We start from the raw sequence: 72089 nt of genomic DNA on the forward strand, positions 1-72089 counted from the left end.
GGAGGCAGGAAGACCAGTTACAGGGAGATGATATTGACTAGGGAAGTTACAGTAGAGATAGAGAAGTAGGTGGATTCAAGAGCTACTTAGGATGTACAATTCTGAATAGGATGATTACGTTATGGAGAGAGAGAGAGAGAGAGAGAGAGAGAGAGAGAGAGAGAGAGAGAGAGGGAGAGAGAGAGAGAGAGAGAGAGTTCCAAGGTGACTTTGGTTTCTGGAATGACCAACCAGGTGGATGGTAGTTCCTTTTACTTAGATGGGAAACAGGGAAGGCCAGATTTGTGGTAGGAATGGGAAATCAAAAGTTTGGTTTGGGATATGTTCAGGGAAGAGATCCACATTAGCCCAATGACAGTGGAGCTCAATAGCAAGATTTGGGTAGAGATATAAATTTGACAGCCTTTCAGCCAGTAAACAATATTTGAAGCCATGGGCATAGATGAGATTGTCCAGAGAGATAATGTAGTGAGAAGAGAAGAAATGTATATCTTCGAAATATCCATGACTGCTATGATATAAAAAGTTGACATTAATTGCAAAGTTCTGAAATTCTTCATAAACAGGCAATTATTTGATTAAACAAACAATGGAATTTTTGCTGGGAAATATAGTTTCAGTACATTAGTATCAGAAACATGCCCATAACTGTATTCAAACACAAGTTCAGTTTAGGTTATTTTCAGACCACAATTATACAACGTATGTTCAAAATCCCACTGGCTCCTTCTTAATAGTGTGATAAGAGCTAGAACTGATAGACTTCAGTGGTAATTTCTCTATGAACTATGCTAAATAAATCACGCAAAACTAAATGAAAGCCAAATAGTGATGTTATGTTTTGACATGGGCTGCAGCTATTTAACTGCATTAATCTGAAAGCTTGTAAGTAAATTCAGGGCTGGGGAATAGCGCTGTGCAATCTATCAGCTCTCAATATGAACCTGTCCATGGCTTTCTCTGGTCACTCAGCATCACTTGGTTCCCTTCCCTTTGTTACAAGTGAGCAAAGGTCAAGAAACACCTAAGCAAATACAGACAAAAGTGATGTTTGCTTGGAATCTCATTTTCTTATTACCAGTTTCTAAGTTTTTCTCATAATGAGTAGCTATTAAGTGTTTCTTTTTGTATTTCCACATAAAGCTTCAAAGAAACAACCAGAATGTTATTTTTATTCAGAAGCTCTTCACCTGAAAAAAGGCTTAAGTAAACACGAATTAAAATATTTGGGATCTTAGTGTGTCAATACTTCTTTAACTGAAAGAACTTTTAAATGGAAAGGTTTTCTTTTTATTGTTTTATTTACCTAGAATTCTAAGACATACAAGAAACCAAGAAGTCATAGGTTTCCCGCAAATTATACATTATACACATATTGTAAAAATATTAAAAATTAAATACTTAAAAACTGAATTAAACACGTGACTACATATCATAAATTTAGAAATTGAAAGCATTAATAGAACATAAAAATGGCCCAAATAAAATTCTAGATTTCTTAAAACAATGAAGTCTGCTATTTATTATCTAAAAGCTAATACTCTTGCGTGTCTATCAAAATAGTTGCATTTGCAGAGGATTTTTAGGGCAGTGAAACTACTGTGTATGATACTATACTGGTGAATACATGTCATTATGCATTTGTCCAAATTCATAGACTGTACAATGCCAAGAATGAACTTTACATAAACTATGGACTTTGAGTGATAATGTGTCAGTGTAGGCTCATTGATCTGAACAAACATACCACTCTGGTGTGAGACGCTGACAGTGGGGGAGGCTGTACCTATTTGGGGGCAGGAGTTACATGGGAATTTTCTGTACCTTCCACTCAACTTGGCTGTGAACCTAAAAGTGCTCTAAAAATTAAAGCCTATTAAAAAAACATTTTTTTAAATAGTTGCCAGTTGTCTCAAAGATTCAAAAGACTACCCCCCACAGGGTGATTTCTTTTAAAAGGCCATGTGAGTACTGATCAATATCCCATTTTTTCACAAATCTAAAAAAAAAATTTATCTCAAAATGCAGACAGTACCTGTCAACACCACCAGTGTACCATAATGCTAGGTAGTAAAAGCAAAGGGCATGTATAACTTGAGGAGGTAATACCTAGGAAAAGGGGGATTCGGTGTATATTTGGGAAAATCTTAATAAGATACACAGAATATAACTAGAATGAAGAGGGCATGCTTAAGCTATAGCAAAGTACACTTCTGGCTTAAAATATCACCATCTATTTCTTGGCATGTGTGAGATAAGCTAAGAGAGAAAGAAAAATGGAAGACCATGAACACAGAGCACTCGGTCTACTCATTAGCAAAAATAAAGTCAAATTTTCCAAGATCAAGGATGGTCTTATTTATTTCTTCAAACAGCTGTTTTTGATGGCCATAGCTTGTATGGCCAACTAAACTGCAATTGTCCCCACACACTGAGTTCTACCGAGTACCTGAGAGAAACTGCAATAGCACATATTTATTTGCTACAAAGTTTGATCAGGTATGGTGATTTTTTAAAATAGGAAAGTACTCTAACATTGTGAATTACAGAACAAGTAATCTATATTTAAAAAACTAAAAACATGGAAGTGATTATCACAAAATATCGAATTTGCTATGTAAGCCCATTTAATTCTGCTCATTAGGATGGGCCATATACATAATAATCTTATTTCAACTTCAAATAAAACAATGAGTAAAATATTGAAGGAGGAAAAACACATAGCAAAATGTGTGATACTGAATTGCCAATTAAACTTTAACCTCTGATGTTTTCATTATTCTTGCCAAAATGTAGTTTTCTATATTTTGAAGTTTCTTGGATATCAATAGCTTACAAAGTGGCAATATGCTACCTTATGGGTAAGAAATGATAAACACGGGGCACAAATTTTCCCCAAATATTGAAGTTGAAGTACTTCAATTCATTTTTGGTTTCTGAGAAAATATGTGGCGAGACATAAACATTGAAGTCAAGATACAATCAATGACGACTAGCACTGAAATAGTCAGTGGTAAAGTTTTCTAAATGTCTAACAGTACTAGATTTTGAATAGCTAGGTAAAGCTTTAAAAAACCCCATAATCATAATGCGGCAATAATGATCCACGGTTGATATTCTCACTGATTGTATAATTTATTTAATTGCCCTAGTAATACTACCCTTTTGTTTCATTGACTATTTTGGCACAGTTTTCATATCAAGTTTAATTTTTATCAGATCTGTCATATACTTAGAATTATGACGTCCACAAATGAGTTGACATATCTACTGATTTGTCTCTTCTCATTGGTAGCAAATTAAAAATCCTAAGTCTTCTAAAAGAATGTCGAGTTCTTCAGCAAATTAATATGTGAAATCTTCAAGATGGATTTAGTTTGTGCCACTGGACAACAACCTTTTCTGGATTTGTAACTGTCTCTCTCCACTGGTTCGCTGCTTCAATATTAGTGCTGTCTTCACTTATCCAGATCTGGAAAGGAACGGTGCAATTATTTCACTTAACAGAACAATGGCACCTGAGTTCACACAGTTATTATTCCTATTATACCATGTTTCCTTGAAAAGAAGACCGGGTCTTATACTAATTTTTGCTCCAAAAGACGCATTAGGCCTTATATTCAGGGGATGTCACCCTGAAAAATCATGCCGGGGCTTATTTTCCGGTTAGGTCTCATTTTGGGGGAAACACAGTAAATGAGAGACAACTGGAAGTTTGGTTTACGTATTTTCAATTACACATCTTTTCATTTTTCCAAACATTTGTTTGATTTCTCTATTTGAAACTTAAATGGGAAAACATTTAACCTATTTACTCACTCTGAAGACTATTTTGTATGATTCAATTCAATTTAAAAATTCAATGTGACGTATTACAAAATTCTTTCCCCCCAGTTGTTAGTATTCTATTATTATTCAATAAATCTAGAAGCTCAACTTAAAATTGATCCCAAATGTACTCAAAAACACTTTTGTAAAGATTAACTCAGAATAATCATGTCTTAGATTGGTAAGGAATGTGCATTTTTAAGTATCTTTTACATTAAATAAAACTCATTTTCACTGAAATCTAAGTCATTCTTGATCCACAGTAAATGATTTCATAGTACCTATCACTTATGTAACTTTAGATAATAGATGTGAATGAACGGGGGGGGGGGGAACTGTAAAGCATTATGCAAACAGAAGATATCACAATGGTTATATAGCATGGGGGTAAAGTGCACAAGGGATCAAAAAACCTGAATTCTCACCTCAGTACTAGAACTAGTAAATGCTGTTTCTTTGGAATTCACTTCTCTGACACTTAGCTTCTAATTGTTTTAAATAAAGACATTAAAGCAGGCCAGTCAATGGTTTTTAAACTCTGTCCCCTTAATTTCTTGTTCTGAAGAACTTTTCCTTCAAATAAGATGTTACAAACAACACTAGAGTGCTTCGGTTAGTATAGGAGTGGGAGACCTTGGTTCCACATTTGGCTACTGCATCCTGGTGGCTCCTAAGGAAACCAGAGAAGCCGTGGGGAACAGAGATGGACCAGCAAGAAGCTTTCCAGAACTATTATTCTTAACTAGAATCTCAACAGAGAAAGTAGAATCACCAAAAAAGTTATCCTGAAAATCACTGTCAAGTAAATTTCCTATTCCACTCATACATGATAGTTGAGGCTTGATGATATAGGAAAACTTTAACTGAATTCAGTTCATAAGCCTCATGGTGTAGAACATATGCTAGTTATATGAATTCTTGAGTTTAAGCTCTTTTTGAATAAGAATAAATGAAGAACAAAACTATAATAATTGTTTACAAAAGTTGTAGGTAAAGTGAGTCAGAGTTAATATCAATCTTTGAAAATTCACATGTAATTTGAAGATTTCACGTAAACTGCTAACATCCTGTTGTCAAGTAGAGGCTTTTAAACCAATAATATGGATTTTGGAATTTAAACGTGAGTGAAACCATTTTAATTATGATAAAAGATAATGGACAGCTACCACTAATACACTCAGACTAAAGGAAACCATGAAAGGAAACAAGTTTCAACAGAATTGGCAAGTAGGCAAGTGTTATGTTATCTTATACAAATTACTACGAATTTTTAAATAGATTAATCCAGACACCAATATTGACTATCAAAATAATATCACAACTGTTAAAACTGATGTTTTCTGCAAGTTCACATCTAACATAATTCAGTTAATAGCAGAGTTAAACATTAAATTAAACATGAAACCAAAAGCCTTACAAAATTTGATTTAGAGTTCCCTCCTTCACAAGGAATGAGTCGGTAGTACTGAAAAATTGATCTTTCTTATAGTTTTTAAAATTGAAAAGCTCAGAAAAAGACTTATTTTACCCCCAAATAAAAATGTTAAGATCATTTGAAAAAAGGAGACTTATTTTAAGATAAGCCTGATTGCTCCAAATATATATATTAAAGCAAAAAGTCTGACAAGATTTGATTTTTGTGGTAACACTAAATTTTTACTGAGGGTGCTAAAGAATTTTATGCTATTAAACTTCAATTTTATCCTATATTCCTGTTGTTAACCAACTGTTTAAATGCATAGAAAAGTGCAAGGAAAAATTTTAAGATGAAAACTCCCTACTAACCTGCCCCACAAAGTGTCTTCTTCTTACAGAGCTTCGACTATAAAGCTTAATGAGAAAAATAATGTCTGTTTCATTCTGTATAAGTGGAAAAATCATAGTCTCTCCCCACTTTACTCTTCCATTGGAGGCCTTCAGTAAGCGTGTCTTCTTCTTATAAATCAACTCTCCTGAGCTAAACATTGCCACCTTCACAAAAAAACCTAAAAAACAGGAAATTTGGATATATAAAATTTTATTGAAAATACCACGTAAAGATATATATCGATATATTGTTTGCATCTATATATTGTCTGTTGTAAAAATATAAATAAGTCACTTTTAAAGATCTGATGAGCTAGCTACTGCCGTACCAGAAAACAGCTCCAGTAAACTTGATAATTTTTATCATACTTTATCATTAACTACTGTCACCTCAAATGAATTTAATCTTCTTCTAACCTGAATGCCATTAAAGGCTGGAATTGTAGGCATAACTAATTTTATACATTTATAAAATTTTATATATTTGTTTTCACAATTTTATCTTTACTTGAGACTCCAGAAATTAAACATATGCCCACTAGAGAAAATCTATTTTTTAAATAAATTTGAGACGTAGAGCTTCCAGTAATGGTACAATCGCTTGTACAAACTAACCTTCCCATAAATAATTATAAACTCCAGGAAAAATATAAAAAACAACTGTTTAAGACACTAAAGACTGACCAAAAGCAGGAAGAAACTGGAGAGTCAACTCTTATGAGATGGGGCCTGCACTGGGTGAAATTCAGGTTTATACAGCTTTTCACCTAAGCATTCTCCCAAGTCTCACACACAATGCCTACAGCTCAAGCAGAAAGAGCAGTCGGACTGACTTGAGGAAGTCTCAGATAGAGCTGAGGTTACCAGGGAGACAAGAAAATGAGGGAACTTCCAAAAAGGAGGGAGCTGCAAAGTGAGGATGAAGACCTCCTCACTTTAGATTTACAAAACGTAAGATTTACAAAACAAATCCATTAGATTTACAAAACAAAGATCGTTGGTAATTTGATTAAAGGAAGACACCTGTTAATGTAATAAATCACACCTGTAGATTTCTACCATAGTCCTTGTTTCCTAGAATTTACCCTTTGTAGTCCTGGTCATCTATTCTTTTAATGCCAAGTTGGACTTTTATTTGCTTATTTCTTATTTTATGATTTTTTTCCATCTATCTAGATAAGTGACGGTAGTCTATAGCTATTTTGTGTGTGTACTATTCTTTCTGTTTTGGTATCAAAAATATGCTAACCTCATAAGGTTACTTTTTCCATGCTTTGGAACAGTTTACATAGAATAGGAATCATATGTTCCTTGAAAGTTTGCTAGAAGCTGCCAGTAAAGTCATCTTGGCTGGGTGCTTTTATTGGAGGCAGCTCTTTAACGACCTTTACATAGTTATTGTTTTATCCAGATTTTCACTCTTCTCTAGAGAACTTCAACAGTTTTTTCCCTTAGAAAATCACTTATTTTATATAGATGTTCAAATAAACTGGTATAGTTATAAATGGTATATGGTCTTATTTATTATTGAATCTCTTCTGAACTTGAAATGATGTCCTCTTCCTTGTCCATGCTTTATTTTTTGCTTAATCCAACCTACCACAAGTTTGTCTAGTTTAATGATCTTTTCAAAGAAAAAGCTTTTAGTTTTATTGATTATGTCTTTTGCTGTTGCCTCAATATCTATCATCTTCCACTTTGGCTTTAATTCCTTACATCTACTTTCCTTTGGGTTTGCTGTTTCTCTAGCTTCTTGAACTGCATGCTTGGTTTTATTTGTTTTGTCTCTCTAGTTGCAGTGCACATCCATTGCTTTTGCCTGCCTCCAGACATTTTCTCTTTTTTATTTTATTTTATTGGGGAAGGGAAACAGGACTTTATTGGGAACAGTGTGTACTTCCAGGACTTTTCCAAGTCAAGTCGTTGTCCTTTCAACCGTAGTTGAAGAGGGCGCAGTTCATCTCCAGGTCCAGTTGCCATTGTTAGTTGCAGGGGGCGCAGCCCACCATCCTTTGCGGGAGTCGAACTGGCAACGTTCTGGTTGAGAGCCCACTGGCCCATGTGGGAATCGAACCGGGAGCCTTAGGCATTAGGAGCACGAAGCTCCAACCGCCTGAGCCACCGGGCCCGCACTATTTTCTCTTCTTCTGGGAGGAAAAAGGAGTACTCTTTTTCCACTCTAAGCCCTTTAGGTAGGTCTGACCTCAAAACTCCACCTCTAGAGTGGCCTTGTGAACCTGGCCTATACAACCAAACTATCAGAAGCCCTGCTGTGCCCAAAGGGCAAGGAGAAACAAGCATTTCAAGGGTTGTGTTTGATATTTCTGGTTTTTTTAAAATTAAGTTTCTAGTTAGCAAACTATCCAATGAAGGGTACAGACCTAAAGAGAGGATAAATTATCGAGGCTAGTGAAACATATCTGACAGTCTTCTGGACACTCAACCTAAATTAACTAATGAGGAAAACAATAAAGAAAAAAAGCCTCAAATTAGGGTTTCCAGGCGGGAATTTCCACCCATTCTCAGGAATTTTTTTCACTTTCCCATTCCCGAATCCCGAGAAATGTTGGTCGGAAAATCAGGAAAATCGGCTCCTCGAACCCAGTAATACGCACAATGGGAAATAAATGTACTACTCACAATGTATCTCTTAGACATTTTTCCTATTTATCGTTAGGGTTTCTGGGTGGGAATTCCCATCCGTTTTCGGGAATTTTTTTCGCTTTTCCATTTCTGAATCCCGAGAAAATTTGGTCAGGAAATCGGGAAAATCGGCTCCTTGAACCCAGGTGGTTGGTAGTATCGGCCGTCACTCTGTGGAAACGATTCATCATAGAGTACAGAAAACGTTTATATCTTGGGATTCGGGAACAGGAAAGCAAAAAAAATTCCTGAGAGTAGGTGGGAATTCCCTCCTGGAAACCCTACCTCAAATGCAGGGAGGTCACAACTGGATAAGAATCAAGAGACCAGTGGATTAAGTAAGGTAGACACAATGGCTAAAATTTGAAATCCAATAAAGTGATTTTAAGTTAAAAGATAAGTATTTAAGTTGAATAATAAATATAACTAAGATTTTGATCTCTACTGTAAGAAACGCAGGGAAAAATGATCTTTTACTAATATCTTCTGAAGACCTACTTTGAACCACTGACATACTTACTCAAAGTCAGAGGTGTTGATGAGCTTGGAAGGTACTGTGCCTCAAGAATTTGTAACTGAATCCTGCTGTTGACAGCTTGAAAACATGTCCCCAGTTCAAGTTCTGCGTGGCAAACCTGCATATCAAAAAGGTGTCAATGGGTAGTTAAGAATAAGTTTTGGGATATTTCAAAAATTCAAAAATAAAGAGCTAAGATTGGAAATTTTGACATCACTGCTTTTTATTCACACCACAAAGCTATATATTATAAGAAAAGGTTTAGAAGATAAATGTCATGGGTTCTATAAATATGAGGTGTTCACTGTCATGGATTCTGAAAATGCAAGTTACAACTACATATCGACCTTTCAAAATCAAGGAAACCAAAAGACAATTCAAATTAAAAACAAATTAAGTTCCGAAGCAGCTTTTCTAGAGAAAATAGTGAAATAAACACCAAAAGAGCAAGCATACTTTCATCAGACTTTAAATGTAGTCATTTGCATTATTTTTTTGAGAACATATAAAATATGATTTGAAAATGTTATACATGAGAATCATTACTATTTTTTCTCATTGTAGAAATCAGAGTAAGTGCTACCCAAATCAGAAGACAAAGGATTACTTCAATGAACAGATTTTTGGACGGAGACCTGAATGACTCTGATGAATGGAAACAAGCCAAAGAAGAGAGCTGGCAAGCAGAATGCTAGTGCAAGTGATGGGGCAGTAAATAAGAAGAAAGTCAAAGGAAACCTGAGGCAAACGGGAAAATGAAGGAGACTAAGAGAAGGAAGAGAGTTAAAATGTGCTCTTCAGTACTGTTGACTGACAGCAGAATAAGTTGGTAATTTGTCTGTAGAGCACAAGCCAGCCTACTTCTGTGGATTCCAAGGTCCTTGGAGTGAAAAATAAGAGAGAAACATAAAGTGGTCCAAAACTCAAAAACATTACTCTTCACATGTTGAAAAGAGTAAGTATGGGACTAAAGCAAGAACATAATGTGAACAGATCTCACAGGACTCAGCGTAGACAGACTCAAACGTCTGTGCTAGTACTGATGCCAACAAAGCTACAGCACAGCGGAATGACACTTTATGACGAAGTTTATATTTGATAATCGCCCAGTATTCCCCCCAAATTGGTTCTTGGCTCACTAAGAAAGAACCTTTCTAGGTATGTGCCATTAACTGAATCTTGGGCATTTTCCTAAAACATGATTCTGTGTTTTAAAATTAGTCATGTCATAAGAAATCAAAAGATACACTCGCGTGAAAAGTGAATCACTTAAAAGCATAAACTCAACTGTTGAGGTTAGATTTCCCCGTTGAAAACTCTAAAATGATGATAAACCTTGTCTATTTGGGCAACAAACGCTGAATTCTAATAAATAAGTGAATGTACTGCTTTTACTTTTAACCAGAGTAAGACTGGATTAATAAATCTTTTCACGTGAACTAATTCAGTACCCATATATAAAATAAAACCTTTGCTGATTAAAAAAAAATGAGGCTTTCCCTGGCATGTAAAAATAATACAGTCACTTAACTGTTTCCAAAAACACAAAGGAAACCATGGATTAAATTTTTCATTATTTTTTTCACTATGGTTTTGTACCTACAATGTAATAACACTTATGAAAACACGTGGTAGAAAGAACTCTTAGTGTACACACTTGATTTTATGTTCACTTTCATAAAATAGAACAGCATTTGGCAATGGGTTTACCATTTCTTTCTTGCCAAGATTATTTCACAACTTCAATTTATGTTGCAGAATATTATTCAGATCATGAAAAAACTATTCAAAGTGGTTTTCAATCTCATACTAACCAAAAAAATTAAAATTCCAATTAGTAGGTATATATTAAGTGCATCTTTAATGAACAGAAAACTGTGGATGATAGAAGGTATGATCTCTGCTCCTGAATAATGTATCATTTTTTAAAGAAAACTTTGTAAGCCTTCCTGGAATTGTTGTTAAAAGCGAAATGTTAAGCATAATTAGAGAAAACCATGATCTGGTGATGTTTGAGAATATGTTCTTCGGTGGGCAATACCTAGTAAAAGAGCTGGCTCTGGAATCAGAATGCCTCCCCAACTACTGGCTCTCTGACCCCAGGCAAGGGCTTCAATGTCATGGTCTCCACAAGAGGGACAAAAAGAGCAGCAGGCTCATAAGTCTGATGTGAGCACTAAATCGCTTAGGATCAAGTCCGTTGTACAGTAAGTCTCTATAAGTGTCAGCTATTTCTTCAGGCAAACCTTGTCTTTTCCACATTATTCAACACAGAAATTTGGGTTTCCAAGTAAATACTTACATTACTATTTGTCAAGGTCAAGAACTCTATACTGAGGAAAAAATTAGCTGTACATGAAAGTTCTACTGTTCAGGGTGAAATCATTGTCAGAGTGGAGGATGGGAATATTAATGTGGCTTTTTCAGGGTCACAATTAGAACACCAATTTTCCTCATCAACAGGAAACAAAGCATACTATTCTTGCTTTGGCCAATATGAAACATTCGTACTCACTAATATAAAAGCGCTTGTCCAGTATAGCCTGAAATCTGTTCTTTCAGGCCATTAATACTTGTATCTAGTACCTGGCACACAACAGATACACAAATGTTTATAAGACCTCTGATAAGTGAAATATAGTTTGGTGGAAACTTAACCATATCATTCATTCAGATTCTCCAAGGCAGATAAGATTATAATTTCTCAATTCCCCAGAAAATACCATTGCTGAGATACCAAACTGATGTATTTTTTCTAGTCTTACCAAGTTTTAATATATCAATTACCCATTTGAATAGTATATTTGTGCCTTCTATAAAATATGGTTGCAGATTGTCTACTAAGCTCCTTTCAAAAATGCAAGTGACAAACTCCTGTCACAGTTACAAATCACATTTGCTATGTTTCAACAGAAAATAATCTAATTTAGCATGCTTTCATTCATCATTTATTCTTTCATATCTATCTACATATAAATATTCAATGCCAAGAATATGACAGGCCCTCACTAAGAGTACAGTAAAATATAAAGAAAGCAGATGGATGCTCAAGCTGAGTTTTGTTTAAAACTAGTAACTTAAATAAGTTGTAATAAATGCTATAAAGAAAACATATTGGGGTTGGAGACAGAAAATAGTAGACAAGAAATAACTGATCAAGAAATTTCCATTCTTCTTGATCAATTACAGTAATCCTTTGTTTTTTTAATCCCTAATTTCCCCTCCAATTCAGTGGCTCTCAACCCTGGCTACACCTTAGAATCACCTGGGGAGCTCTGGGAATCTGCAGATGCCGCTGGCCCCACCCCCGAGATATTCTGATTTAATTGGCTTAGGTGTGGGTATTGTTTGAAGGCCCCCCTGGTGGTTCTCATATGCAGCCAGGGTTGAGAACCACTTAAGTCATCTTAAGTATTTTTTAAGTAGGTAAAACATAAATCCTATATAAATTTAAAATCACATATAGGTTCGACCTTATAAAAGCTTATGGCTGATCACTATACTGTATTTTGCCATTTGTAAAGCGCTCCAGTGTATATAACACACTGACATTTTGGGCCCAAACTTTCAGGGGAAAAAAAATCCTTCATTTTAATTCAAACTTTCATTTGTTTACATTTAGATACTTGTTTTTTGCATTACAAAGGAATTTTAGCATTTATTTTTCAATGTATTATGGTACAAGAAATTTCGTGGACCAGTAACAAGTTCACAATATTTACGCATCATAAAAGGCCAAGAACTCTCAGTCGTTGCAAGTTCGTCGTTAAGTTCACCACAACCAATTATCGTATTCCAGGGTATTATTTTGCATACTGATATCGTTATTGATTTCTAGAGTTATACTTTTAAATCATAAGCATAAATAAAAGAATTTGAAATATTTATATATATACAGAATTAGTACTACCCATGTATAACGCACATCCTTATTTTTCCCTCACAAATTTGGGCAAAAAAAGTGCACATTATACACAGCAAAATACGGTACATGTTATCTTGACATAGAAACTATATAATTAAATTATTGGGGATTTCTGAACAATTTAAAGGCAGTGTTCAACTACCGTGTTTCCCCGAAAATAAGACCTACCTGGACAATCAGCTGTAATGCGTCTTTTGGAGCAAAAATTAATATAAGACCCAGTCTTATTTTACTATAATATAATATATATTATATTATATATAACATATAATGAAACATATATGACATATATGTTTATGTAATATAACATAATATGACACCAGGTCTCATTTTAATTTTTGCTCCAAAAGATGCATTAGAGCTGATTGTCCGGTTAGGTCTTATTTTTGGTATATAAGACCTGGTATATTATATTATATTATATTGTATTATATAAGACTGGGTCTTGTATTATAGTAAAATAAGACCCGGTATCATATATCATACCATATCATACCATATAAGACCCGGTCTTATATTACAGTAAAATAAGACCGGGTCTTATACTAATTTTTGCTCCAAAAGTCACATTAGAGCTGATTGTCTGGCTAGGTCTTGTTTTTAGGGAAACACAGTAGTTCAGAGAAGCAAATATCAGGTCTCAAAAATAAATCGACACTATAGATAATGAAGTTCTTTACAAAAAAACACCAGCTGTTAAGAACCACCATTTTACCCAATTCTTGGACATACAGCTTACTCATGATTAAAACAACTTTCCTAATCTATTTCAACGAAATCCCTGATTGAGTTGGGACTTTAAGGTCATTTCCTACTTCTCCTAAGTGACCAGCTACTAAAAAGAACCTTAAAAAAAATAATAATTTAAAATTATTCATTCTTCAAGGTTATTTTCTCCTGAAGTATAAAACATTAATCAAAATGTATGAGAAGGTCATCCTAAGTTATTTCCCAATGATGAAAGAAAAGGGGCTCTGTTATTCTTTCTATCAATTATTTAAAAAATATTAAACAATGACACTGTTAATACTCTTATTATTGCTTTTTGAGCGTCTTCTTGATCGTCTGATATATTCTAGAGTGTTCAAGTTACACTCCAACAAACACAAACTCAGCCTAATTCTAAAAGTGTAACTGACTTTTAACATTACATTCTGCTGTCACTTACAGAAATTTTTGAAGGTGGTGTTATATCCAAAGAATAATCCATTTCCTGTGTGCTAAGAGTTCTGAGTGACAGTGAGCATTCTCCGATGGTCTTCTTCCTGGGAGTCTGGGTTTGAATCTTAAACACTAGCCTTGTAGTTTGTAGACTTTGGAGTTTAATGGCAAATACGAAGGTTTCCATAAATTCAAAATTCTAAAAAACAAACAAACAAAAAAACAAACCTAAGAAATTATGAAAGATATAAATAAAAGGACTGAAAAAAGGGTGATATGCCATTACAAAGTAAACAAAAATAACATTTTATAATCTGGGATTTCATTATTTTAAAACAACAAAAAATATCTTTTAATGGAAATGAAAATGAGAATGGCCATGACTTGTTATTCCAGAATTTATCCTGGACACAATACTGCCTTTCATTTCACAAATCCTTTTAATTCCTTAGTCAGGAATTCAGATCAACGTCAACACCAAGTGTACCAGAATACAGCCTTTCCCCTTGCTGAAAATTAGGCTGTTTTCCATCTTGGATCTGGAGCATCCTTCCAGCTATTCACCACAATTCTTCAACAGTCAATAAGAGTGGTTCAAGAATCTCATGCAAGCTCTCTCAGTCCCCAAAATCTAACTTGTCCACATTAAGAGACTTGAATTTTTTCTTTAAAGTAGAGACTCTTTGTCTAATGTTCTTCCCACCTATCTTGGGCTTCAATTTCTCTTTTGGTGAGGTTTGTTCCATCTTTCCAATCTGAAAAATCAATCTCCTTAACAAAGACGATAAAGGAAAATAAGAGTATAAAGTTCTACCTTCTCTTACAAATAACCACCCCACACAAGTCCATGTTTTTCCATGCTCAAAATATGTTTAATGTTCTTTTTGTTACTTTTAGTATTTTTAAGACCTTGGCTTACCATGGGCTAATGTCTTCTTGACACTAGACCATTCTTTGCTACCCACTCCCTAGTGTATCCTTTTGGAAAGGAGCCTTTTCTTTTGACAGTTTAAAAGGCAAGATATCTGAGCAACTAACAATATTTTAGATATTTTTTCTTCTATTGTAATTGTTTATATCTGTGTAGTCAGAATTGTGTTTCTGAGAGCCTACCAACCACTTAAGCTTTCTTTTTCTTCCATTCTCAAGCCATAGAATCACACCAATGATATGGTACACATAAAATGTTTAATTTTTAAATCCAAATGCAATGAACTTACAAATGAAGCAAGTATGCTGGTTTACTTCTCATTTTGCCACAATAGGGGTGTCACAAACTGCTTGATAAATAACACATTTTAAAAGTAATATTCCATGCAAGTTTTAATGAGAACATTTTTCCCTATCTTTTCTTAAATTAACTCAGTTTTATTTGAAAAGCAAAAAGTAAAATTGTTTAATTCAGGAAGTGTTCATCTGTGTCAGGAGTATAACCAAAGTTAAGATTTATTTCCACCTAGACTTTCTATAATGCATATTTTCATAAAGTTAGATACACACACACACACAAATTTTGACTTCTGCCTTTTCGCTTATTAGGAACATTTTCCCATGTCCTTAAAAACTCTTCCTAAACGGTTTTTCATAGCTACCTAGTATTCTATAACATGGTGCTATGGCTTGATTTGTATCCCCCCCAAAAGATATGCTGAAGTCCTAACCCCCATTACCTCAGAATGTGACCTTATGTGGAAATTAGTGAAGTTAAGATGAGGTCCTAGTGGAGTACAGAGACCCCTAATTCAGTGACTGGTATCCTTATAAGAAAATGGCCATGTGAAGACAAAGAGAGACAGAAAGAACATCACGTGAAGATGGAAGCTGAGGTTAGAGTGAAGCCAAGGGAACGCCAAAGATTGCTGGCCATCGTCAGAAGCTGGGAAAGGAGTTGGTTCCTCAGAGAAGAAACCAACACTGTTGACATCTTGATTTTAGACTTCCTCCCAAACTGGGAGAGAGAAATTTCTATTGCTCTAAGCCATCCAGTTTGTGGTACTTAGTTACAAAAACCCTAGGAAACTAACATACATGGTATTCCATGAGTTTTCTCAATCACTCCCCTATATGAGACATTTAGACATTTACATTATTTCCAACTTTTCCATTATGAACAAACTGCCAAGTATACTTTATACACAAGAGCAAAATATAAAGATACATATATATATATATATATATATATATATATATATATAAAACATTATTTCCATGGAAGAGATTCCAAGTAGAATAACTATGTTAAAAAGTATAAATATTTTAAGGTTTTGATGTGTATTGTTATTAAAATAACTTCCAGAAAGTTTTATGTTCTAGAGTACTTACAAAATTTTTCCTAATGTTAATAAACAAAAAAAGATAGAAAGATAGAAAATAAAGAGAAAGCAGTATTTTTTTTCTATGATTACTCGGTGAGAGTAAATTTTTTTCATGTTTATTAGTCATTTGAATTACCTTCTTTTTAAATATGTTCTTATAGAAGATACCTTTCTTTTTCATGGAAAAGCCCTAACTTTTCAACCCATATCAAAAGACAAATATGGAGATATATATTTAAGTTAATTTGAAATCTAAAATCTATAAAACCAAATTCAGGACTGTAAGTCTTCCAGTTATATTTTCCTTTCATAAAAGTAAAATTTTCTTAGATAATGTTCATCTTCTATATACTTTAGTGATTAAAATTTTCTTTTAAAATGCATTTTAATATTGGACAATAAAATATCACATACTTCTGACGCTCAAAATAGTCTTTAAAAAGCAAGGGATACGTAATTTGTAGTTTCCCCAACATAAAACACTTTCTTATTCCAATTAAAATAACAAATATAAGAAAAACATAAAAAGAATTCCAGCACAAACAGTCACTTACAGTGGAGCCCTCCTTGGCTGAAGATTTGAAATGAACTGGTTTGGGCAATGTTAGTATCCCTTTCACAGAAATAGTAGGAGTGTCTCCACAGCTAGAGGGCCAACTTAAATCTCTGCACTAAAAAAAATTAAAAATACAGTTTGAATTTTACAAAGGACGCTGACTATACAAATATTTTACGTATTTCTTGAGTTAATGACTTTAGATAACGCTGTAAAAGTAAACGTTCGTCTACTGAGACCTCTTGTTTCATTTACATTAAAATAATTTAACATTAAAAATTGAGTGAAATAATTAGACATTTAGTGTTCTAGACACCACATCAATTTCTTTCTTGAGGTTAAAAACAAACATACTTCCATCATACCTATAGATTTGCTTTCTTTTGTAAGAAAAGTTAGTATTCACTGTAACTTACCTGTAAAACCGTGATCCAAATCTGCTCCACTGAAGAATTATAAAACACTTTCACATTCAATCTCCCCAAATCTCTTTCATCTCCTGACAGAGTGATAGTATCTGAATTGTAAAAGGACAAAGATGCTTGAAAGCTATGCGTTCCTTCTAATCAAAGTAAGTTTGATACAACCTAATTTTATGGGTACAAATGAAAATGCTACGATTATTTTTTAAAGTTGCCAATGTAACAAGACAAAAATCTTCAATGTTTTATACTTCAATGTTTTATTGAAGTGCTGGCGAAAGATAAACTATAAAAAGTACCTGGCTTAAAACCTTAACCCAATTATAACCTCAGGGTTTTAAGATAAAACTAAGATAAACTTTCCCAAATAACATTGATATGGCCTTCATACTGTATGCTTCAGGAAGGTCTTTCACTATATGGTTAAAAACAAAGAAACAATATTTAACTGCTTTACTTTTTAAAAAGTTTCATTCATGCCTTAACACTAAAAACTAAACAATCTGATCTGTGTATTCATATGCAGATAACACTGCCAACATAGATATAGTCATCTAGAGTATTTTTACCTTATCATATATACTATCAAATTACTACTGGATAGAAGTAATCCCATTAAGAATATTAAAAAGAGAATACTTTATTCCTTACCCAGGCTTCTGTTACTCCCCTGAGAATTTTTCCTCGAAGAAGAACTACTGGGAACACTGGACAATGAATCATGTCTCTACAAATGAAATTCTTTAGTCAGAAATTGTGTATCAGACTTTAAGGATTCTGAAAAAATACGTACCCTCGTATCAAACTGCATGCTAACATTTTGACAGTGTTACTCATCAGAATTTCCCACTTTTAGATAGAAGAGAGGGAAAAAAGACTTGTGTGTTATCAGGAAAATCCTAAATATCTGACTAGCTAATACGTGGGAAAGCCTTTGCTGGTTTTGGTTTGGTAATAAAGAGGAAGAGATGACTACTTATGTTTCATACTTGAAACTATCAATAAAAATCAGAATATATTTGGAAGTACCCTGTTACCTAAAACCTGCAAAGCAGCAGTTAGCAAAGCAGGGTCCCTCTGGACCAGAAGCAACGGCATCACCTGGGCCACTGTTAGAAATACAAACTCAGGCTCCACTGCAGAGCTACTTAACCAAAAGCTCTGGGGATGAAGCCTGGCAATCTGTATTTTAACAAGCTCTCCACACAATTCTATGCATGTTAAAGAACTGGTACTAAAAAGAATTAAGTTACCAAAAAATAACTCAACTGGGGATTATTAAGGATTATTTAGAATACACTTCCATTTTAATAAAATATGTGTACATATTCACATAAAAAAGTCTACAAGTATATATAAACTATTTTCTCTCAGTTATAGGACTACAGGTGATTTGTCTTTTTACTTTGCTTAAGTCTACTTTCTAATTTTTAAACAATAATCACAGTTTACTTGTATTAAAAAATATATTTTTAGTATCAAAATATCCTCAATTGTATTTCAAAATCAGAAGGACAATGTGCTAATATTAATGAATACCTAAAGTCCTACATCTCAACAGAAATACTAATTTTTACTAACTAGGTAGTTTTTTTAATAACGAAAGTTAAATCAATAAGCATTTTAACTATATATCATTTTAAATTCCAATTGCCTGAGTGCGTACGAACTGAGAGATGTAAGACTCATAAAAAAAAAAAAAAGAAAAATTACTGCCTTTTAGTATTCAAGTGATGCCTTCCTAAAATAGTGCACATGGGAAATACCAAGTGTTCATTCTTTAGATATTAGAATAGATACATCTATAAAAGATATACAACATGTCCCTAATGTAATTCATACATTTCTGAATTTTTAGCTTGAAAATAAATTATCGAATATAATTAAATATATATAAACAGTTTACCTGGATGAACCGCTGAGAAGAACTTGTAAGATCAAGCATAGACTTGCTTAGCCCAGGGGAACCAGGGAGTTTGTTGGTCCTTAAATCACAGACTACAAAGGTACATGAGAAAATTACTTATTTTGATAACAGAACACTGGAATTCTACTTAATTTATATCATGACTATTATATGTAAATCAACATAAGAGATAAACCCTTCTAACGAACTTAAAAACTTCTTTTCAATGATTTTATTTTTGTTTGAAACAGAAATGCATTTTCACATCCACATCAAATATCACGCTCGGAAAATTCATTCTTTTTCCTTACATTCCCCAATTATTCACCCCAGAAGAAAAATCTAAGAGGATGTAAGTCCTCTGTGCTAAATGTAGTTCAACTATTTAATGAGTACTTATAAAAGAAAAAGAAAAAATCAATACTGAATCCTATATGTTCCTGTATTTCTAGTTTCCCTCCTAAACTGCAAAATACTGGAAGAATGGAACTCTGTATACTAACTGTACAGTCTAGCACAGTGTTGAAATAAATTTTTAAATAAATACTTCTGCTTTATTTTTATTACCTCATCCTGAATTCAGGGCTGAGATAGATAGATAAAAGACAGGAAAAACTGAGAATTTTGTGAATCAGATATATACGAGATAGACTATAACTGATGTAGTCTCAAATATGAAACTAAGAAAGTTCTAAAATCATATAGGCATTTTCTATTTTCTTTGTTTACATTTCTAATCATATCATGAGTTTCCAAATTCATGATTTTCACCGAATAGAGCAAAAAAGGAAAAAGCTAGTAAATATCTGTTATAGAATTTACAAAATAATCTGTAAACAAAACTTTCAAAAAAGGAAAAATAAAATTGAATCTGGAACTAACACATATAACTTACTAATCTTTCAGTTTTTTTTATTAGATATACTACTACAAAGAAGTCATGGTGTTTATCACATCACTTCTGAAGACTGCTTTTCTCTTATTTTAAAATTTTTTTCATAATAAGAATAATTTCTTCCAGAGCCTTAGATTTAATTTGATTTCTACATTTGTTAAAAGAGAAACACAAAGAGGAAAAAAATTTTTTTTCAAACCTGATCCATATAATCTCATCTCTTCGGAACAAGGGGGAAAGCGCCGACTCAAATCTGGTGAAATGTGCTGATACATATAAAATGGGTTATATACATCATAGCTGGATCCATGATGGGAAGAACTGGAAAGTTCTACCTTTCGGTCTCCAAAAGATGCTCTGGCAGATCCTGAAAGCAAATGATTCTAAAGTTTTACAACATCCTTTTCTTGGAGTTATTAGCCAACACCATTCAAGGCAAAGGAAAAAAAAAAATTGTCTCGAGTAATATTAACTCACATGCATTTGGTATCTCAAAAAAAAATGAGCAGAGTTACTGAGCTCTAACTATGTGGTGTATCATTCCAGAGATCAGCCATGAACCCTGCTCTCAAGACAGTCTGGTAAATTTTTGGCATAGTTCCTTGTCCATATCCTAAATGTAGACAAGTCTGTATTTTGTAATCAGTTTCCTTTTATTTTTCTACTTATACAAAGGATATCTTTTAAGTTAGATTATCCTCTTCTTTTGGAGATGCACTCTTTTCACAAATACCAGAACATTTATAAAAACTGACCACATGATGAGATACATAGAGCAAGTCTCAAAAAATTTTAGACAATTGAAATCACACACAATATGTTCTCTAACCACAATGCAATAAAGTTAGAAACCAAACTGAATAGAAAAATATTTATATTGAAACACAAAGGACCAAAAATGACCAAAAAACGTCATCTTTAAGAAGAAAAACAAGATTGAAAGATTTGCTCTACTGGGTGTTAAGAATAGAATTTGGCATAATTATAAAATCAATGGAACAGAACAGAAGGCCCAGAAAGAGATACCCACTTTATGGACACTTGACTTATAATCAGTGTGGCACTGCACAACAGTGGGAAACGAACGATCTTTTCGCTAAAAGGTGATAAGACAATTGGATATTGATATAGGAGGGGAAAAAAAGCTTTCATCCCAACTAAGCATATTCACAAAAATTTAATTCCATGTGGATTGTAGCTCTAAATTAATGAAATAGAATATAGCATTAATCATAAAAAAGTTAATAAACAGAACTACATTAAAACTGAAATTTCTCGTTTGTTAAAAGACGAGTTAACCCATTCAGTGAGAGAAGATATGTGCAACAAATATAACTGACAAAGGGCTCATATCCAGCAAGTATGAGGAACTCCCACAAATCAATAAGAAAAAGACAAGCAAGCCTATATATAAATTGGCTTAAGACTTAAGCAGGCTCTTCAGAAGAGAAGCTTGCCAAATAGCCAATTAGCATATAACTTGGTGCTCCATCTCCTTAGTCATAAGGGAAATGTAAATTAAAACTGCAATAAGATACCACTATCTGCTCATCAGAATGGTTAATTTAAAAAGCGTGACAATAACAAGTGATGGCAAGAAAGCAGAGCAGTGTGAATTATCATTCTCTGCTGGTAAAAATGTAAATCGATACAATCACTGTGGAAAACAGTTTGCTAATTTCTACTAAAACAGAAGATGTTTATACCCTATGATCCAATAATGTCATCCTGGGATATACACACAACTGAAATACTCGCACATGTGCAGCAAGAGATATGTACAAGAATGTTCATAGGCATCATTATCCATAATTGCCAAAAATTGGAAAAACTCAAATGTCCATCAACAGCAAAATAGATGAACTGTAGTTTATACTTACTACATAAAAATACCTTACAGAATGCTCTACAGAAAAACTACTGTATATCGTGCCATTTGGAATACAATCGAACGGATAAATACACTCACTATACAGATATGAAAACAAACTGAAGCTACTAACAATTTGAATGAATTTCACAAACATAATGTTGAATGAAAGAACCCATAAAGAAAAGAACATACAAATTTCATTTATATAAAGGTCAGAAAACAGAAAAAGTTAAACTATAATATTTTGGAATATGTACTTAGGTGATAAAAAGTTAAGAAAGCAGGAAAGTGATTACTGGGATATTGATTACTCTGGAATGAATGAAAGGGGAGAAGATGGAAGCTTTGGGGTTACTGGTAATAAGCTATTTTGTTGACTGGTGACTATACACATGTTTTGCTTTATAATAAACCACTGAGCTGTATACTTCTGTTCCTTTTTTCTACATGTGTTTTGTATTTCACAGTTTTAAAAGGACGAGACATAGATCAAATTCCTTTTGAAGCTAATCATCACATTGGAAATAATATATACACATAAAATAAAGTTTTTTAAATGTTTAAATTATTGCTATGTTTTAATTCTTTTTGTCCCACTTAAACCAGACTCCACACTGTAAACTACTCTTTTCTGAATTTTAGGCTAAACAAAACTGGTAGCTTCACACTGAGTTCAGAAAAGAAAAAATACGGGGTTATGAGGTGAGATTTTTATCCTTGTCCTGGTTCAAATACCTATGTGTCCAGTCCAAGCACTGTACGCAGGCAGAAGGGTGCCAAGAGGGAGCGATGATGCCAGAGCCTTACAAAGAGCCTGCACCCTTAGAGGCTAACGCGTAAATCATTCAGCGCACAAACGCTGCTATAACAGTCTGTTTATGGTAACGAGAATAGCACTGTCAAGAGTGGTAGCACCAAAAATGACTCACTACCTTCATATGCTATACTTAGAAAAAGAATATTCTGATTTTATTTTTCCGTTGCAAGTAAGCCACTACAAAATTCCAATTTTCCCCTCTGTAGACAGTGATATCATTTTTTAAGTTCAAGAGGAATTTACAGAACCACAGCGCTATAAAACTAGATGTAAAGTTACACAATTGCTTACACCTCTCAAAAGCACTATTTAAAATTTCAATATTAATTCAAAATGCATTCTCTTGATGGATAGATAGGTAGGTAGATAATAAATAAAGCAGGCACAGAAAAACAACGCTAGAATTGTTATCAAAGCAGTATGCTACAGCTGTAATCAGACTCATTAGCAAGGAAGCAATGCAACAAAACAAATTCCAAATATTTGAAACATAATTTTAGTCATTATTGATAGTGGTCTCCCCTATCTTTTCACAATCTGCACATCAGCCCATCACTCACACATACAGCTTACACACATTTCACTTTTATAATTAGGTACCAGGAATACTTTCTTGAGTCTAGCTATAGAAAGTAATTTTCTCTCCAATATGTTAAAAATCAGATGGCTTCGATGTAATACAGAATTGTACACCTGAAATCTATGTAAATTTACTAACAATTGTCACCCCAATAAATTTAATAAAAAAAAAAAATCAGATGGCTTCACCACATCCTCAGTGAACCTATAAGCATAAACTCATTTCTAACTCATTCACTCAAAAAGTAATGTGTTCTATCAATAGGAGGAATAACAAAAGACAAAAGAAAAACTATCACGTATTGCCAACTACTCTAAATGTCTAAGAATAGGGAATTATTAAATAAATTATGGTAAGTCCATACGATTTAATACTATGGAGCCATTAAAAAGCAATGAATATGAAAACATGTTCATAATACATGATGTGAATGAAACAAATTACAAAACTACTTATATAGTTTAATACCAGTGTTGTTAAACAAGTATGAGAGAAAGAGAAAAGTCAATTGATCATAGTATCCTGTGAACCAGAGCTTTTAAAAACTATTTTTTTAAAGACACTACTGATATATGAAAAACAAGGCACTAAGATCATCTTTCCTTGTTTCTTTAAAAAACAAAAAGTCATCCCTACCAGACCCAACTCTCCTGTGGATAACAACACTAAACGCTAGACCAAAAATAAACAAAAAACCGTGAAGGCACTGGAAAGTGAACAAAAAAGCAATGCAGATTCTGGACAGGATTTGACTCTGCGAAAAAAAGGGAATCTCACAAATTAGTTACCTGTTTTTAACAACTTTTAGCCTGCGGGCGGGCCATAGTTGGCACTGAGCTGGGCAGGTAAAACTCCAATAGAAAATCCAGTCTTTCTGGCCTGAAAAACCAGAAAGCAGACTTCAGAGCAATCACAGCTGCTAGAACGTACGCTGAGAATCTTGGAAAGAAGACAGCCCCAAATTCTGGGAGTAAAGTCTGCTCAAATATCTGGCCGATCCCTCAACCACATATGTATGGGACAGCCTCCAACTAAGGATAATAAAACTAAGGTGAGGTAAGAGTTGCCACCAACCAAGTTGCAGAGTCCAACCCAGTTAACTGCCTGCTGAAAAAAATAAACAAATAAAAACCCTCAGAGTAATGTAACAGATTCTAGAGTCTACAACAGAAGATCCAACATTCAGAATACAATCCAAAGTCACCTCAAACACAAAGAAACAGGAGAATGTAACCCATTCTCACAGAAAAAACAATACACAGACTCTAAACCTAGATGACATAGATGGTAGAATTAGTAGACAAAAGATGTTAAAGCTCAAAGCCATAAAAGAAACAGGCTCACAATAATGAAAAAAAAAAAAAAGAAAAGAAATCACAGCAAAGACAGAAACTATAAAAAAGAACCATGTGTAAATTCTACCACGAAAACACCCAATGTCTTAAAATATAAAATTCACTGATTGGCTTAACAGCTGAATGGAGATAATAAACGAAAGAGACAATGAACTTGAAAATAGATTAATATTATCCAATCTGAAGAAGAGAGAGAGAAAAAAAGATTGGGAAAAAAAATAAGAAGTCTCAGAGATACATAAAAACAACATCAAACGGTCCTACATATGAGTAAGTGGAATCCCAGAAGAAGAGGGAAAGAAGAGGGGCAGAAAAAAATATTTGAAGAAATATTCTAGATCTTGATAAGATTTGGATTACATTGGTATATACATTTGTCAAAACTGAAAAAATACATACTTAAAACTTGGGCAGCTCATGGTATGTAAAGTTAATGTGGAAAGAAAACTAAACAGATAATGAACTCTAGTCAATGACATATACACATGCTTAAGTATTAAGAGGGAGTTGTGCTGAGGTCCACAATTTACTCTGAAATGCATTCTGCCCCACAAAAAAAGGATTAGTAATAGAGGAATGGATAGATAGAGGAATAACAGAGGAATGTGATAACAAGTACAGTAAAATGTAAATGAAAGAATCTATGTGATAGATGTATAGGTATTCACCATTAAGGTCTTTCAAATTTTTCTGTATGTCTGAAATTTTTCATAGTAAAATTTTGAGGGGAAAAAATCAAAACGACTGACAGTATTTGAATGTACTAAAATTATTTTTGAAATACCACAAGAGTTACATGTTGTTTCCTCTTCCTTAGTCCATTGGCTTCTATAACATGAGACAAAATTCAGCCAATGCATCTACCTTATTCAAGCAGCTATTTAGATTGGAAAATGTATTTATAGACTGGGAAGTCTATAAATCATCTTTGTGAAGAAAGATGAAAAAGGAAGACGGGAAGGAAGAAGGACTACTTCATTGCTTCCTTATTTCTCTTCAAACAAAATTTTAGAAAATAGTAGATAGGAATGTTTACTATATTTACTGATCAAATACAGAATAATTCCTCTATTTTTTTCCGTTCTAGATCAGTGAAGGATAACCGATGCATTATATTACGTTGGTGCAAAAGTAACTGCGGTTTAAAAGGTTAAAAATAATTGCAAAAACCGCAATTACTTTTGCACCAACCTAATAATTACATTATTCCTTTAAGAAAGGCCGAATCTACACACAAATGCGTTGTATTATGGATCAGATTTCATAACGGGACCTTTCAAAAATACTGCACATTAAGTTCCTCTATAGGAAGAGCAAAACATATAAAAAGCAAAAGGTAAAATTGCATATAAAAAATACATCTTTATGCTGAAGATACCAAAGAACAAAATAGTAGCAGTAACAGCATTTAAATGCTGCCGGTTGATTTTTAAACCGTGCCATTTTATTGTTTACCTTCAAGTTCTTCCAGATGTGAAAGAGTTCCTTGTGTCCTGGGCTGAATATAAGATAACTTAAACCTGGGCACCACAAATGGTATTTCTTTGCCATCAGACGGTAACTTGGAAAGTAAATAATCTTCAGTACACCCCAGCTGAGGCTTTACAGAAACAGAAGTCAATGGGGCTATACAGACAGTAGTATTTTGGCTATTTGAGACTGCTGTTTTAAAGTCTTTTTCCGCAGAAACTGCATATAAAAGGAGAGAGAAAAAGAAAAAATTACCAATATGCATGTAGATTTATATATAATAATCTAAACCTAACATGCTTTGGTACTTATTTAATCATTTTAGAAGAAACTGCTGATATATGAACTACTCTTGGGTCCTATCAAGCACTTCTGGACTCCACATTAATTCTGTCCAGCCAATATTTGAGCAATTAATAGACTATTGTCAAAGTATATTAACTTATCGTAATGGTAAAAGCAGATTTTCAAGAATCTCATTCCCACAAGAGCTCAGAGATGGAAGACAAGTTTATTTTGTAGTTAATTCCGCAATACTTTCAAGTAAAATCCAGTCGTTTAAAAATTTTCTCAACAAAGCAATTCTTGTTGTCAATACTAATGGTTAACAGCAGTTTTAAATACATACAGCAATTCTGGAAAGAAGCTAAAGGTCAATCTTCACCAAATCACAAAACAAAATACACATACCCTAATATAACAGCAATTCTCCTGTGCTAGCTTCCCTGACCTATTTTGTCCATTCTCTAGAATGATATGTATGTAATTCCTAAAATGTGTGACGTAGGTCGGGGAGGTAAGGGACACCCAGAGTTAATCTTTAGGTATAAACAGTATTGTCTGTAGAATGGATACAAATCCAACTACCATTGTGCAGGAATGTAAGAAATGTTTTCATGCAAAAAAGAAGCCTTGTACTCAAATATACTAGGAAGCTATGCTCTAGACCAGGGGTGTCCAAACTTTTTTCAAAGGTTTTCCCCAAGGGCCATATACGCTAAAATACACAAACAGCCGGGCCACTCACTCAAGGTGAAGTACGTATTGCTTCACCTGGTTTATTTAAGTAAACTAAATATATTTTTGGAATTTGCTGTGAGCCAATAAAAAATGGATTGCGGGCCGCAGTTTGGACACCCCTGCTCTAGACTAAGAAATACAAGAAAGAGTCCATGTAAAATAAAGTTCCAGTCATACCCTGAAGAGATGAGGAAACCATGCAATGGAAAGGGAGATCTCCAGGAGTTCTTGATAAATGTGGGTCTGATAAAGTTATGGGTCTCTTCTCCCCTTGGGTCATTCACGAAAGGCATTTTTTAAACATTTAAAACATTTGCCAGAATACCTCGTCCCCCAAATACCCCCAGCACTTGTCATTGCCCGCCTTTGCCTGTACTATTTCACCCACCTGGAACACTCATGTGCAGTCCTCACCTTCTCTTACTTCCTGCTTCCCACTCAGCTGGCTAAAATCCTCTTCAGACTTCCCACAACAAATGCAATTTTCCTGGTGGTGTTGCCCCAGGGTGTCTCCTAGGTTGAATTCATCTCTCTTTCCCCTATGCTTCAGGGTTTTTTCTTACCTCTTGTGCCTTATATTTTGTTTCTGCCTCCCCCGCGAAGTTAGGAAATGCGATTCATTTATCCTTATACTACAAAATGCCACAAGTAAAGAAAACATTAAATGTTTGTTGAAGTCAAAGCAAAACAAACTCACAGCTGTGCTTCTCTGTTTCACCATAGAAACATCCTCTACAGCAGCTCTTTATGAACTCTGTTGCCATTATATTCAATGTCCAATATCCGGCAAACTATGTAAGCTTCCAATTTTAATATTAATCTGTTGGTAGAACAGAAAACAAGTTAAAATGATCATGCTTAATGCCATTAGGTATCACTAAATAAATATCATCTGTCTTCCTAAGAAGTTCAAATGTTCACAGCAAAATAGATTTTTGTTCCTACATGTAATTTTGTATAACATGGGCTCCTTATAAATTAATAAGAGAACATGCTTAAAAATTACTAAATGAACAATCGCAATGTCAAACCTGAAAAAAAGAAAAATTCCACTCAGTTTTCTCTTTAGCTTTGTTTATCTAAATTGACGTCCAAGCAAAATTTGAAAGATAATATGGTACTCTTAAAAAAGTATGAGAAAAAATTCACTTCCTTCAAATCAATTCTTTTGTAAACCTCAAGGCCCCATAATGGGGGCCATAAATACCTTCATACTTTATGAGTTAGTCTAATGTTTAGAATTACACTAACAGAAAAACAATCTGTTATCACTGTATCACACACCAGCAAACTAAGTCACAAACACGATATACTGGAAATAAAGGGAGTCTGCTTTAAATTCACCAGAAATATAAAATTATATGAGAACTTCACGTCCAATTACCCACCTTGCTCTCAATGACTTTTTTCTAAATGCACTCGCTTCATTTATGCCTACCTAAACTTTGTACATTTGCATGGGAAATTTCAAATGTATACAAAAGCACACAAAACCCCTATGACCCAAACTAAATATCAACTCATGGCAAATCTTAATTCAGCTCTACTTCCTCACGCAACTTGTCCGTTGGATTTTTTTGAAACAAATTCCAATCATATAATCTCATCCATAAATACTTAAGTAATTCTCTCTAAAAGATGTGGCAGAAGGACCTCACAAGTAAACTTCAAGAGGCTAAAGATGGATCAATTTCAGCATCAAAACAAATAGTAACTATAATGGACGCTAACATATCAAATATATTTTAAAAGTACTTTAAAAACATAACCATAATAGAAATGTCATATCTAAAATATTTAATTAAACACTCCCCAGTCAGTGTTTAAATTTCTCCTATGGTGTCAAATTTTTTCATAGTTGTTTCATTCAAATCAAGATAAAAATCTGGATTGTTTCCAGTTTTTTGCCATTAGAAATAGTGACACAATAGCTTTGTGCACACATATTTTCAGATATTTCCCAGTGCATATCTACAACATAGAGTCCTAGAGATATGACTACTGGGTCAAAAGGTAGATAGATATGTGTAATTTTCTTTAATATTGTTAAATTTCTCTCTGAAGTTGTGCCACCAAGTTGCATTCCCAGTAGCAATGTATGAGAGTACCTATTTCTGTCACCAGCAAAGTGTCAAAATGCTGGACTTTTGCCAACCTGATTAAAAAAAGAAATGATACCTTATGTTGTTTTAATTTGCATCTCTCTCATAAGAAGTGAGTCTGGGGACCTATTCACATAAGGCTAACACCTGTATCTGTCTCTATGACCTAGCTTTGATCTCTCGCCCATCTTTCTGTAAAGCTATCGCTTCTTTTCTTAGTAATTTTTAAAGGATCTTCATATATTTGAGATTAACCCATTGTCCATGATATAAGTAGCCAACATTCTTCCAGTTTGTTAGTGTCTTTTTACTTTGATGATGGTGTTTTCTGCTATGCAAGACAGACTGAGCGAGAGAGGGGGTGCTCTGTTGTTATAGACTAAATTTCTACACGCAATTGGATTTATTTCTGTATTTTCTATTGCCTTCAATTGCTCTGTATTCTCCTGCACCAATACCACATATTTTTAATTATAAAGGCTTATAATATGTTTTAATATCTAATAGGACTAGCCTCCCATCCTTATTGATCTGCAATTCCAGGGTTTTCCTAGCTATTCTTGCTTGTCTGTTCTTGCAAATGAACTTTATAACTTCTCTAGCCCTAGGAGGAAAAATCTAATAGCACTCTCATTGGGTTCATGTTAAATTTATAAATTGTTTTAGAAAAAAGCTGACATCTTTAGGATGTTGAGTTTTTCTACCCATAAATAGGTATATCTCTACATTTGTTCAAATCTGTGTATCTTTGGGAGTTTTCATAGTTTTCCTTATAGTATAAATTTTGAACTTTTCTTGTTAGGCATATGCCTATAAAACTTGTTTAGCTCTTATAATAGCACCTTTTCTTCCATTACATATTATAACTGATTTCTGTTTTAAAAAATTTATACATTTTCAAAAGTCCTTTTCGGCCCCAGTTTAGAGCACTCCTTGACCACTCAAGTCATATAAATTCCTCTCATCTCTAAACATCTAGTGAACTTAAGAAAATAACTACATTTTTCTTGACATTTGTGAGACCCAAGACCCGTTCTATTTCCCCTGCTAGAATATAAAGTATTCAGAAACAATATTGTACTCACTTTCTATTTAACATTCAGCACCCTGTATGATGCTGGGAATATAGCTGGAACTCAGCAAACATGTAGTCAATAGATAAGGACACAAAGTACAATAACTAGCTCACATAAATACAAGTAACATGCTCATCAGACTACAAAGCTGACCCCAGTCAGCTTGCAAATACTTCACATTAATCATGAAGGGAATGTGGGAGGACTCGTTAAAATGATTCCTACTTCCGGGGGGAAAGTCCTCCACGTTGATGGCGTTAAGTCACCCCAAATGAGTTGGGGAAGATGGGGGAGGGACGCAGAAAAGGAAACACACTGATTTGCATGCATAACAATAAGGCAGCTAGAGTTTGCATGACAGAACAGTACAGAGGTGCACACAGAGAGAACCCGGCGTGAGCAGAGGGTCCCCCTCAGGAGTTCAGCAGAACTCAGATCAGAGCATGCCTACCAAGAATCTACACAAGGCTGGAGGAAAACCGCCAGAAACGATTACAAAAACCATAACGTGTGCTCATCAAGGTCAGTAATACCCTGTTTCCCCGAAAATAAGACCTAGCAGGACCATCAACTCTAATGTGTCTTTTGGAGCAAAGATTAATATAAGACCGGGTATGATATGATATAAAACTTGGTCTTATATTATAGTAAAATAAGACCCGGTCTTATATTAATTTTTGCTCCAAAAGATGCATTAGAGCTGATGGTCCGGCCAGGTCTTATTTTGGGGAAAACACAGTCATGCCATTCCCACAAACCAGACTGGAAAAACCTTGTAATTCACAGATGACTGAGTACTCACAAGGGTCTTACCTCAGTGGTGGGGAACAAATCGCCCTTGACTACAAACTAAACACTAATCTGCTTCCACCTATAAAACTTTAAAAGCATGACTCAAAAATATCAAACTATTCCCAAGAAACTTAACTATCTCCTCAAAAACAAAAAATATTTACAGAAATTGAAAACTATGTAGTACACAAGGTAAAATGCACAATGTCTGGCATCCAATAAAACATTAACAAAAAATTAGCAAAAAAACATAAGCAATAATGAGGAGAAAAATTAACCAACTGGAACTAATCCAGAATTGACAAAGACAGTTAAAGACATTTAAACACTTAGAACTGGATTCTATATGTTCAAAAGGTAGAGACAAGAAAGATATAAAGAAAGACTCAAACTCAACTTCTAGAAATGAAAACTATACTGTCCGAGATGGGAAAACACAATGGATAGGATTAACAGCAGATTAGCTATTGCAAAAGAAAAGACTAATGAACTTAAAGATACTGTAAGAGAAACTAATCCAAAACAAAACAGAGAGAAGAAAGAATAAAGAAAGCAAAATGTAAAGAGCATCTGTGAACCCATGGGACAATCTCAAGCTGCCTAATATACATGTAACTGAAGTCCATGAAGGAGACTGAAAGAATAAATAAATATAAAGAAAAAATATTTGGAAACTATTATCCAAATTTGATAACTACAAACCACAGATCGACCTAAGAACTTCAACAAACACCAAGCACAGGAATTACGAAGAAAACTACACCAACAAACATCATAATAACATGGCTCAAAACCAGTGATGAACAGGAAATCTTAAAAGCAGTTAGAAAAAAGAAGACGTGTTATATACTCCTATAGGAACAAAGAAACAATAGCAGCATAATTCTCACTGGAAACAATATAAGCAAGAAAAGAGTAGCGGAAAACCTTTAAAGTACTGAAAGAAAAAAAAAACTGTCAATGTGGAATGTAACACCAGGAGAAAATCTTTCAAAAAGGAAGGGGTCATAAAGCCTTTGTCAGACACAGAAAGGCTGAAAGAATGCACCACCGGCAGATCCACACCACAAGAAGTGTTCAAGGACACTCTTCAGGCAGAAGAATGATACCAGATGGAAATGTAAATCTACACAAGAGCACCATGGCTATAAATGTATGAGATTGATTATTATTTAAATGTCTTTAAAAGATTATTGATGCTCACACAAAAATAATAACATGGTAATGTGGGGAGAAATAGAAGGATTCCATTATAAGGTTCTTGTACTAGATGTGATGTGGTACAAAATGCCATTTGAGGGTAGACTATGCAAAGTTAAAGAAAGATACGTACTAAAATCCCAAAACCAACCACTAAAATAAAAAACAGAGGTTTAGCTAATAAGCCCAAAGTTGATCAAATGGAATCATACCAAAAAAATTCTCAATTAGTGGTTTTTTTAAAGCAGAAAAAAAATAAGTGGGGCACAAAGAAGAGCTGGGATGAATAGAAAACAAATAGCAAGATGACTGAACAAGGAGGAAAAAAGAACAGGTGGAATGAACAGAAAACTGCAAGAGGATCAATTTAAAATCTAACCACACAAATAATCACACTAAATTTAAATGTTCTAAATATAACAATGAAAAGACAGAGACAGATTGGATAAAAAAAAAGCATGACCCAACTATATGATGGTTACAAAATGTACTTATGAGGACATAAATAAGTTAAAAGTAAAAGGATAGATATCCCTCATGAATACAGACACAAAAATCCTCAACAAAATACTAGCAAACCAGGAATATACAAAGAGAATGTACATAACTGAGTGAGACTTACCCCACGATCGCAAGATTGGTTTAACATCTGAAAATCAATTCATGTGATACATTATATAATAGAATATGGGACAAAAACTACAATGTCATCTCAATAGATACCCCTCCCCCCAAAAAAAAGGTTTGAAAAAATCCAATACTCATTCATGATAAAGAAAAAAAGCTAATCAAACTAGGAATGGAAGAGAATCTTCTCAACATAATAAAGAGCATCTATGAAAACCTACAGTAAACATCATAGCAGCCACTAAAAGACTGAATGCTTTCCCTCTCAGCCCAGACAAAAGACAAGGATGTCCACTCACGCCACTTTTGTTCAACACTGTACTGAGGATTCTAGCAAGAGCAATTAGACTAGAAGGATATAAAGGGCGTCCATACTAGAAATGAAGAAATAAAACACTCTTATTCACAGACAACTTGATCTTATAAATATAAGGTTGATGCAAAAGTAATTGTGGTTTAAAAGGTTAAAAATAATTGCAAAAACCACAATTACTTTTGCAACAACCTAATAAAAAGAGCCAAAGGAATTCACTAAAAAACCATGGGAATAAATAAGCTGAGTACAGTTGCAAGACATAAGATTAATATACAAAAATTAGTTTTATTTCTATAAACTAACAATGAACAATCTAAACTGAAATTTAGAAATCCATTCCATTAATGATAACATAAAAAAAAAACCTTAAAATACTTAGGAATACTTTAACAAGTGAAGTTCAAGACTTGTACACTGAAAACTATAACCATTATTGAAAGTTATTAAAGACTTCAATAAATGGAATGATATCCCATGTTCATGGATTGGGAGACAATATTATCAAGATGGCAATACTCCCCCAAATTGTCTACAGATTCAACACAATCCCCACAAAAATCCCTTCCGGATTCTTTACAGAAGTTGACAGTGATCCTAAACTTCATGTGGAAACGCAAATGACACAGAACAGTCAAAACAATCTTGAAAAAGCAGAATAAAGTTGGAAGATATACTTCTTGCACTCAAAATTTACTACAAAGCTATAGTAATTAAGACTGATGTTGGCATAAGGATGAATAGAACAAAACTGAGAGCCCAGAAATAAACCCTTACATTTATGGTCTATTGATTTTTAACAAAGGTGCCAAGAGACTTTTAAAAGAATAGTGTTTTCAATGAATGGTCCTGGGACAACTGACTATCCACATGCAACAAAATAAAAAAATAAAAGAGACAGAGAAAGGAAAAGAAAGAAAGAATTTGGATGAGATGACTACCACACACTATACACAAAAATTAACTCAAAACTGATCACAAATTTATATTGTAAGAGCTAAAATTACAAAACTAAAAGAAAACGGGTAATTAGCTTTTTGTGAACTTGGATTAGGCAATGATTACTTAGGTATGACACCAAAAGCACAGCAATAAAAGAAAATTTTGATATATTAAACTTAATCAAAATTAAACAAAGTCAAGCTTTGTGCTTCAAAAGACACTGTCAAGAAAATGAAAAGACAACTCAGAGACTGAGAGAAAAAATAAGCAAATCATAAATCCAATAATGAGTTTATATCCAGAATATATAAAACTATTGCAACTCAACAATAAAAAGGAAAACATCACAATTTAAAAATAGGCAAAGGATTTGAACAGACACTTCTCAAAGAAATGTGCAAGTGGCCAAAAAAACACACGAAAAAATGTTCAACACCAGTAGTCATTAGGAAAATGCAAATTAAAACTACAATGAGATAATAATAAATTCTTATTTTAAAAAGATAAAATTGCAAGTACTGACCATTCCAAGTGTTTATAAGTATGTGGAAAAAAACAGAACTCTCATATTCAACTGGTAGCAATATAAAATGGTTTGGCAGTTTCTTAAATTAAACATATACCTACCATATGATGCAGACATTCCATTCCTAAGTACTTACTCAGGAAAAAAGAACTCAGATATCCAAAGACTTGTACATTAGTGTTCACAGAAGGTCTATTTGAAATAGTCAAAAACTGAAAACTATCAAATATGCATCAACAGGTGAATAAACAAATTGCATTTTATCTACTGAAATACTACTGAGCAATCAAGGAATAACCAATCTGTGGATTGGGGTCTTTCCCCAGTACTGGTAGATTTTCCAGGAATGAAAAAAATCCTCATTTATTATTTCTTTAAATATTGCTTTGCCCATTCTCTATTTCTTTCAGAAATTCCAATTTATTAGACTTTCTCACTATAACTTCTCATTCTGATCATTCTAATTTCTATGTCTCTCAATCTCTTTTACATTTTTTCACTTCTGTCTCTTTGAGCTGTATTCTGAATGATCTGATCTATATTCCAGTTCATTCATTCCTGGGGTTTGCCTAATTGCTTAATCTATGGTTAAACTCAACAAATGAGTTTTAGGGGTGGGGTAAGGAGAGAAAATGAGTTTTGAGTTTTTATTACTGCATTTTTCATTAACAGAAATTATTGTTCTTTTCAACAAGCTCTGGATCTCTGTTACTCTTAAGTGTCCTGTTCCCTGCATCTATTTTTAAACTTGTCTTTTATTTACTTAAAAATAGCCCATCATAGTTATTTTAATAATCTATGACTGGTAATTCCAATACATAAAGCTTTTGTAAATTTACTTCTAATTATCCATTATTTCTGCTGATTCTTGCTCAGGTTGTCTTACTTCCGTGTGTATTTGGGCTATCTTTGACAATATTCATTGACCTCAAAACTTTAAGCCAAAGATGAGAGTATGTTCCTACAGAGAATATTTGTATTTACTAATCAGATGATTTTAAATTCATGCCTTCAGCAATAACGCGATTTTAAAATGGGCAAAGGATGTAAATAGATGTTTCTTCCAAGAACACAAATGGCCAATAAACACATGAAAAGGTTCTCAATATCACTAGGGCAATGCAAACCAAAACCACAATGAGATACCACTTCACACACATTAAGATGGCTATAATTAAAAAGACAGATAAAAATAAGCATTGGCGAGGATATAGGGAAACTGGAACCCTCATACATTATTGATGGGAATGAAAAATGGCACAGTGGCTTTGGCAAACAGTTTGGCAGTTCCTCAAAAATTTAAACAGCTGCCATATGACCCAGGAATTCCACTCCTAGGTAAATATACCTATGAGAATGGAAAATATATTTCCATACAAATGTCCATAGCAAATTATTCATAATAGCCAAAAAATAGATATAACCCAAATATCCATCAACTAATGAATGGAAAAACAAAATGTGGTATATTCATACAACGGAATGTTATTCAGCCATAAAAATGAATTTAGTACTGATTCATGCTACTACATGAATAAACCTTGAAAACGTTATGCTGAATGAAAGAAGCAAGACACAAAAGACTGCATATTGTATGACTTCATTCATATGAAATGCCCAGAACCAGCAAATTCATAGAGACAAAACACAAGACTAGTAATAGCCAGGGGTTGGGTGGTGGAGGAATGAGGAGTGACTACTAATAGGGTACAAGGTTTCTTATGGGGGTGATGAAAATGTTTTGGAATTAGATAGTGATGATGATTGTACAACTTTGTGAATATATGAAAAAACACAGAATTGTATACTTTAAAAGGGTGAATTTTATAGCATGTGAATTATAGCTCCAAAAAAAGATTTTTTTTTAATTCACATTTTGAAGCTTTTTTAGACCACCGCGATTATTTATTATATTATATTTATTATATTATTTATTATTATATATAATAATTATATATAATAATTACTATTATTTATTTATTATATATAATATATTATTTATTTATTGTATTATATTTATTATATTATTAGTTATATTATTATTTATATTATTGTTTATTTATTATATTATTAAATATAATATTGATAAATATATATTAATATTAAATAAATATATAATATAATATATTATATATTATTAATAAATATATAACATACTAATAATTATATATAATAATAATTATTTATTATATAATATATATAATTGCTTATTTATTATATTTATTATATTAGTATTATTATTTAATATATTATTATTTATATTTATTTATTATATTATTAAATATAATGTTAATACATATATTATTAATATTATATTTATTATATTATTATATTATTTATTATATTATTATTTAGACCACCGCGATTATTTTTAGACCACCATTAATTTCTTTCATGGTCTGACGGCTGCAACTTCTGAAGGACAGGCTTTTCTTCCCCTCTGTTTTACTTGTCATCGAGGCAACATTCATTGCAGATCCTTGAAGGATACAGAGTGAGTTTTCATCCTTTACATGATAACACAGACCCTTGGGATCCCAGAATTATGGGCAGAAAGTCTCTCGCTGGCTTACCTTGAATGAGCCCCGGGCTGACTTCTACCTCCCATCCTGCAAATCCACCAAGTTCTTACTCAAACCCAATCAACTTCCCGAAGTTGAGCAAATTCCCTCAGAGCAGGTAAGACTTAAGAGCTCCTTCAGTCTCTCAGGTTTTCAGCTTTCTCTTGGATTCTGACATATCGATTCCTTTTCACTTTTTTTTTAAATACACTATTCTTGGCTATAGTTTCAGTGTGAAGGTTTTCCCAAATATCTTAACTATATTCCCAAAATGAAAATCCTCTATTAGCTTTTCAAGTTAAAATTTTCTAGTAAGTTAGGACAGGATTTGCAAAAACTAAAGACAGTCTACATTAAAGCAGCTTCCATATTACTTGTGATTACTGTAGATACTTAAGACTTAAATAACATATTATACCAGAATTAAAAGTTTACTTCAGAAAAAAAATTAAACATTGATTTGAGGGGGAGTCTAGTTTTTAAGAAGCGTGGGTGGGTGTTTGTTCTCTTAAGTATTGAGGCTCTTTACACAACTAAAGTAAATAAGATTACGGCAAGGAGACCTGAGAAAACGTATGATACAGACCACTGGCAGGAAAAACAGTATATTCAATAAATGACGATGGAAAAAAGCTTACCCACATGGGGAAAAAAAGAAACTGAACCCCCACTTCACACCACACAAAAATCATTTCCACATGGATTAAGGACATAAATATGAAAGGCAACATTTTAAAGCTTTTAGGAAAAATTAGCAGACTCTATCTTTATGACCTCAGGGAAGTGAAATATTTGTTAAACAAGATGCCGAAAGCACTAATCATAAGAAAATGGTTGACATACTCAACTCCATTAAACTACGGATGTGTCCATCAGAAACCACTATAACGTAAGAAGACAAGCTGCTGACTAGGAAAAAGATATTTGCCACATTTTAACTAACAAAGGATTAGTACCCAGAACACATATTTAAAAAACAAACAAACAAAAAAACTTCCAGAAATCAATTTTAAAATGATATTTTTAAATGATAAAAAAAGAAACTAGCAAAAGACATAAATAGACATCCTATAGAAGAGGAATTATAAAAGGGTCAAAATGGTTAGTAATTAAGGAAATGTAAACTAAACTCCCAATGGAGTATCATTTGTCACCCACAGACTGTTGAAAAGAAAAAAAATTCAGGTAATTACAAATGTACAAATGTCTCAATGTTGTTGAGAAGGGGAACAAAGCGAACACTTAACACACCGCTTGTCAGAGTATAAACTGGTACAACCACTTTATAAAACAATTTATTATCTAGCAAAACCAAAGATCCACAACTCTACTCCCAGGCAAAAAGCCAGGAAATTCTTGCATACGTACACAAAGAGACATCGATTAGAATGGTCAGCACAGTTTTTAATGGCAAAAAGTAAAAATTAAATTAAAAAAAGAAGACTGAGCCCCTCCCCTCCCCCAAATATCCATTAACGGGAGAATGGATAAACAGTGGTAAAGTCATACGATGGACCGTACGGCATTAAAAAGTAAACAGACCATACACATCAACAGGTGAATCTCACAAATATAATGTGTGCCAACAAAGTGACAGAATAGACAAAACTAAACGATATACATACGAGTATGTAGTAAAACTCCATAGAAAATCAAGGAGTGTGGAAAGAGAAAGACACAATCAAAGAGAAAGATATAATTAGCCCTTCAAAAATATTGACTAGGCATTATTTCTAAAGTATGATATGGGTACGGGAGCATTTATTTTATTTGTATTCCTAATTCTGTAGGTGTGTCAAAGTACTATTCTGCACATAAGAAATAATTTCTCATTTAAAAATTAAGTAAACACGTGGTTGTTGTAGAAAATATGATAAATACAGAAAACTATATGAAAATGAAAAATATCAATAATCCCATCACTCTAAGATAACTACAGTACTGAAAAGAAATACAGTGGACCCCTGAACACTGGTTTGAACAGCACAAGTCCACTTATATGTGGCTTTTTTCAATAAATACCGTAAATGTATTTTCCTTATGATTTGAACATTCTCTTTTCTCTAGCTTACTTTATTGTAAGAACACAGTATATAGTACATATACAAAATATGCATTAATCAACTATTTATGTTTATCGGCAAGACTTCTGGTCAACAGGAGGCTATTAGTAAAGTTTTGGGGGCATCAAAAATTTTAGGTGGATTTTTGACTGCGTGGGTGGTCAAAACCCCAGCGTTGTTCAAAGGTCAATTATACACTTAAGTAGTGTGTTTTCTTTCACTCTCTATTTTTGTTTACTCTTTTTTATAGTTTTATTGAGGTACAATTGACTTACAGTAAATTGCACATTTAAAATGTAATTAAATGAGTCAGACACATGTATACACTGATGAAAGCATCTTCACAATCAAGACAACAAATACATCCACCATCTCCCAAAGTTTCCTCATAGCACTTTTTAACTCATCCCTCCTTACTTTCCATGGTCCCCAACCTTGAGTAACCACGGATCTGTTTTCTGTACTTTATAATAGTCTGCATTTTCTAGAATTTTGTCAGGTATAGTCTGGGCATAATTTACGTGTATGTTTCATTTTAGGAGATCCCGCCAGAAAGTTTTCCAAAATGATTGTGCCAATTCACACTTCTACAAGAAAGTATGCGAGTTCCCATTTCTCTACAATCTCATCAACCCTTGATTATTGGCCTTTTCCAATGTTAGCCATTCTTTTCATATTTTCATACACATAAAACTACTTATCTGAAAAAAATTAAACTTTCAATGAAGATTGAAGTGGAACTCTAATTATACAGAAAGTTTACTCTAAGAGCATTTTCCTTTTAATGCATAAGAACTGAAGCAAAGACCCTAACTGATGTATGCCTCATGGGTTATGATTTAGTCAAAGTGTATGATTCCTATATAAGACTTTTAGAAGTGTCATTGAGATATCGATGAAGATATCATGAAGGAATCACATGACTTAAAAGTGAGTTGGGAGTATCAAAGTACTGGAACTCAGGTGAAACACAATCCAATAAAGTTTGTTAAAGTGTGGCTTTAAAACTGATAACACCTGAACCCAAAAGACCAAAATACTCTAAAATAGTGTTCAGAATTTGAATGGGAGAGATGAAATGCTTTTATAATACTATCCTGTAGTTCTATCAATACACTCAGCGACTTGCTCCCAGCTTCTGCTGCTTAGCCATGAGAGAACAATGCTATGAAATGCACTTTAAAATAAAGGTACTTTCCTTATATTCTTTCCAACCTGAATATAAACTCCTTGTCACCACCCTGTCACTCCTTCTAATCTTTGCTTCTCAAAATAAGGATTCTATTCTCACTATCTTTATTTCTTCATCCTCTATTCAACCCTCAAATTCATTCAAATTTGGCTTTCATCCTTATCATTTTACTTAAATTATGTTTGCTGAGATCAACGACCCTCTCCTAACAGGCAAAGCCAATAGGCACTTTATCAGCTATCTTCCTGATTCCTCTGACTCTGAGACTTCTCTCATTAAAACTCTTTCCTCTCTTGGCTTTTATGACACCACTGTCTGCTAGCTTTCCTCCTTCTTTCCTGAATGCACCTCAGTTTCCTTGCCTGTCTCTACTTCTCACTTAAATATTGGTGTTTCTCATCCTTTGTTTTCCTCTCTTGTATTCTACTGACTTGAATACTTTCTTCCAGCCTCACAAAAAAAACTACCACAATCCAGATGCTTCCAGCATCTACAACTCTGACCCTGACTTCAGAAAATCCCGACACCAATGTATAAAACTGCCAACCAGATAGCTCTGCCAGATGTCTTGCAAGAATCTCAAACTCATTTTTCTCTCAACCTGAGTTAGTCTCTCAATGTGTTAGTTTTACTTGTAAATGAAATTTATGAATTTATTATAATCCAAGAGGAGCCAATAAAATGCAGGATACCTTACATTATGTTTCTGAAAGGGTTAAAAAAAAGAGCAAATTTTTATGAAGTCCATTTCCTCCGGTTATGAGGGTAACTCGTAGTCACTAGCAAAAACGACAAAACACAAAAGGTAATAAAAGCAAATCTTGAATCCCAGCTCTCAGAAGCAAGCAATATCAACATTTCCTTCCAGAAAAAGCAATTTTTAACCATGACAAAGTTACGTATGAAAATATGAAATCGGTAAACAAGGGGTGTTTGTTATTAACGCTCATATATTTCCAGGCTTTTTTTGTTGTTTTTTTTTTAACAGCACTGTCTACATGAGGTGAGAATCAGTATAATAGTTTCAATACAAAAGCAAACTTTTCACATGCTGTGTTTTAAATATTCTAAAGGAACCGACGTTTTTGGCTTGGCATCTAGCTAGCTTGCCTACGTACCTGGACGTCTGTGTGTAGCATATCCCACAATTCATCCAAGTATCTTCCCTCGTGTAAAGGAAACCACAGCAAAGAAGGAGAAAAAAAACAAAACGGGAATAGAAGCCAAATTTAAAATCCACCACGGAAGATAATTCGTGCTTTGCAAAACCCACAGGAAAGTAACATTTTGACACCCCTTCACCTCTTCAAGAAGTTTCACACACATCACAGATAAATACACTCAGCTATTCAGTTCTCGTCGGACTCTCCCGGCAAAGAAGTTCCTTCCCTCTCTGTCCAGGGCCCCCCGGGGCCCGTCGCCCGCAGCCCGCGGCCGCCCACGGGACGCAGGGCCCCCCCCGCCGGTGCGGGGTCCCGCCGGTGCGGGGTCCCACCGCGCGGCCGGAGCGGGCGGGGCGCGCTCCCAGCATCGCCCCCCAGCCCACCCTGCCCCCCAGGGCGCGTCACTGCCTCTCAGGCCACGGTGGTCGCGGCTGTCGAGCGGTCCTGCGTCTCCCTCGGGGCTCCGGAGAATACGCGTCGCGGAGGAGACGCGGGAGCAGTCACCTGGGCCCCCAACCAAGGCGACATTAAATGAATTTTTTAAAAGGAGACGGAAAAACATGCCGAACCGTCGCTCCACATTCAGCCCCGCGAGGCCGGGGGTCAGCGGCCACCTCGAGGAGGCTGGGACCGCTCTCACCCCCCACCCACCTACCCAAACCCCACGAGCCGGTTCCCGGAGACCAGCGCAGCGGCCGCTCGAGGCCGGCGACACGCAACGCACCTGAGCCCGCCGGCTCCCTCCTCCGCTGGAGCTCCGCGCGCAGTCCAGGGGCGCCCGTGCCACACACCGCGCTGAGGCGGCGCCGCGCGGCCGCGGCGGGTTACCTGCTCCAGGCAGTGGGCGCTGAGCCGTCTCAGGCCGCGGGAACCCAGTCACCTCGCTCCGCAGCGGCCGGGGTCCCCGCCCCCGTCCCCACAGGTCGGCCCCGCCCGGCGGGAGGTGCTCGCCGTGGACTGGATGGGCGGGGCCCCGAGTGGGCGGGGCCCCGAGTGGGCGGGGCCCTCCGCCCGCGTACCTTAGTGCACTCACTGCGCCTGCGCCCTCGACTCCTGGCTTCCTCGTCTCTTCCAGCTCCAACTGTCTGCTTTTCCCTCTGGAAAGGTCCAACGTGGAGTCGGGCGAAGTTTGGAGTGTGTTGAGGGAGCAGAAGATAGATCAAAGCTAGAACAGGTATAGAGGGAAAACCACTGACCTGATGAACCTCTGAATGGAAAAGGAAGGAGCAGGCTCTCTTCGCAGAGATATTTCTGCACCCTTTTCTTGGAAGCAGAGAACCTTTTCTTAGTTGTGTTAATGGACGTTAGTGTTTATATCCTAATTATAATGTTTTTGAGAATCAGCCTGCATCGCTTCACTTTTGTGGTTTTGCATCTACGATCACCTTGCCAGCAGTAGGGATGTTGGAAGAAATCTAAGGTATCCACTGCAAAGCCCCGCGCCCATTCTGAGCTGGAATCCCCTCTAGCACCCTGGCAAGGAGTTGGCTGGCCCTTGCTCTTCATGCCTCCCATGGTGGGAATCTAAACTCTGTGCTTGGAAAATTAAAGAATTTCTACGTTATCTGTTGATGAATAGCTCGACTTTTAAAGGCAGATGGATTGTAAATTGAAGTAGAGGTAATACTTTTCTTCTTCGAAAGCAGTCTTTCCCAAAGTGGGTTTTGTTAATCTCCACGCCTTCTGAGATGCTGGAGTAGGGGGTGAAGGGGGTGGTGTAGATTCCCAAGGTCAATTAATCTGAGGAAAGAAACACAATATAGCTGCTCTCTTTGTTGACGATGCATTTACAGGCCTAAGAGTTCTGTTTTACTTGCATTTCTGAAATTTATTTGACCTGAAGGGTGGCAGAATATGCCACCCCCAAACATGTCACTTTACCATATAAATTATTTTGGGTTAAAGGCACTTGAAAAACAGAAGATGCAAGAAGAGCCTGCTGACTTTTCTTTTTCTTGAAAGCAGATGAAATTCTGGTGTGAAACATCTTCTGTCCTTTGGATACCAAGAGGAATGAAAGGTTACACCAGAGATGGGAGTCAAGGATGAGGGAAATCTATACAAACCAACCTTGTTAAACTGACCCTTACCTTCTTAGTCACTTCACAATTAATTGCCCCTTTGTTTTGTCCCGTTTTCACTATTTACTACTCTTGATCCAACTTAGTGTATAAATGTCCACCTCTGACTGCTTCTTTGGGTCTTCATTTTCCGATGGGTGCTCCCATGTACATGTAAAAATCTGTATGCTTTGCTCCTGTTAATCTATTGTCATACAGAGCGTCAGGCGGGATCTCAGCTCCCGCTCCCCACATAAGAACGCAGGATATGGCGAGGCCAAAAAGGAACACCCACAGAGCCATAGATAGGGGAGTCACACCACTATAGTCTTGCTGGTGGCTGGGTTAGAGACATAGGAAACAGGAGCCGCACTATCCGCAACCCTCACTCCGCCGCTTGCTGGCTCAGCCACCATCCTCTTGCTAGCCCCCATTTTTTGCTAGTGTAGCCACAGCAGTTATATTAGTGGCCAATGGCTCACTGGTTACAGCTGACGGCCAACTAGCCACAGCTGATGGCCAGCCAATCACAGTTGATGACCTAAGCCAGCACCTTTCTATGTGAGGCCAAGAGCCTGGAAACTGCTCTCTGGGGCTCTGTCCGCATATCTATCTAAGCCATTTTTCTTCAGTTCCAGCCAGAAACCCTAAGAAGGTAAAGTTGTAACACACTTTGATAAACACTGCTTTAAAGTCCTAGTACATTCACCTTCAATAATTTTGCACTCTATCACAAATATTTGCAAAGTTCTGTACTGTTTACACGAAGCTTCACATGAGTCATCCCAATCCTCACAATTATGAGGTAACTGTAATTATGTTCATTTTACAATTGAAAATATTGGGGGTCAAACAAACAGTGGCTGCCCAAGAACAGAGTCAAGACTGACTCTGGACTTCAGACTCCAAGGCCTTTAAAATATATATTATATAAAAAATATATATCATGTGCTCTACTTCAGCATCAAATGGAAGATATCTCTCTCTCCCATTTGACTCTTAAGTACAGCACATCCTTGGTTAGAAACTCTAGACTCATGTGTTAGTTCTCAAGGGCAAAGACCTTTCCTCGTATCTTTTAATATCTGCATCACCTGACATAGTGCAGGGCACAAAAGCTGAAATGTGCTGAATGAATGAATGTGTGAATGCTCAGTAATGCTTATTGAAGGTGACTGAGTCCTTGGTTCCCTAACTGAACAGCCTCTTCACTGATGCACAAGTCCCAAGAGCTCCCCGAATTGTTCTTAATTTTCTTCCATCTTCCATCTAAAAAGGCTTCCTTAGAAAAATCCACTGTTAACAGATATAGTTCTTTGAAAACAATGAACCACTTCCTTTGTTTTTCTTGAAATGGGCCTCCTTCCTGTTCCACTTTCAGAGGCAAGGCTATGTTGATATGAATGGTGGATATTGTATGCCTTTCTTTGTGCTCTAGTGTTAAACCTCTTCCCTCAAAAGGATGGTTGTTGCAACATTCTGAGTGGGTTTTTCTTTGTTGTTTGTTTTCCTTTCAATGTTAAACATTAATTTTTTAATTAAGTTTTTGAGGCAGATCTGAGGCAAAAAAGAGATTTGGGTTGATGTCGATAACCGTGCTCCTTAGATTTTGCTGTGCATATTAATTCTTTCATTTGATAGAGACGAATCACTTAATCTCTGTCCTAATCCCTTTTCATTCTTCATTCAGTGCGGTTTACAAGTGATTTGTGACTCAGTCCGGTTCTCCCTCTCCAGCCTCAGCTTCCACTATCCCCACCACACATTTTTGACCTGCTGAATCAATTACAGTCCCCTAAATCACCAAATTTTCACTACTGTTCCTCTTACCTCTATTTTATTGGTACCAACTGGCAAATTCATGTTCATGCAGCTGAAGTATAATACCACCTCCTCTGGAAGATAAAACTCCACAACACCCATCCCAGAGTGAATTAGTTGCCCTTCGTCAGCATCGCTGCCACAATCTGTCCATATCTCTATCATGGCACCTACACAATAACTGTGATTATTGGCTTCTTTTCCCTCTTCCCTCTAAACTCATTCCATGTAAGTTCCCAATGGACAGCAATTATGACTTCCAGCTGTTTCCTGAGCACATAGCATAGCACCTGACACATAGAAGGCACTCAATTTGGTGAATGAAGGAAAAACAAATCTTTAAAAGAATGTGAATTCCTACAGTGCTTGGGAAATAATTTCACAAATATAAATAAATGGTCATATGAATACAATGTGGCGGGGGGGAAGAGACAGATTTCTTCTTCCCCTCAAATTATTCCATTCCCATCTTCTGCCTTAGAAAAACAACAGCAAAAGCTTAGACATAAGTATTCACTCATTCGTTCATTTACTTGTTCAACAAACATTTTTGAGTGTCTATAGTGTACCAGGTAGAGTTCTAAACACTTGCTTCAGAGAGAAAGTAACATTTCAGCTGAGTCATAAATGTTCACCAAAACTCAATTCCTCTTTCTGGGCACAAAACTAAATTACTTTGTCCACTCCTCTTACCTCTAGATAAGGTCATGTGACTAGATCTCACCAATGGAATTTGAGTATAAGTTGAGTTTCACTACTGGATCCAGGCAATTAAGAACTAGTGAGCCCAAGGATGGTTCAACATTCGCAAATCCATCAATGTTGTACATCACATAAACAAAATAAAGGACAAAAATCATATGATTCTATCAATTGATGCAGAAAAAGCATTTGATAAGATACAACATCCATTTATGATTAAAACACTTACTAAAAGTGGTATAGAAGGAAAATACCTCAACATAATAAAGGCCATATACGACAAGCCCTCAGCTAATCTCATAATTAATGGTGAAAAGCTGAAGCCCTTTGCTCTACGTTCAGGAACACGACAAGGTTGTCCCCTATCACCTCTGCTTTTCAACATAGTGTTGGAAGTCCTCGCCAGAGCTATCAGGCAAGAGAAAGAAATAAAAGGCATCCAAATTGGGAATGAAGAAGTTAAATTGTCACTCTTTGCAGATGACATGATGCTATATATAGAAAACCCTAAAGACTCCACCAAAAAGCTATTAGAAACAATCAATGAATACAGTAAAGTTGCTGGCTACAAAATCAACGTACAAAAGTCCATTGCTTTCCTATATACCAACAATGAAATCTCAGAAAAAGAGATAGAAAAAACAATTCCTTTTGCAATTGCAGCAAAAAGAATAAAATACCTAGGAATAAACTTAACCAAGGATGTGAAGGATTTATATGCTGAAAACTATAAGACATTTTTGAAAGAAATTGAAGAAGACACAAAGAAATGGAAAGACATTCCGTGCTCATGGATTGGAAGAATCAACATAGTTAAAATGGCCATATTACCCAAAGCCATATACAGATTTAATGCAATCCCCATTAAAATCCCAATGGCATTTTTTAAAGAAATAGAACAAAAAATCATCAGATTTGTTTGGAACCACAAAAGACCCCGAATAGCCAAAGCAATATTAAAAAAAAAGAACAATACTGGAGGTATCACACTCCCTGATTTTTCCTTGTACTACAGGGCTACAATAATCAAAACATCTTGGTATTGGTGGAAAAACAGACACATAGACCAATGGAATAGAATTGAGAACCCAGAAATAAAACCACATAAATATGGACAGATAATTTTTGACAAAGAAGCTAAAAACATACAATGGAGGAAATAAATGGTGCTGGCAGAATTGGATAGCTACGTGCAAAAGAATGAAACTGGACTGATATCTGTCACCATGTACCAAAATTAATTCAAAATGGATCAAAGACTTAAGCATAAGACCTGACACAATAAACTGCATAGAAGAAAACATAGGTACTAAACTTATGGACCTTGGGTTCAAAGAGCATTTTATGAATTTGACTCCAAAGGCAATGGAAGTAAAAACTAAAATAAACAAATGGGATTATATGAAACTGAAAAGCTTCTGCACAGCAAAAGAAACTATTGACAAAATAATGAGGCAACCAACTGAATGGGAGAAGATTTTCGCAAACAGTTCCTCTGATAAGGGGCTAATATCCAAAATATACAAGGAACTCATGAAACTCAACAACAAAAAAACAAACAACCCAATTGAAAAATGGACAGAGGACCTGAAGAGACATTTCTCCAAAGAGGATATACAAATGGCAAATAGACATATGAAAAAATGCTCAACATCGCTAATCATCAGAGAAATCCATATGAAAACCACAATGAGATATCACCTCACCCCAGTCAGAATGGCTTTCATCAACAAAACAAATAGTAACAAGTGTTGGAGAAGCTGTGGAGAAAAAGGAACTCTCATACACTGTTGGTGGGAATGCAGACTGGTGCAGCCGCTATGGAAGGCAGTGTGGAGGTTCCTCAAGAAATTACGAATAGAATTACCATATGACCCAGCAATCGCTATCCTGGGTATCTACCCCAAAAATATAAAAGCATTTCTCTATAGAGACACGTGTACACCAATGTTCATTGCAGCTTTGTTTACGGTGGCCAAGACATGGAAACAACCAAAATGTCCTTCGATAGATGAATGGATAAAGAAGTTGTGGTACATATACACAATGGAATACTATTCGGCGTTAAGGAAAGATGATATAGGAGCATTTGTGACAACATGGATGGATCTCGAGAGAATAATGCTAAGTGAAATAAGTCAGACAGAAAAAGCAGAGAACCCTATGATTTCATTGATATGTGGTATATAAACCAAAAAGAACAAGACAAACAAATGAGAAACAAAAACTCATAGACACAGACAATAATTTAGTGGTTACCAGAGGGTAAGGGGGTGGGGGGTGGGTGATGAGGGTAAAGGGGATCAAATATATGGTGATGGAAGGAGAACTGACTCTGGGTGGTGAACACGCAATGGGATTTATAGACGATGTAATACAGAATTGTACACCTGAAATCTATGTAAATTTACTAACAATTGTCACCCCAATAAAATTAATTAAAAAAAAAAAAAAGAACTAGTGAGCCTTCTCCCCACTCTCTCCCTCTTGCCATTCCTTGACCACCTTGGCTCATTGCTAAACCATTGCTAACCATTGCTGAAGTTGATAATGAGACCAGATGGAAGAAGTTCTGGTCCCTGATTAACTTCATCCAAAGCACCCCTACCATTTACTAATCTTAATTGGATTGTGATGTGAGTGAAAAATGAACTTTGTTGTGTGAACTACTAATATTTGGGGTTATGGTGGCAGTGGGGATGGCTAAAATGGATTTGGTAATGATGCAAGCAATTTCGGAGGTGATGGAAGCTACAGTGACTTGGGCAGTTACAACAATTAGTCTTGAAATTTTGGACCCATGAAAGGAAGAAACTTTGGAGGCAGAAGTTCTGGCTCCTATGGTGGTGGAGGCCAATACCTTGCCAAATCACAAAACCAAGGTGGCTATGGCAGTTCCAGCAGCAGCAGTAGTTATGGCAGTGGCAGAAGGTTTTAATCACTGCCAGGAAACAAAGCTTAGCAGGAGAGAAGAGCCAGAGAAGTCACAGGAAAGCTACAGGTTACAACAGATTTGTGAACTCAGCTGAGCACAGTGGTGGCAGGGACTAGCTGCTACAAAGAAGACATGTTTTAGATAATATGAGGCCTGACAATTAAGTTCACAAACTCATCCTAGAAAAAGTGCTACATATACCTCATTGCTGAATACCACTATGGTCACCTTCGAAGTACTCCCCTTGGGAAGCTATGCACCAATGCCAACAGCTTCTCCACCGTTCAAAGGCATTTTGGAACTCTTTTTCTGGAATGGCCATCAGAGCTGTCATCATGTTACCCTTGATGTCCTGAATGTCATCAAAATGTCTTCCTCTACAATATTTTCTTTATCTTCAGGTAAAGAAAGAAGTCATTAGGCACCAGATCAGGAGAGTAGGGAGGGTGTTCTAATACATTTATTTGTTTATTGGCTAAAAACTCCCTCACAGACAGTGCCCTGTGAGCTGGTGCATTGTCGTGATGTAAGAGCCATGAATTGTTGGCAAAAATTTCAGGTCGTCTAACTTTTTCATGCAGCCTTTTCAGCACTTCCAAATAGTAAACTTGGTTAACTGTTTTCCAGTTGGTACAAATTCAAAATGAATAATCCCTTTGATATCAAAAAAATGTTAGCAACATCGTTGCAACAAGTTTGTGAATTTAATTGTCTGACCTTGTACTCATGTGTATGGGCAAAAAACTCAAGGACTATTTTGTGACTGATTGTGTAACAGGTTATTTTAGTTTCTGTTCTGTGGAAAGTGTAAAGCATTCCAAAAAGGGGTTTTAATATAGTTTTTTTTTGTACCCATGCTGTTGATTGCTAAATGTAATAGTCTGATCACGACGCTGATCACGTATCTCTTTAAAAATGTGCTATATTAAATCAGTCTAGACTCTGAAGCCATCCTGGTAAATTATTCCAACAGTGTGAAGTTAGAATTCCTTCAGGATGATGCCAGGTTCCATTTGAAATTTATTTACAACGTGCTTGGGCATAAAAGCCATTGTCTTCAAAAACCTTGGTGTAGTTGAATTGATAGTTACTGTATTGTGACCAGGAGTTCACCATTAAAAGGGTCACCCAAGCAGAGTCATGGAGTTTATTTGATTATTAGTGATTGTTGGCACATAGTATGCAATATATTAAATTGAATTATGGTACTAGATAAAATTTTAAATGAGAATGAAGCGTGTGTATCATTCATTATCATGTATAATCAACACATGATTTAATATCCTCAAAAAAAAGAAACCTTTATGGATACACAGCTCTTTGTTCTCTCTCTCGGGTGGCCTCCTGATCAGAATGCTGACATCGTGACCTAAAAACAAGCATAGAGTCACCATAATACCTTCATCATCTTTATCAGCTATTTCCTGCACTTTGAGGCATTTCCCTGAGTGGACTTCAGGAGGTCCCGTGTCTCTCACAATAGAGTGTATATTGAGAGGTGATAGAAGATAGGAGTGAGAAAAGAGGCTCTGTAGGCTATTGAAAATCTTACGAAGGAGTTTGTATATTAATCTATAGGACGCATAGTTGAATAAACTAGGGACTATTTGTGGTGGGATGAGTTTTTCTTTTCTTCTCCTTCTCCCATCATCTTCTTTTCTGGGTAATTGATACCCACCGAAGCTAAGGTACCAATGGAAAAATGGCTGGTCATAGATGTTCCACCAAGAGACCTAATCATGATGAGGGCCTCTTTTCTCAATGCCCTCACCCCACCGCCCTTCCATCCTCCAAATCCCATTAATCAATGAAACTTCATATTGTGTTTTCCCAAAAATAAGACCAACTGGACAATCAACTCTAATGTGTCTTTTGGAGCAAAAATTAATACACTGTTTCCCCAAAAAGACCTAGCCAGACAATCAGCTCTAATGCATCTTTTGGAGCAAAAATTAATATAAGACCTGGTGTTATATTATATTATGTTATATTTTATTATATTATATACCTGGTATTGTATCATATCATATCATATCATATCATATCATATCATATCATATTATATTACATTATACCCGGTCTTATATTATAGTAAAATAAGACCAGGTTTTATATTAATTTTTGCTCCAAAAGATGCATTAGAGCTGATGGTCTGGCTAGGTCTTATTTTCGGGGAAACATGGTAGCATCAAAAGGCTGATAGTGGAGGCCTAAACAAAAAATATTCAGCCCCAAGGACAGGAGGCAATAGCACCAGTGGGATCCAAGGAAGGTTATAAAGGAGGAAAAGAAGAAGGAGGACTCAGGAAAAAAAAATAGAGAGAGAGGGTTTTCTACCAACTACGAGACCAACTCACCCAGGCTGGGAAGCCGGTCTGAAGAGGATGAGAGATGCATGGAACATGTGGTATGAAACTGCCCTCTGCCCTAGGATTCCAGCCTAAAAGCCTCCAGTCTCATTGAATAAAGCAGAGAAACATCTAAATCCCTGGACTGGAAGAAATAATTCACATGTGAAATAAATAACTGCATTTTTCTGGACTCTGTGTGCAATGGTTTCAACTGTGTCCACTTGCTTAAGCTGAAACAACACTTCTTTCCCATGTTTCTATGTTAGAACCAAACAGAGGAATCTGGACAAGGTTTGGAAGGTAGACGTGAAACCCAGCTATTACTCTGAAACTCCTCATGAGTCCACACCGGGTGCACAGACACAGAGATGCTGGCAGGAGCTAGCTTGTCCTTGTCCTTGCTCCCAACAGCTCGCTCTTCCTAAATGCTGGCCCTGCCGACCACTAGAGTCCCAGGCCCACATCCTGAGCCCTGCTGAAGACTTACAGAGGTGACGGCTACCCATAGATTTTCCACAGCTCTCCTGGGTGCCACTCCAGCAGCCAGATGTGCCGAACATCCTATATTCATTGCGATTTCTGACCCTAAAGGGCTACCTGCACCAGCACGTCCTGGGGCCTGGTTAGTGACTTTTCTCTGATCCTTCAATCCCACTTCCAGGTCTTTACTTTCCCAGTTTCTCCCACAACTCTGTAAGATCTATTCTTGTATGAGTAAAACTCCAGTGGGTCATCTTCCCTGACTGAAGCCCTCTGAATCACCTTGCACATGTTTGGCTGTCCAACAGGAAGATGTACCTGTACAAGAATTGTACATCCCTTCCCTTCTACTATTAAAGAAAAAGGTCAGAGATAGGAACCATAGAAATCTGGGTAAAGATTATACCTTGGTACAGGTCTCCCCAAGAGAGAGTGATTAGTTAAGTTACCCCCTGTCTTCCTAGTGTGAATTTACCATAGTACGGAAACTGACGTTCAGCTTTTCAATCTTAGAAACCTGCTTCTTGTTCCGTTTTACATACTAAGTTAAACTCTGTTGAAGAAGACTCTGTCAGTCTCACTAGACACTGACATAGACAATAAGGTCTATTAATATTAATGGAGCCTGTCTATTAATATAGCATGAAGAATAGAACTGTTGCAGGCTCCAGACATTTGCATCTTATGCTCAAAGCACTACACTCTACAGAAACAGTCATATAAAAAGCTAAATGATAATCAGAAGCTTACCTGGGGAGGGATGTGGAACAAAAATTAGATGAGCTGGGAGGAATATTGAGCGATTAATAGCATCAAGTTACGACAGCCACCATCAATAGCACAGAACAGACTGGCCTGTCACAGTTGCAGACAACCTGTGTGGTTCTGCTTACGAAGGGTACGTCATAGTAATGGGCCTCCATCTGTAGATTACAGTATTGGCTCCGGTGCTTTATCCCTCACTGTATCCATACCCTTTGCCATGACTTTGAATCAAGGAGTGGAGTATATTTCCCACCCTCTTGATTATGAGTTCAGCCATGTGACTTACGTTGGCGGAAGTAACAGTGTTACAGTTCTGTGCTTAGGCTGGAAGAGGGCTAAAATGTTTCTGCTTGCCCTCTTGTGCTCTGCCAATGCCATGAGAAGATTTTGCCTCGGCCAGCCAGCTGGTCCAACGAGGACAAGGGACATTGACCAGAGTTATCCCAGATAAGCCCAGACTAGATCAGCTAATCCCCAGCTGACCAACAAACAGGTGAGAAATAATAGATGATTGTTGCTTTATGCCATGGCATTTTAGGACTGTTTGTTACACAGCAGTATTTACCTGACATACTCTCCAAAGGTGATTTTCTGGGATGGTGGAGGAGGTGCTCTTACCCCATTGTGGCCCCAGCATTCCAGACATTGTGCCCAGGAGTCTCCCCCCAGGTCATTAGGAGGCACCAATTGGGCCAGTGGGAAGTTAGAGATCATCTTTTGACCCTCAATAAAATTCTATTTGACATTTTCTATCCTTTTGGGTAGAAGTAAAATCTAAATATTTGTCACAGCAGAGGAAAGATTTAAAAATTCTTCAGAAAGCTACTTCTCAATATTAATGGCTGTTTGCAAATAAAACTCTAAAGCACTATCTGAAAAAAAAAACACACTGAAGTCCATCATTTGTGATTTTTGCTTTTATCAGAGTTTTAGGAAAACTCATACGCCCAGCAAAATCCCTAGGCAGCTTAGGATGCCAAGACTTTCTTCCCTTCCCTTTAAATCTGCTCCAACTCTATAAGGAGAATTCATGAATAAATGTGGTTGGCAGATGAACCAAATACCCAAAGACACAATTTTATGACAATTATATCTTAATTTGTTAGTTTGAAGTATGTATTTTTCATATCTTTATATGAATTAGAAGCATTGGTGGGGGGTGGTCCTCAAAACATTTTATAGTCCTATTTTTTCAGAGATTCCTTCTTTCCCCACCCCTCCCCGCCTTTCACTAGTTTCCTCCACCCTTCCAGTTTATGACAGACTGATGATGTTGGGATATTTTTTGAGGAAATGTGGGAGGTCTGTCACCCATTTCCTACTTGATGTGGGCTTCATTTACCAGAAGGAAAAAAACCCACCAACAACAATGCAAATACACTTCCAGCCTAGCTTGACAGCACTCCATGCATTGGTTTTAAAGAGCTATCATCGTGCCCGACAAGGTGACAGCACTCGAGGGACAGGACAGGGTCGGGGAGGGCCAGTCGGGGAGGGCCAGTGAAGCATACCCTGCCATTTCTGAAAAACATCCCCTCAGGAAACAATTTGGCGTTTCCTGCAAAACATGAACATGCTTGGCAGTCTGACCAACTCATCGCCCCTGTTCATCTCATACCACAGGCCTGATGAATATCTATAACGAGTCCAAGAACATAGTGAATACAGTTTCAATATGAAAGGGTGCAAGGGGAGACAAACAATACTCTTGCCAAACAAATTGCAAGCACACATACCCACACCCCACACACACCCACACTCCACACCCCCCAAACATATAAAGCCACTTTAAAACTTGAGAAATACAAAATGGCTCAATCAAAACCACTTTACACTATTGAGAACAGGGTTTAAAATTACTTTCTTTCTCCCATCTAAATATATTTGGAATGATAATAGCATCCATTCTTCACTGGCTTATCACATGCCAAGCACTGTGTTAAAACATTTTATATATATGTATACCCTGCAGAATAGGTATTATTATCTAAACTTTACAGATAAGTAACTTTCCAAGATCGCAAAGAAGTGATCAAGGGGCCAGGATTTGAACCCAAGGCTGTGTGTGACTCTAAATGTCAAGCTCCTTTCATTAAACCACAGGTCTGGTCGATAAGCTGGAAAGTCGGACACAGGAACTATTTGTAAGTAAACCCAACTCATTACTCAAAGCCTATTGAAGTCACCATCTCTTCTATGAATTCTTGACTCGTTCTGAACAGATCTCTGAAGGTTACAAGTAAGAGAAACCCACTCAAAGTTCAAGCAGGGTATTCTAGTCCCAGCCCTAACATAGGTAAGGAAACGATGGGAACATACAGGAATTCAGGAATCTGAACAAGATTCCAGAACCTGAGGCAGCCAAGACAACTCTCGGCCTGTCATCTCACAGAGGCTGCTTTTCTCTGCACACCTGCACATTCCAACCAGCTTCTCTGAGTCTCTGGTCCCTCAAAAAGCTGCAGCCTACATCCAATTCCACAATGACTTCCTTAATGGCAAATCTACTAGACCTTTGTCCTCAGGACCTACCACCTATGAATAATAAGTGCTTTTCACTTTCTGGATTCCTAGGAGAGAAATCTGATGGGCTCAGCTTATATTTTTCAGCTGGACCAAACACAAGGCACAGGTCGCTGGCTGGTCTATGGTTGGGCACCCCTGGGTCAGATGTTCACCCTGGTCCAGTCAGAGGTAGCAGGGAGGAGAGGGTCAAGTGATTTGCAGCTGCCCCTTCTAGGTAGGGAAGCTCCCTGAATGCTCAGCTCTCATTCACTCCCCTTCCCTTTAAAAGGCTGATTTATATACTTAATTGTAAGGAGTGTTCCCCTCCCCCCATTGATATCCAACTGCCTCTTATTTATTTTGGGGGTTCCTAGAGAACCACCCCTTAAGGTCGTTATATCTGTAATGCCTGACCAAGTGCTGAGACTTACGCAGTGGACACTTACACACGATTTGTTTTACTAGATAGAGTTCATTGTGGGGCAGGACAATGAAGACGGTCATAAAGAATTTCTTGATTCCTACCCTTGCCCACAGAAAAGCCATCAGAAATATAAAGAGACTATCACAAGTGATCACAAGTCTTTAACCTCACTGGCTTAATTGGAGCATGCGTGGAGAAGGAAAAGAATTTGACCCTGAGCACATGAACTCTGAAATTCTGCCAACTCTTACTAAAAGAGGCATCCCAGGGCAGTAATACTCAACTGGGAGTAATGTTTCCATGTACCATATCCTTGCTCTGATTCCATCCCCTTACCACCCATTTAGAGAAGTCTACTAGCATTAAGATAAATGGCTCTCATGCTATTATAATGGCAGGATTGATTCTGCTCTAATTTGTAAAAGAAAAAAGTAAATAGCTTCAAAACCTTGTTATTAAATTACTCGTAGATTACTGGTAATCATGCTACAATTGGCATTGTGACGGAGAACTGGTAATTCATGACATTCCTCTGCCCCCAGCTGAGATGACACTAACTGGATCAATAAGGATGCTTTCAGTCACAAACAACAGAAAACTCAACTCAACTGGTCATAAAAACAAGGACATGTATTAGCTGGTGTGGTGGCTTAATCATGTTCATAATTCTTTGAATATCCTCTCATCAAAGGTCTCGTATGTTCTCTCTCCTATATCAAGGCTAACCATAGTGATTGGTTGACAAAGAGAGTACTGTGGGAATGACAGAATGTGGAAATAAAGGAACATAAAGGATGTCCAAGGCTAGGTCATAAAAATACAATTTCTACTTGGTCCTCTTTGGATACTTGCCCTTGGAATTCAGCCTCCATGATCTGAGGAAGCCCAAGCTGTTTGTGGAGAAACTGAACCAAGGGTCACGACTCTCATATCTGACTCAGCCAGCATCAACTTTTCAGTCAGGTGAGTAAGCCATGTGGGAAGTGAATCCTGCAGCCCCTACCTGAGCTGCCCCAGCTGACATCTCATGGCAGAGGCAAGCCCTCCCCACTGAGCCCTGCCTATATTGCAGATATATGAACTAAATAATGATAACGTGATGTTGTTTTAAGCCACTAAGTTTTGGGAAGGGTTTGTTACACAATATATAACTGATATGACTAATCTAAAAGGAAGTCCAAAGGTAGATCAGCCATCAGAATCATTGATTCAGCAATTCAACCATTTATCATTGAATGTTTTCCTTCCCTTTTCTCTGTTCTAGATTACGGAATCTTCATTCTAAATCTAGTTCCCTTGCATTTATCCCATTGCTACAGGGACAATCAGACCTTCCTCCTTCAATTCAGGTGAGGGAGTAGAATGAATTTTCCTGGTCCACTCTTCTGAAAATTTTTCCAGAAGTTCATATCTCCTTGGCCAGAATTAAGTCACATGCTTATTCTGGAACAAATAACAGGCAAAGAGGATAAGATAACATTTCGACTAATCAGTTCTACCCCTAAAGTTGAGATCAATCCCCCAAACCCCATTGCTGCTACTTATGGGATAGAATGGATATTGGAAAAGACACTTCACTGATGTAAGACATTTGAAAAGGGTATCAGGTCAAAGAAAAGCCCTCAGGTTGTGACCAGCCCCGGCACGTGATAACTAAGAAAATTCACGGGATTGGCACTGTCCTGAGTGAGCTATAGAAGATCTAGCTTTATATAGATTATAAAGCAGGTCAAGCCTACTTTCAAACCCCATTGACTCAGAACCTTTCCCTTACCCCTTTCTCTGGCATCTCCCATTTTTATCATCTGTCTCATCTTCATTAGCTCTCTGTATGTTTATACCTGCTCTCTGGCAAAGGACAGCCTAGTGGTTAAAAAAAAAAACACAAAAAAACAACAACAAAAAAACCACACTGTTCAACTTCCAGTCACTTTGTTCCAATTTCTCTTGGAAGAATAACCTCCTGACCTAGGCAATGGTTGGTGTCATTATTGTTTCCATTTCTGCCAATGAAATAATTAAGGCTTTATGGTTTCGGTAGATTACTTTTCCCTCGATCTATCTACTCATATGAAAAATGAAAGGAATAGAGGAAAAGATTAGTAAGCTTTCTAGCTCCAGGAGTTTCTGCATTCGGCCTCCTATCTTCTCCAAGATGACTATGCCCAAGCCTAAAAAATCGATGTCATTTTATGACAGTCACGCCCTAGTCACCATATCCCCATCCTGCCGCTAGTGTGTTTTCACTAGGGTGAGCCATCTCCAGATTCTACCACCCTTCTTCATTTCCTGGACTGGCTAAAAGTAATGTGGGTTCCTTAGCTGTTCTACATGGAGTTTTCGTCCTTGTTCTTTTTGGCATGGTACTGACTCCTTTAAACACAGCACAGGATTGTGATGGAGTTCAGCAAATAGTTCATCTCCAAAAATTGAGTGGGATAGTTCTTGAACAAAAATATTTTTTAAAATTACACTTAGGATGCTCAGAGTAGACATCTTTTTATATCACAAGAGCTACTCCTGCCTCCACTCCAAATTTGAACTTCTAGTGGTGGCTACTATATTGTCCCGTGATTTTACTCCCCGAGTCAGAACTGATTGATTCATGAAAAGGTATCTGACTCAAGAAGGGCCAATCAGAATCTTTCTCTAGAATTCTTTTTCAAACAGTAACTAGGAAAAAGCAGTCCTGGTTTTAGCAGTAGTAGAGACTTTGCTGGCCATTTCTCCTAGGTAACAATATATAATAAAGGAGAATGAAGTTGATATGCTGAGAGAAGTAAAGATAAGAGATGGGATAAGAGGTTCCAGAGGCATTAGATTTCTTGGCTCTATTCAGTCCTGTGGGAAGCTGCACCAGTTATAAAGCCATGAAAAAAAAAATCTTTTGTCTAAGTTAATACATGTTTAGTTTCCATCACTTAAGCACAAGAGACTTGATATGAGTACTAACAACACTAGGTCCCAAAAGGATCTTTGGAACTGGGTCTTTGGCATTTTCAACTGATTGTGATTTGCATACATTTTCATTTGCTTTCAGTGCTCACCTCTTAGTATTTGTTTATTGCATGGAATACTAGAAAAAACATGGAATTCAAAGGCAAAAAACCTGAGTTTAAATTCTGGCTTTAATACGTTTTTGTGACAGTGCAAGAGCCTCCCTCAGCCTGAATCTCTCTTTCCTATAAAGCGGGGAGAACAATAATCTTTGCTCAAGCAACGTCTCAGGGTCATTATGATGATCCAAATAAGAAAACGGGGAGGGACAGGGCCATATTCATCACTGCGTTCCTATTATCGACCATAAGGCCTGGGACAGTGGTGTAGATACTGAATGACGGTTTGACAAGTGAAAGAAAAATATTTGAAAGCATTCTGCATACTTTAAAGCACTATGTGAATTAACATGATTAAGACTTCACAGTAGTGGAGTGTACGTATAATGATTTACGTTAGCAGGTTAAGCTGGTCTTAGGCTCAATGGCAATTTCAGTGTCCTGAACAACACTTCCTACAAATAAGACGTGAAGTATGTGGAACTTGTGACCAGCACCCTTCCATTCTCTCTTTGGTTATTCTCCCTCTGTTTGGTCCAGACAGTGTCTAAGTATTTCTGATCTCAAATTGCAAAAGTGGCTGTTGTAGGAGCATCAAGATGGGGACAACGGTGAAGAAAGAGATTATTAAAATGATTTAAGGCCCTTTCGCTCATAATTAGCACATAAACTTACCTCTCCCTTTGAACCATCAGTGGGGCTAAGGCTCCCACAAAACTCTCAGGATGCAAATAGCCCACTTGTGACTCCTTTTTCTCTTCCCAAATGCCCATGTCAAAATATACAAAGAAGACACGAGGCCTCAAGAAACACAGCTGCCTGGGAGCATTCAGTGCAGGCGCAAACATATCTACACACTATATTATGATACAGGAGAGTGTAGCCACAGAAGTTTATAATGATAATCCTGAATCATCATCATGGAAAACGTTAGACATGGTATAGTCTGGCCACCAAGACAGGAAAGTAGTCAATACTTTATTTCTAATATCCATCACAACGATTAAAATTATTTAAAGGTTTAGTGCTTCAAAAAGTATATTCCTAATTAGCTAAAACACATTTCCCAAAATGATTCATTTTCCAACTATTCAACAGATCCAAAGTTTGTGGGTATCGTTGCTCCTTAAATGGATCAGTAAGTCCATCGCAAATACTGGATGCCCAAAACCTAAAGACCCCAACCCCTAACATTGTACAGTAGGTGGAAAATGAACAGTCCCAACAATAAATATATTCTGCCGGGATAAAAATGCTTTGCTTCACTAACCTTGACTTTTTTCAATTTATAAGGGAAACCTGTCTTGACCAAATTTTCTACAGCAAATATTATTGGAATAAATGAATCATCATGGGTTTTTATTTGTTGTTGTTGTTGTTGTTGTTGTTGTTTCCCCTACCAATAGATCACCAGTTGTTATCAATTTTTGAAACAAATGATCTCTCACTTTCCTACCTTGATACACAGAATGCAGCATGTGAGAGAAAGAGAGGGAGAGGAGTAGAAACTGAGGACAGAGGACCACGAGGTGGGGTTCAGGGTGAAGGCCATTGCAAAGACATTTGCTTTTACTCTGAATAGACTGAAAAACCATTGGGAGGTTGGAATAGAGGACTAACATGAACAGATTTAACACTTAACACTCCAGGAGTTGGGTTGAGAATGAACTGCAGGAACAGGGGGAAAATGTGGAAGCAGAGAGACTGGCTAGCCAACTAACTCTAATGGAGGGGAAATAAGAGTGTGGCTGGGACCAAGATGGTAGTAGTGAAGGTGATAGGTGTGAGGGTCAAATGATATAACATATGTAAATAAACAGCATAATGATTGGACACTCATCCCCAGTAGATGCTGGCTATTATTAGCATGATGGCATTCTGAACCCCAAGACTCATCAATAAATGGTTGGTAGATTGAATGGCAGACCCAGGCGAGTGATTACAAATTGGAAAGTCAATGCCAGGATTAGAAAAGGCACTTTTTGAACACTTCTGTGTAGATCAACCCAAATGAACTGGAATTGAGTCAAAACCATAGAGTTCCTACTTCTCATTGAACTCTCTGCTGGATTGTTCTAAAAATTACACACACACACACACACACACACACACACACACACACACACACACGAAAGCCCTGTGATCAAAAAGCTTGTTGAAATGCCACAATTGCCCAGAATCCAGCCTGACCTTACAGCACTCCTAGATATTAAAAATCATTTCTATGGTCTTACATTTTTTGGTTTAACAAGCACAAGAGGCCATGAACTCCAGTATCTGAAGCAAACGTGTTAAACATCTGGGATCTGGCATAAGTTTCTCCTGTGGGATGCATTGTTTGTGCAAACTTTTATTGAATAAAAAAATAAGTAAGAACTGAGTTTCAAAATATTCATGTAACCTAGTGAGAATATTTCTCTGAAACGAGAAGCAAAATATAGAGTTCTTCAAACCAGTTAATAAACTTAATTTAAAACCAGGCTAGAAATCAGTTCTTCAGACACAGAGTGTCTAAATGGAGTCAAGCTTGAGTATCTGGAGCTCTCACTCTAACAAGATGGCTGGTCTAACCTAAGTGGATTTTTCCAGGCTAAAGGCTGCAGCTCACAACTACTCCAGGAAAGGCCGTGGCATTTGCAGAAAGGGCACTGACTTATAGTAGGGAGCAATCTCTGTCACTTCAACACACATGATCTTGAGCAATTTAATTTACGTCGGAGTTTGATTTGCCTTTTTATTATAAAAGATGGAAAGGACACTAATGCCCCCAGGTCTTAGAAATTTACAAGCATAAAAAATAGAATAATAAGAGTGATAGAATGCTTAAAAGTTCTTTACATATAGACACATAGGAGAAGAGGTAAAACAGAGGGAAAGGAAGAGGGAGAAGAATGTAAGAGATTGTTATTAGAACACAGGAAGGATCAAACAAACTGAACCAAGCTTTTGAAGAAGAAAAGCTAAGGATCATCTTCTGGAATGTTCCTCAAGGGTGGGACAACCTCTTGTACTCCTTTAGTATCTCCCCAAAGTGCCCAAGGCAGCAACCCACTGACTAACACCAGACAGGTTCCTGTGGGCCTCCACAATGCATACCCTGAGTATTCTAAGGAGTGGGGTGTAAGTAAAGGAAGAAAGAGTTCGCCGCCTCTTTTTCTTTGGTAGCCTGAAGGACAGGAAATCAAGAAGAAATATGTCTTCTTAAAATGGGGACAGGAATAGCTTTTTAAATCCACATCTCCCTTCTGAGAGGGAGCTGCTGTTCCCTACAAATTATGTTTGTGCAGCTGAGCATCTGGAAGGGTTTGGCCTGGATGGTGCGCTGGAAGTTGAGTTTGAGAGTAGGAGTGCTACATACTACGGAGAGTAAGATGGATTTAGAGTTTGGGGACTTCACAGGAAGGAGGGATGAGGAGGTAAGTTGATCTTGAAAGACGGAGCCAGTGAAACAGCAGGGCTGGAGAACTGAGAAGTAAATCCTTCTCTGTTCCAGTCTCAAGCCCTCAGTAAAGTTGACCACATGTTCAAGTGTAAATGGCGTTTGTATTAGTTTCCTAAGGCCACTGTAACAAAATACCACAAACTTGGCTTGAAACACCAGAAATATATTCTCTCACAGTTCTGGAGGCTGGAAGTACAAAATCAAAGAGTCAATAGCACCATGCTTCCTCTGAAGGTTCTAGGAAAGAATCCTACCTCGCTTCTCTTTTAGCTTCTGGTGGTTCCTGGAAATCCTTGGCATTCTTTGGCTTGTAGCTAGCTACATCATTCCAACTCTGCCTCCATCTTCACATGGCCTTTTTTCTCTTATAGCTTTGTGTGTCCTCTCCTCTTCCTACAAGGATATTAGTCATTGGATTTAGGGCTCACCCTCTTCCAGCATGACCTCATCTTAACTTGATTAATTACATGTGCAAAGACCCTATTGTCAAAGAAAGTCACATTCTGATGTTCTAGGCAGACATGGAATTTGAGGGAACATTATTCAATCCACTACAGTGTTATTTCATCTTGTTTTTGTGGAAATTAAGAGACAGGCAGTTTCATGTCAGGTCAACTGGCAAGAGACTGGGGAAGGGGAGGTATTTGGTGAAATGGCCTATGAACCGAAAGAATTCAAGAGAACTTCGGAGTTGGGAGTCAGAGATGAAAGTTAATGCTCCCTCCACCTCTCATGGGGATGTTCAGAAATCTGAAAGGGCTTTGGAATTCCAAAGGGCATGCAATGAAGACTTCAAGGTAATATCCAGATCTCTTAGGCCAGGAGACAACCGCTGATTTCTGGGTTACCAATAAAAGAAGGACACTTGGGAGAGGGGAAAACAGAGAAGATGGAAGAGAAGGAAGAACAAAAGGAAAAAAGGTGGGGAGATGATTAAGTAAGACCGATGAGTTTCTGAAGGGAGACCAAGGAGAAAGAAAGAACAGCTCTTTCGAATCAAGGTGAAGGATCCAACACAAGACTTGGTAAACAAAATAAATCAAGATAAGCCTGGGAAGAAAGAAAAGAAGTGTGGAGAGGGAGGGAGGGAGCAAGAGGAAGAAGTGCATGGTAGGCCTCATGCAGTGTCACCAAAAATTGCCTCCACTGCCACCCAGAGCTGCCTAAACCATGGCTTCTGGCTCATGACCCTAATTAACTCGAAAGAACAGAGCACAGGTGGGAACGCTTTCTGTGTCTCTGTCTGCATCATGGTTCTTTTTTTAATGGTACGAAAGTATTTGATAACTACCACATCAGTACAGAAAACACATACCCTATAGTTCATTCTTTAAAACCAGAAGAGCCAAGTGAAAAGTCAGTACAAATTCTTACTTTTACTTAAAAAAAAAATAAAAAATTCAAGGTATACATTGGGAATTGAACTACTATGAACTCTCTTTTTTCTAAAGCTGTGACATGAGTGATTTCTAGTCAATAATGTTCTGTCAAACATTGTACTAAGCCAATGTACTAATCAAAGCAGATAGAGGACCAATAAAGCTGTTTGCTCTCTCCTCGTCCTGCTGAGCTAGACCAGGAAAACACAATCTTAGTAGGAAGACTGACAGGAAGAGGAATTGCAGAGCTCCTATCCCAACAGAAAACCCAACGAACTAATTTCTACAGAAAGGATTTTAAGCAAATCCACACACTTAAATGCTATAAGAAAAGGATACATTTTAGTCTCCTTCCAGCACAAGCACATTCCAGTAAAACAGGAGCCTTTAGAGCACTAACAACTAAAAAGCACACAGCATATAATACTTTGATCTTTAAATGGGTAACCATGGAAGTCCCACGATTATATCCACTAGGTTAGCCTGAGTAGTCATTTTTTAAAATGTTGTTTCAAAAATGCTTAAAAGAGAGTTCTGGTTACAGGGGGACTATATCAGCGGAAGACATAGTGATACAAGGACTGAAAACATGAGACTAGGAATTGATTTTCACATGTAGCTTGTGGGTAAAGTACATCTCTGAGCTGATTCACACAGCCAAGGCTAGCTGTGATAATAGGAGCTCTAGAAATCTCAAGACAGGCAACTGGCTCAATAACACCCAACAGAGATACTCCCAAACAGTCAAAAACCCCATTGAGGCGGAAGGACTAAACTTTGACTCAGGTCAAAAGCTGTGAGTGCACAAAATGTATGCAAAGTCTGCTGGGTCAAAGGGCGCTGACACCAACACGGGTGCTGGGCAGGGGCCCCCAAGTGGAACGCTGGATGTGGGCTCGCTCCAGAAACCCCTGAGAGAGGCATCTACCTGGGGAGGAATACAAGGGTTACTGAACACACGGTTTTTCAGGAGAAACAGGTCCTAGGAGGATCAGGTCTTTTTTTGTCTTTTTTTTTTTTTTGACCCACCCATATTTAACATTAATGCAAAGATGCAGAACAGAGCCCGTTTTTCCAAGATGTGTTCTTCCCTCATTAGCTGAAGCCGCTCCCAAGATACTGGGCTGCTGCAGTCCAAAGAAATCTCTTTGCCTGGAGGAGGGATCTCGTGTGGCTGATTGTTGTGGGAAGCTGGCCCAGAGGATGAGTTGCACAGTGAAATCACCATTAAACCACTGCTTAAGTCCAGTCCCCGGTCTTTTTCTGCTCTGTAATGCAGAAACATTTCTTTAAAGGCCAGAAGAATCCATAAACGTGAGCAGCACGTCCAATGTGTCACCAGCCACTTCATCGTCATGGTGCTGGAAAGTTGTTGTGACAGCCACCATGTTAACTCTAGGAGTCTGCTCTAGCAGCTGTTCTGCAATATGCTTTTCCACCAAAGAAATAGATTTGTTAAAAATAGGCATGTAGGTAAATTGATTCTCTTCTGTGTGACCTGGAGCTAGTCAATCCCCTACCCCCAGCCTCAGATTCCTCATTGTAAACAGGTAATTGGATCTCATGACATAATTTCTAGATCCTTTGAGCTGTCGTGAGCTATATGGAAGTATTATCAATAAAATTCAATTAAAACGACCTCCCTGGAGTATCCATAGTGTATTGGAAGAGTGAAAATGTTACTAGAAACCACATTCCCATTTTGTAGAAAGTGGAGATTAAATGGACCTAATTTCAAGTCTCAGTGAAATTAAATTAAATGAAATACAATGAAATGAAATGAAACGAAATGAAATGAAATGGAGTGAGAAGGAAATTGCTGAGAGTGCGCTCAGGGAAGTAAGGCCACTTTGGTCCTCCAAGTTCCGGGAACTAATTATAAACTGAGTCATGGCTCAGGTGAATGGCTTTGCTATTACAACATTTGAAATGAAGAAAGGAATGGGGCAAGACTTGTTAGAACAATAGAGAAGACAATCATTCCCACCACATCATCCTATTTCTGAAAACAACACGGAGATGAGTATCTTTATCCCCATTTAACAGATAAGGAAAATGAGGCTCGGAGAATCTAAGCAACTTATTCCAGGCCACAAACCAGTAAGTGGCAGCACTGGGATGAAAATCCAGGTCTGTTCAAGTCCAATTCCAGTGTTCCCACCGGATTGGCACTATTACGCCCCGCTGTCTGACTCAAGACAAAATTCCTATTGAGAATCTGAGTGGTGCACAGCTCACTTTTCTCTCCTCTAGCCCAAGGAACACAGGCATGTTTTTAAATTGAGAGTGATGGCTACCTGGCCAGGGGCCAGAGCAAAGAATTGTTAGCGCAGAGATTCTTAACCAGACCAGAGCCAGGAACAGAGTAGAAACCTGACAAATATTTGCTGAGGAGTTGAGTGAATATAAGATCCAGGATGAAGATTTTCTGCATGTTACAAAGGAAGGATCTGAGCTCAGAGAAGCCAACTGACTTGCCCTACGTCAACAGAGACCTAGAAAAGATCTCTCTTTTTCCGGAGAGAGATGAAAAAAGAACCAAAGATGTCTAGACTTCCAGACAAGAGATGTTCCCACCATATCACCGTAATTTCTAGGGCCAGTACAATTTTTGCTACACACTTAATGAAATGCAGTATGCTTTGGGGAGAAATGAATGCTAACCTCCAACCAAGAACATTTATTTGCCTCATGGGTTAATTAGAAAATGACTGCTGTTTCAGGAAGCTAATAAACGCATGGTTAATGCAATTATCAGTTTTCATGTTAGGCTATGACTCATTTTGTTTATTTTAGCAGTCTTTCCTCCTGTGTGGTATGTGCTGGGAATAGGAGCCCCCACCAGTCACTCAGAAAGCAATTTACTGACTCGCCGTGAGTGGATGACTGCTTTCAGAGTGCGTTGGGTCATTCAGATAGAAGAATGCGTCCTCAGGTTCCCCATCACTGAGGAGCCCCCTCATCTCATCCCCTGAGTGTTCAGTCTCTAGCACCAAACTTCCTCCTTTAATACATAATTCTGACTGTCTTCAGAATACCCCCACCTGGATGTCTTACAATCACCTCAAGTTCAACACATTCTACCTGTCCAAGGATATCTGACTGTGCAATTAAGATCTACGCATTTCACTACAGGTAGATAAAACAATAAAAATGTTTTTAAAGATGTAAGTTTAAAATGGAATTCATCTTGTCCATGAAACCACGTATGTACTATTTGGGAATCACTTGGGTGAATAAGTCTGTAATCTGTGAAGAGTGCTAGACTATGTTTTACAAGCGAGTTATGTGTTAAGAGTTATGTGTTATTGGCAAAGAGACCCAGGTCTCTGGAGACTGTGCCCTATCCTGAGGCTCTAGTTCAAAGGGACTCTAGTTTTTTTCCAGCCTCTCTGCTCCAGAATACCTAAAGAATATACTAGATACCTGATCAAGCCACTTGATGCCATGATGGACAAAGGAACAAAGGGAGTGCTAGACAGATTTTTTAAATATGCATTTGTGGGAATGGTGGGTAGCCTGGCTCCTAGACAAGGGGTGTAGAATGAAGCCGACCCTGGAATGGAGAAACCAGAGATCAGAAGGAACCCTGAGAGAGAATCCTCATGAAGAACAGCCACAGGGAAGGCCAGGGTCACATCAGTGGATAGACATACTTTCTTTTCTGACCCGGAACAACAGGAGACAAAGGAAGCCATGGCTTTACTCATGAAGGGGTGTTCTGGAGACTGTGGAGAGATTCTGTGAGCTTGGGAGAGAAGAAAAGAGAAGCTAAAGGGAGAAGAGGTCAAAATGCATCAATAGCTTGTACTTTGCCCCTTGGACACAGCTTTGCTCTCACCGGACAGGACCTCGCCATGCTTACCAACTTCCAACCTTGGGATACAGATCCAGTGGGGGTGGGGGGCGGGGAGGCAGTGCAGAGAAGGAAAGAAGAGAGAGAAGAAAGGGAAGGCACGAGAGGAGGAGGAGAGCGAAGGCCTCTGCCAAGCCCTTGATCTTACCCAAAAATAGAGTGTGGAAGCAGAGTTCAATCGCGGGAGGAGGAACAAGAGAACCAGCTCCGTCCATCTTCATCCTTCTCTTCTCTCCCACCTCCACCTTCAGCAAGTTGTTGAAGAACCAACAAAGGAGTGGAGTGGGGCTGAGTGAAGTCTGATGAAAATAAGAACAGGAGCAGCCTGGAGGTGATTCCCCAAGATGGAAGCACTCAGCTGAAGGGAATGAGAGTGAAGGGAGAAGTATTCATTAGCTGAGTATTAGCAGAGTATCAGCTCAGTATTAGCTGGAAGGGTCACATTCTCGCTTCCCAGGCCTGCCCCCTCTCTACAGTTGCTCCAAATGAGGCAACCGGTCCTTTTTGGTGTGACTTATTGTCACAAAATTCTTTTTCTTTTTTTCTTTTTTTTTTTTTTTTTGGCGGTTTGGCTTTATATTTTTATTTTATTTATTTTACTTATTTTATTTTTATTTTTATTATTTTAGGATTCCAGGCTAATTTTTTTTTAATTTATTAGTTTCAGGTGTACAAGACAAGGTAATACTTAGACCTTCATCATTTATATCCCTCACACTGTGAACCCCCCTCCCCCCATCCACTATCCCTCCGACTTCGCACCGAGCCATCACATTATATATATAAAATTATAGTTGGCATTCATTAATGTTTAGCTTCTGGTGTACAATGCCATGATCAGGCATCCACAGTATCCCTGAGGAGGTCTCCCAAATAGGACGCATGTCCATCGGATACCCATCAAAATCTTTACAACATTATTGAATACGTTCCCCAAATTAATTTTCAAAAACCCTGAGGCCATCTTGTGGTTACCAGCTGCTTCCTTATCCCTTCACCTTTCCCCTTATCCCCCCCCACCGCCCATCTAACAACTCTTGGTTTTTTCCTTTTTGTCCCCAAAACTGTTTCTGATTAGTTCATTCACTTATTCTTCTCTTTAGATTCCGCATATAAGTGAGATCATATGGTACTTGTCTTTCTCTTTCTGACTTATTTCACTTAACATAATGTTCTCTAGATCCATCCATGTTGTTGCAAATGATAAGATTTCTTTCTTCTTTATGGCTGCGTAATACTCCATTGTATAAATGTACCACAGCTTCTTAATCCAGTCATCGACCGATGGGCATTTCGGTTGTTTCCATATCTTGGCTATTGTATAAAGTGCTGCAATAAACATAGGAGTGCATACTGATTTTTGAATTGGAGTTTTGGATTTCTCCGGGTAGATGCCTAGGAGTGGAATTACTGGATCATAGAGTAGTTCCATTTTCAGATTCCTGAGATACCTCCATACTGTTTTCCATAGTGGCTGCACTAATCTGCAATCCCACCAACAGTGCACTAGCGTTCCTTTTTCTCCACATCCGCGCCAGCATTTGTTGTTTGTTGATTTATTGATGATAGCCATTTTGACTGGAGTGAGGTGGTATCTCATTGTGGTTTTTATTTGCATTTCTCAGATGGTTAGTGAGGTTGAGCATTTCTTCATATGTCTTCTTGCCTTCTATATGTCCTTTTTAGAAAAATGTCTCCTCAAGTCCTCTGCCCATTTTTTAATTGGGTTGTTTGTTTTTTTGGAGTTGAGTAAGTTTTTTATAGATTTGTGATATTAATCCCTTATCAGATATATCATTGGCAAATATCTTTTCCCATTCAGTAGGATCTCTTTTTGTTTTATTGATGGTTTCCTTTGCTGACAAAATTCTTGAAGTACACCTGAGAGCACTTCACCACGAACTTGTGAAAAGTCCTTGCTTTTATGATGAAAAATGATGCCACCAAGTTTTTTTTTTAAATGGTCCTGAGGGCTCTTAAAAGATAATACATTCCAAAGTTCCAACAGGAAAAAAGGCAGGAAGCAAGGGAATCTAGCTCTCCCCAAATATGCATAAATTCTGAGCTGAAAGGAACATCTTGACTAACCATGGTTTCACTGAAAGGATTATGATTTCAATAGTGCCTTTGCATATAAAAATGCACCAGTGTTATTGGTCTGCTTTTCAGAAAGACTAGTGAGATACTGGGTGGAAATCTCTGCGGGGAGATTTTTCAAGGTGGAGCTAGAAGAAAACCAAACAAGACAAAACAAAAACATAAGACTACAGGTTCACTGTAAAGAGCTAAGTTATTTGCAAATACCAAAGCTTGGTTTCCATGATGGCTTTTTTGGACACATTTTTAAGAGCAGGGGATGTTCTATTTCACAAATGTAACAGCAATCCACATTCCTCTGTAAGGATTAATTATAAATGGTTTGTACATTAAAACTCGAAGTACTCAAGGCACCTGTTGAAAGTATAGTTGCTACCATGTGACATAAGCCAGTTCGGCAACATCAAATGCATCCTAAGTAGAAGGGTGCATAGTAAAAATTAGAAAAAAGGCTAAGTTGAAATCAAAACAATACAAACAAAAACTACTTTTAAATGGCATCAAGCTATCCAGTGACTCTCTGGCCTTAAATCAGTATTAATTAATGAATAATTTATCAGATCTTGATAAATAGGTACCATAATGACCTTGGTGTTTGCACCGATGTACAATGTACCCCGGCCTTTATTTTACCATATTGCTCAAAAATATTCCGAATTCCAGAAGAAAGTGCTGTTTGTCACTGCCTGTCAACATGTGATTCCCTTCTACGAGAGGACACCAGTGGCAAATGAATAGATCATTCCTGTATTGACACCTATTTTCTCAGCCTAACGGTTTATTTTACTAATGGCTGTTGGTGAAGATTCATTATCAGAAAGCATTAGCAAGTCAAAGATGCTAACTCAAGGCTGTCATCATGATAAAAGCTACCAAAGTGATAAATCTTGTTTCTATGCACTCCCTTTGTCCTGACACCTCTTGGTTATTTATTTTTTTAAAAAACGTCATTTAGTTTCTCAGGGATCCTAATGAAGATAGCCATCTGCTAAGTAAAGGCACAAAGAAATCTGAGAACAAAAATATCAACAAGAAGGAATGATCTGGATATTTGTTTGTAGTTGATGAGCTTTGGCCAATTCCAAAATAATGAAGAGTTTTATTAAATGTTTGCTCCTTTTCTTTTTAGAAAAGAAAACATTGCATTTCAAGGTCCATACAAACCGTAGCAAGAAAATTTTCACCTAACATTGGTTTTGTGTTTCCTTTCAATGCATTTGATAATTCTAAACATGAGGTATATTCTAAATTTCAAATATGTATCCGGATATTCATAACAATTTTTGTTATGTAAAATAGATAGCTCTTAATAATCATTCAAATCCAACCAACATCATTTTGTCTCCCCTTAAGACAAAAACCTTTACCAACAGGGATTTCATGTTTTGAGAGGGGAGTCAAGAATAGTTGCTCCTTTGTCATGTTCCCTCTCTCTGGGTGACCCTCTTCGGTCAGGAAGAACTTATACACATTCAACACTCAGGCCACAAAAATACATTTAAGCCACTGAAAAACAAAGTCATTGGACCTATTGAAACGTTTTCAACATCTAGGAAAGTAACATCCCAAAGGCCAAGGCAGTTACCTAAGAAAATTTCTAAGTATGTACGTTACCCAGGATGGAGAGGCAACAGGTAAGTGGATTCCATACCAATTAGAAAGTGTTATGACTGGCAAACCACTGCGAAACTCTAAAATTGCAGTTTAATGGAAATGCTGGCTGTCATCCCCAAAGTACATTTCAAGGAATCACAAAACTTGAGAATTAGAGGCAGCTGAATGGAAGTTTTCATCCATGTTGAACCCGGAAGATTAGGTGGTAACACAAGGACTTTTGCAGGTGCCCCAGCTCTTAACCCGGGGCCCCTTCCCCCACAGAACTCTTCATTCTTCAGGACCTGATGGAGAGCAGGTCTCCTATGACAAGCTCTTGGCCCAGCTCGGAGATGGAGCAAAGCTGACCAGGGACGGGCATGGAACACCCAGATAGCTCAGGGTTCAATGGAACAGCCAGCCTCATAGACTCCAGCGCAGGGAGCACAATGCCGTCATTCAAAGATCAGGCTTATCCCCAGTCTTGTGAAAATAATAACACTCGTCTATTCCCCAGGGGTGGGTGAAGCAAACAGCTTTTGGGGTTCTGGGAGCCTCTGGAACTGTTTCCCAAATGTTTCAGGTTTGGCCTTACGGTACACACTTTGCCCCTGAGTGTTTTTCCCTTAATTTTTAGGCCCAAGTGTACTTTAAGGTAAATTGATCCCACATGCTTCTGATTCACTTACATTGAATTCATCAGACCATGTTTGGAAAGAGCAACATGAAGCCCAAGAAGCCCTCTGAGCCTGCTTTTATGAGTCTCTCTGTGCCTTTTTTCTTAGAAGCAGGAAGCCACATTTTGACATGGACAAATAAAATGCAAGCCCCAGAGACTCAGGCCTGGCTCCAAATGTAGCACCTGTGAAACCAATGGATCCTCAAGTCACCAAGACGAAGCTTCCCTTCCCTATCTTCCAGAAGTTCAAGGAAACCTTGCCGTGGGCTATGTTGAGCCTGCATCAGTAATTAGCTGC

The 72089-nt window shown here is 37.0% G+C and overlaps 1 protein-coding gene across 3 annotated transcripts; it reads right to left on the reverse strand.

The window, feature by feature from the left end:
* Positions 1–1154: 1154 nt before the first annotated feature.
* On the reverse strand, positions 1155–42625 carry TC2N (tandem C2 domains, nuclear). 3 transcript variants are annotated; one of them, XM_081049845.1, is made up of 13 exons: positions 42371–42566; positions 41602–41644; positions 27787–27909; positions 26055–26288; positions 20174–20341; positions 19080–19171; positions 17825–17900; positions 17168–17268; positions 16750–16866; positions 13888–14079; positions 8798–8912; positions 5614–5813; positions 1272–3472 (listed from the first exon to the last, which is right to left on the reverse strand). In XM_081049845.1, exons 3-13 carry the CDS (start codon positions 27851–27853, stop codon positions 3362–3364), a joined length of 1473 nt encoding a protein of 490 aa, XP_080905971.1. In that variant the 5' UTR covers positions 27854–27909; positions 41602–41644; positions 42371–42566; the 3' UTR covers positions 1272–3361. The 3 variants fall into 3 exon arrangements, with proteins under 3 accessions (XP_080905970.1, XP_080905971.1, XP_080905972.1); XM_081049844.1 differs by lacking the exon at positions 41602–41644 and having other exon boundaries at positions 1155–3472; positions 42371–42625; XM_081049846.1 differs by lacking the exon at positions 42371–42566 and having other exon boundaries at positions 41602–41688.
* Positions 42626–72089: the final 29464 nt, after the last annotated feature.

The sequence above is a fragment of the Rhinolophus hipposideros genome (assembly GCF_964194185.1).
Source record: "Rhinolophus hipposideros genome assembly, chromosome: 5".
Lineage (NCBI taxonomy): Eukaryota > Metazoa > Chordata > Mammalia > Chiroptera > Rhinolophidae > Rhinolophus > Rhinolophus hipposideros.

Coding starts and splice junctions, on each gene's coding strand:
- TC2N (XM_081049844.1), bottom strand. CDS start 27,853: ATGGCAACAGAGTTCATAAAGAGCTGCTGTAGAGGATGTTTCTATGGT. Junction 26,289..27,786: donor TGAAACAGAGAAGCACAGCT/GTGAGTTTGTTT, acceptor TTTTATATGCAG/TTTCTGCGGAAAAAGACTTT. Junction 8,913..13,887: donor CACCACCTTCAAAAATTTCT/GTAAGTGACAGC, acceptor TTTGATATGCAG/GTTTGCCACGCAGAACTTGA.